The sequence below is a fragment of the Heteronotia binoei genome, chromosome 5, assembly GCF_032191835.1.
Source record: "Heteronotia binoei isolate CCM8104 ecotype False Entrance Well chromosome 5, APGP_CSIRO_Hbin_v1, whole genome shotgun sequence".
In the NCBI taxonomy this organism is placed as follows: domain Eukaryota; kingdom Metazoa; phylum Chordata; class Lepidosauria; order Squamata; family Gekkonidae; genus Heteronotia; species Heteronotia binoei.
This window is the reverse complement of record NC_083227.1, coordinates 66,320,226-66,392,314: the sequence shown is the minus strand read 5'-3', so window position 1 is coordinate 66,392,314 and position 72,089 is coordinate 66,320,226.

Below are 72,089 nucleotides of genomic sequence, written 5' to 3'. Positions count from 1 at the left end.
AGAGGACTTACTACGCTGCCGCAAGGCAGGTTAAATTCTACTGAATTGGAAATAGGCTGTGAGGCTTTTGCGAAATTTTTTGCGGATAAAGTCGCATCACTCCGCCCCAACCCCCCTGCCAGTTTGGAGACAGTTAGCAAACCTGAGGCCCCGAGCCTGTCCTTGGATTATACACTGGATGGCTTTGACCCCCTCAGTCTGGAGGAAGTTGACAGGATTCTTGTATCTGCTCGCCCAACAACTTGTAAATTAGACCCATGCCCTTCCTGGCTTATTAAATCTTGCCAGGGGGATCTTAGATATCCCGTGCGGGATATCATAAATAGATCCCTAACGGAAGGGCACTTTCCAACGCCACTTAAAGAGGCTGTGGTCCGACCCCTCTTAAAAAAGCCATCTTTAGATCCGGCCCAATTGACACACTATCGGCCGGTTTCAAATTTGCCCTTTCTGGGTAAACTTATTGAGAGGGCAGTGGCGAAGCAGTTACAGACCTTCCTGGATGACACTTCCGTCCTCGACCCATTTCAGTCCGGCTTTCGCCCGGGACACGGGACGGAGACAGTGTTGGTTGCCTTAGTGGATGACCTTCAACGGCATCTGGATCGGGGTGGCTCGGCGGTGCTGATGTTGTTAGACCTGTCGGCGGCGTTCGACACGGTCGACCATCGGCTACTGACGTGCCGCCTCGCCGACGCAGGGATTCAGGGGTTGGCCTTACAGTGGCTTTCCTCTTTCCTGGAAGGTCGGGGACAAAGGGTCGCAATTGGGGGGGGAGCTATCTCGGAGGCGCTCACTTGATTGTGGCGTGCCCCAAGGGGCGGTTCTCTCCCCGATGTTATTTAACATCTACATGCGGCCTCTTGCCCAGATTGCCCGAAGGTATGGGTTGGGGTGTCACCAGTATGCTGATGACACCCAGCTCTATCTACTGATGGATGGCCAGCCTGTCTGCGCCCCAGAAAATCTTGACCAGGCACTACGGGCCGTGGCTGAGTGGCTCAGACTGAGTGGGCTGAAGTTAAATCCTACGAAGACAGAGGTCCTTTGCTTGGGCCGCCGCGGCCCGGGGAGGGGGATCCCCCTGCCGGCTTTTGATGGTGCGCCGCTCACGGCGGCGGACAGGGTCAAGAGCTTGGGGGTGCTATTGGAGCCTTCCTTAAAGATGGAGGCTCAGATAGCAGCCGCTGCCAAGTCCGCATTTTTTCATCTTAGGCGGTCAAGGCAGCTGGCCCCCTTTCTGGAGCGCGACGACCTAGCAACAGTGATCCATGCTACGGTCACCTCAAGGTTGGACTACTGCAATGCCCTCTACATGGGGCTGCCCTTGTCTCAGACCCGGAAACTGCAGCTGGTGCAGAATGCCGCAGCCCGGCTGTTATTGGGTCTCCCAAAGTGGGAACACATGCAGCCGGGTCTCCGGACTCTGCACTGGCTTCCAGTGATATACCGAGTCCGGTACAAGGTGCTGGTTATTACCTTTAAAGCCCTATATGGCCTGGGACCTGCCTACCTGAAGGACCGTCTCTCCCCACATGTTCCCCAGAGAGCACTGAGGTCAGGAACACAAAATCTCCTCACTATCCCCGGGCCAAAAGAAGCCCGTCTGAAAGCCACCAGGGAAAGGGCTTTCTCCGTTATGGCCCCCTTATGGTGGAATCAGCTGCCGGAAGAGATGAGGGCCCTGCGGGACTTGGCGCAGTTCCGCAGGGCCTGTAAGACGACCCTCTTCCGGCTAGCCTATACCTAGCCTATATTTAGCTAGGATGACAACTTGAGGTAACTGGCCAGCCATCTGTTTACAGGAAACTGAATTACTCTGTTTTTAATGTTTTTAACTGTTTAAATATTTAACTGTTTTATACTTGAAATTGTTTAAATTTTATGTTTGATTAATTGTTGGAAGCCGCCCTGAGCCATTCGTGGGAAGGGCGGGATATAAATCCCAAATAAATAAATAAACAAACAAACAAATAAATAAATAAATAAATCTTATAACAACATCTCTTGGTAGATTATTTTTCTTTGCATAAAGTGAGTTCACTCTGTACATATAATCATACATATTTTTATTCTCTTCAGGATCTTCATCTAAAAATTCTGCAATTATTTTTATTATATATCCTTTCAAATCCCCATCCTCCACTTCAGGCACTCCTCTCAGACGTATCTGAGTTTCCATCAATTTGCAGTCATGGATTGCCACTTTTTCTTGAATTTTCAACAAGGTGGAATCATATACTTTCATTTTTCCTTCTACTTCCTGCACTTTCTTAGATGTTTCCCCAGTTTCCTTTCTGAGATCTTCCATATCCTTTTTAATCCCTGCAATAATTTCTTCTTTCGATTCATCTATCATCTTCCTCACCCCTCTCATAATTCTGGCTTCCATCGCGTCCAATTGTTCCTGCATCTTCTCCAATGAAAGAGCCCTTGTTCGGGGCTGCTTGGCTTCAGACATTTAAAAACACCAACAATTTTAACTTCACAGATTTCGGATTTAAGTGTCAGGTTCAAAAGACTGGGCTTGCTTTATATGATCAGCTTAGTTTCACCTTCCTCAGAGCTTCCTAGACCAAGATATAAATTTTTAAAACTTTTAAACCCTTCAAAAAACAATGAAATTTTAGATCTCACCGATTTTCATTTTGACTATCAGATTCAAAAGAGTAGGACTTGCCCTTTACGGCAAGCCCAATTTCGCCGTCCTCTGAGCTCCTAAAGTCCAGATATTTATTTTTAAAGTTTTTAAATTTTCCAAAATGGCAGCCACAACTTTTTATTACTTCTTGCAATTTCTTTTCCCTTTTAAAAATTTCCGAGGACCACACAAATAATATGACCAATAGTTCTTACCCTCTTTTCAGTTGATTCCAACAATTTATACTGTCCCGAATTCTTTTTATAACAATGTTTTTAATTTAGCCTTCCAGCAATGGCCACCGATGTTTCTCAATGGTATATATTCCTAGAGTAGGTTTTCTTTCCACTACTTCCTGTTTTTGTTACCACAAAGTCACAAGGAGATCTCACAATACTTGACGTATTTCCTGTCTTGCTCAGATGTGCTGCAGGTCTGTTCTAGTATGACGATGTTGCTTTTACTTCCAAAACCGCAAGTAGACAAAACAATAAATTCCTTCCCACTTTTTAGCAGTTTTTAACACTGTCCTTTATATTTATAAATTTCACCTCTTCCTTCTCTCTTCTTCCAAGCTCTCTATATTTTCTTTTCCCACCTTTTCCCTTTAAGCTATAAATAGCTCCGGAATGAAAAAATAATCTTCTGTACCTTTTCTTCCAGTTATCCAAGTTTCCACTGGTCTTTCAAAGCTTTAGATGTTTAGCAATGTCCAAGAAGGTTAAGATCCTGACGAGCTTATGTCAAATAAATGACTCTGGGCACTTCTGCAGATGATGACTATGCAACTTCCCCTGAGACCCCTCAAAGCCTCAAAGAAGTCCCCCCCGCGGCTCTCTTTTAGCCAAGGTAAATCTCATTAAAGTTTTCTGTGCATATCTTGGACTATTCTCTGACTGAGAAAAGTAGGCAGTTGGCATTAATATGCCTTCCCACTACCCCGAACAGAAGTTTCAGCTTGCTCCCGTTATGAGAGACAGCTCAGCTCGGCATTTTCCTCCCCCGGAAGTCAATATTGCTTCATATTTCTGGCAGAAGTTCTGCTTAACAGGATGTTCTTTTAAAAAAAATAAACATACATAGATAGATGAGAAAGAGAGAGATAATTTTATGCGCAGACACACAGAGTTATATTTAGCCATTCAGTGAAGATCGTTGTACTGTGGTAGCAGCTGCTACTACTCCAACCAATGTGTTTTCAATCTATTTAGCCAATCAGAAGCCCTGCTGAGCAAAAGCCTACCTGGCCCCTCCCACTTTCTAAAACACTGCAGGCTGCAGAAAAGGTGTTGGTAGGTGTCATGGTAGCCATGGACACTGTTGGGAAGCCCTGCTCTAGGCCTTCCCTCCCCTGCTGCAGGCCAGATTGGCTGAAGGGAGCAGGGCTTTTGTAGTTCATATTTTTATTGATTTACTTATTTAATTTATACCCTGCCCTTTCCAATGGCTTACAACATAAAACCATCAACAGTAAAAAACAAACAATAAAACAGTAGCTGACACATCATAATAAAGATCCATGCCTCATGTCAAACAAAGATAATCCCCAGAAAAATCCCATGTCCAAATAATATCTAAAAACAGGGCACAGGAGAGGGGGCATTAGTAGGGGAGTCCAGACTTTGAATATCTGAATGTCCATCGCCTCAGCCAAAAGCCTCGTGGAACAACTCCATTTTACAGGCCCTGAAGAACTATAATAAGTTCCTCAGGGCCCTGATCTCAAGTGGGAACATGTTCCACCAGGTTGGGGCAAAAGTCAAAAAAGCCCTTGCTCTGGTTGAAGCTAAGCAGATATCCCTTAGGCCAGGAATCATCAGGAGGTGCTGACAGGAAGAGCAAAAAGCTCTCTGGGGCTCATATAAGAGGAACTTGACTAACTGCCCATGATCTGTAACCTTTGCTTCCTGGACACTAAATTGTAAACCTTTTAATAGAAATAAAATTACATCTTCTGAGAAAATTTCTTTGCATTATGTAAGGACTGTGCTATGCTTTGGATTAATTATTTGCTATATCAGACAGTTTGGACATTGGGTTTCTCAATAGAATTTTGCACTTTGCATACTGTTGTTCTCTCTCTCTCTTTTGGTTTAAAAATTACACAATCTGAAAAACTGGTGTTGCCATAGATACAGTGTCTTTACCAGAAAGACTACTAGTCTGATATAGTAACTCTTGAGGCAATGAATCACCTAGACAGATTTTTTTAAAGGGGAATTTAGTACTGGTGAAGAATTTTGGATTGACAATCTAGAGAGTGAAATCCAGAAAGAAATAACGGAATCAATACATATCTGGTCTACTGATGCATCTTAGCACATCTTTTTTTTTTTAAGATTTTCCCGCTCAGCCCGAGCAAGGACTGCACGAGGGGGACCCCCCCGGCGCCTGCCTGCTGTTCCCGGCCCCCGTCGCCGCCCCGAGAGCCTCCCACACCTTCCCAAGCCCCCGCGGCGGCCCCATCTCTCACCTGGACTGACGGGGCGCCAACAGCCGCCCGAACGACGCCTCTCAGCCGACGAGCCCGTCTCCGGGTCCGAGGAGCCTGGCCAGAGCGAGACGTTGGGGAGCAGGAGGGAGAAGCTGAGCCCAGTGCTGGGCAGAGAGGAGGAGAGCCGCCTGACCCATGGCGGCAAGAGACACCACACCCCAGCACGCTGCAGAGGTCCAGGACGCCCGAGGCACGCCCAGGCAGCCCAGCCCCGGATCGCCTCTCCCGGGCGTCTGGGGCTTTGAAGGGGGGGAGGAACTAGAGAGGGGCAGAACCCAGGAAGGGGGAGGATTGGGACGGGAGGATAAAGGGAAGGGAGGCAGGAGGTCGGGGAGGAAGCTGGCCGGTGCTTATTGAGGCTGCCTCGTGCGAGAGAGGGACAGGAGCCGCAGCACAGCCAGGAGGGGAACGGGGGCCTGTGGTGAAGTAACCCGGCTCCCACCCCCCTGTTTCTGAGACCTCTGGGGAACGCCCCAGAGTGCCCGGGAGGGGCGACGGCGGCACCGGGAGACCGGGAGGGGTGGCCAGGGTGCGACAAAGATTTTTTTTAAGATTTAAAAAAAAATCTACCAAGAGAACCAGAGCTATGACCCAAACCACTACAGTTAAATAAATGTGCAATCTTGGACTAAGTTTCATATTTGTATATTTACCTTTAAAACACTAAACTGACTTGTTTCTTTACTTGATGTCAATATTTATAGTTCTATGAAATATGCTTTGATATGTTCTTTATCCTGAAAACTAGTTTTCTTTTGTGCAGGGACAGTTATCTGCTTTTGCAAATATGCTGCTTATGCTGCAGGAAACTGAAATACATTGTTGCTCCCCTTATGTGTGCTCATCATCACGCAAGATTAGATGTTCCTAATTTTTCTACATAAAAGTAATAACTGCATATTTGGAATACTGCCAAGCAAGTCCAGTTTTGGCCTCAAAAGTAATCCCTGTTGTTGATCACGTCCAGTTGATTGTATGTCAGTGTATGGAAATCTGAGGATTTACACCCATTTACTCCTGCTGGGAATCTGGACAAATTATATTCCCAGAAATTCACTGTATGCATCCTTTGATCCTCTGTTCATTATTTTACACAACTATGGTTGAAATCAGCAGGAGTTTTGCCTGAATTAAGGACTGTGAGATTTGACCATGAACTAAAGGTTAAGAACCAAATCTTCTTCTGCACATTCCTATAAATGTGAAATAGCATCTTAAACTAGTAATTTGTTTTTAGCTCCTGCACAAAAGGCAGCTGAACTTTTTTCCTCCTTAGAGGAAGAAATGCCTGAGGGTTAAACCCTTTACAGAGTGTTTGGGCCCAGAGCATCTTCTTTTATATGACTGAGTTAACATACTCTGAAATTAGGGGGCTTTAAAATGGAAATAACGAGGTAATTCACAAATGGTACTCTTATAATTATAATTGTAAATTAACATCTTGGGTTAGAAAGTTAAAGAAAAAAATTAATGTTAAAAACAGTACAGGAAAGGCCTGAAGTTCTATAGTTCAAGGGCTGTAAATTATTTTCTGGAAATGATTAAGATTCCAAAGGGACATCTACCTCAGTGTTCCAGTATTTGAAGTATTGTGTTAAAACATAAGTTTTTTTATTATCTGCTATGAATACTTGAGCTTATTTTTTCACATTCAGTCCATTATTAAATTTTAAAAAACCTTCCCTTTTCATGTTAAATTCTAAATGTCATTGGATTTCTTGTTAATAAACCAAATAAAGATTTTTTTTCCAGGCTCATAAGGAATATATATATATATATATATATATATATATATATATATATGGAATATATATATAAACAAATATCATTCAGACAAGCAACACAAAAACTCAGGCCTGTATTGACTTGATAACGTATTGACATTTATAAATGTCATGGGATTAGCATGTGAAAAAGTGACAGTCATTTTATAATAAGGCCTATGAATCGTTGACTAATAAATAATAATAAAAGCATAATACCAAAGGAGACTTTGCTTCCTATAAAGCCTTAAAAATATGAGGATGGTTGTCTATATGATTCTGTTTTGCAAAAGAAACACCCTGAATACGATGATTGCCTGTTTCAGTAGGTTTGATCAATGACCCTCAAGGCAATAATGGCTATGCAGGTTGGATCACCATTGGTAAGCCACAAGCAGGGAGCCAGTTTTTCATTGGGCAGTTTGTAAGCAGTTCAAACCTGTTTACTTTATGTGTATTTAACTATACAATACAGTTTTTTACATGTATTTAACTGTACAATTTGCCATCACTATGCATCTCTCCACAAGCAATTGTTCAAATAAAGAACAAGCAAATCAGTTGGTTATTTATAAACACAGATCTTTTTTCAGGCTTTTGTAGTTGTTTTCCAGACTATAAAGATCAGTTCCCCTAGAGAAAATGACTCCTTTGGACAGTGGACTCTATGTCATTGTCCCTCTCGGCTTGACTTCGCGAACGAAGATTTAAGAAGGGTGTAGTAGTCCACGTCTGCTGCAGGCTCGCTGGTGGCTGACAAGACCAATGTGGGACAGGCAGATCCGGCCACAGTGGCTGCAGGGAAAAGTCTGATTTGGGGTTGGTGCTGTAGCAGTGCGATTCTTCCTCAATCTCCTTTTGTCCTCAAGACCAGCTATGCGTGCGTTCTCAAAGGAAGAGACAGCCCGGTGGATGGTGTGCCTCCATGCTTTGCGATCTGAGGCTAGGTCAGACCACTGGTGATGGTTGATGCGACAGGTGCCAAGGGATTTCTTCAAGGAGTCCTTGTACCTCTTCTTTGGTGCCCCTCTATTTCGATGGCCGGTGGAAAATTCGCCATACAGAGCAATCGTGGGAAGGCGGTGGTTTTCCATCCTAGAAATATGCCCTGCCCAGCGCAGCTGCGTCTTCAACAGCAGTGCCTCGATGCTTGTAACCTCCGCCCTCTTGAGGACTTCAGTGTTGGTCACAAAGTCACTCCAGTGGATGTTGAGGATGGTGCGAAGGCAGCGCTGATGAAAGCGCTCAAGGAGTCGCAGGTGATGACGGTATAAAACCCACGATTCGGAGCCGTAGATGAGGGTTGTCATCACAACCGCTTTGTAAACATTGATCTTTGTGCCTTTTTTCAGATGCTTGTTGCTCCACACTCTTTTGTGCAGTCGGCCAAATGCACGGTTTGCCTTTGCCAGCCTGTTGTCAATCTCCTTGTCGATCTTGGCATCTGAGGAGATGATGCACCCCAAGTAGCTGAACTGCTGGACTGTCAGAACTGATTCACCCACAGTGATACAGGGAGGGTGATAATCTTCCTGGGGTGCAGGCTGGTGGAGAACTTCTGTCTTCTTCAGACTAACTTCTAGGCCGAATAGTTTGGCAGCCTCTGCAAAGCAGGACGTCATATGCTGCAGAGCTGATACCGAGTGGGAGACGAGTGCAGCATCATCAGCAAACAGTAGCTCTCGGATAAGTTTTTCCATTGTCTTGGAGTGAGCCTTTAGTCGCCTCAGGTTGAACAGGCTGCCATCAGTGCGATAGCGGATGTAGACACCATCGTCATCATCTAGATCTACTGCGGCTCTTTGAAGCATCATGCTAAAGAAGATCGTAAAGAGAGTTGGCGCGAGAACGCAGCCTTGCTTTACACCTGTGCCTATTGGGAAGGACTCCGAGAGGTCGTTGCAGTGTCTGACTTGGCCTCGCTGGTCTTCATGTAGCTGGATGATCATGCTGAGGAACCTTGGGGGACATCCTAAACGTTCCAAGATTTGCCACAGGCCTTTCCTGCTAACGGTATCGAAAGCTTTGGTAAGGTCGACAAAAGTCACATATAGACCCTTGTTCTGTTCCCTGCATTTCTCTTGGAGCTGCCTGAGAACAAATACCATGTCGGTGGTGCTCCTGTTAGCTCTGAAGCCGCACTGGCTCTCTGGGAGGAGTTCTTCTGCAATGGTGGGCACCAGTCTGTTCAGGAGTATTCTGGCAAGGATTTTGCCTGCGATGGAGAGCAGGGTTATCCCCCGGTAGTTGGAGCAGTCTGACTTTTCCCCTTTGTTCTTGTGTAGAGTGATGATGATGGCATCGCGAAAGTCCTGTGGTAGTTTGCCTTGTTCCCAGCAGGTGACAAGTACTTTGTGAAGTGTGCTATGTAGTACTGTGCCCCCATGCTTCCAGATCTCTGGTGGGATTCCATCAACTCCCGCTGCCTTGCCACTTTTCAGTTGCTTGATGGCTTTAACAGTCTCTTCTAGGGTGGGGATCTCATCCAACTCTGTTTTCACTGGTTGAAGTGGGGTGAGGTGGATTGCTGAATCTTGAACTACGCGGTTGGCACTGAAGAGAACCTGAAAATACTCCGACCACCGGTTCAGTATGGATGCCTTGTCTGTGAGGAGTACTTGGCCGTCTGCACTACGCAAGGGACTCTGAGCCTGATATGATGGGTCATATACTGCCTTCAGGGCTTCGTAGAACCCTCTTAAATCACCAGTGTCTACACACAGCTGGGTTCTCTCTGCAAGCTTGGTCCACCACTCGTTCTGAATGTCTCGAAGCTTGTGCTGGAGGTTGCTACATGCAGCGCGAAAGATTGCTTTTTTCCCGGGACAGGAGGGCTGAGCAAGATGTGCTTGGTAGGCAGATCTTTTTTTCGCTAGTAATTCTTGGATCTCTTGATTGTTCTCGTCAAACCAGTCCTTGTTCTTCCTTGTGGAGAACCCGAGGACTTCTTCAGAGATCAACAGGATGGTAGTTTTTAGGTGTTCCCAGAGTGCTTCTGGAGAAGGGTCTGTGGGGCAACTGGGGTCCTCAATTCTTGACTGGAGTTTTGCCTGGAAGGCAGCTTTAACTTCGGCTGACTGAAAGCTGCCAACCTGAAGCTTCCTTCGAGGGATACTTCCTCTCCTGGGTGTGGGTCTAAAGTGAAGACAGAGATTGCAGCGTACAAGACGATGATCCGTATGACATTCCGCACTGGGCATTACTCGGGTGTGTAAGACATCTCGAAGGTCTCTCTGGCGCACCAGAATGTAGTCGATAAGATGCCAGTGCTTGGACCGTGGGTGCATCCAGGTTGTCTTCAGGCTGTTCTTCTGCTGAAAGATAGTGTTGGTGATGGTGAGCTGGTGCTCCATGCAGAATTCTAGCAGGAAGCGCCCGTTATCATTGCAGTTGCCAATGCCGTGTTTGCCAAGTACTCCTTTCGAGGCTTCCGAGTCTTAACCTACTCTGGCATTGAAGTCGCTAAGGATGATCACCTTGTCCTCTGAAGGGGTCTTCCGTACGAGGTTGCGTAGATCAGCATAGAACTTGTTCTTTTCTGCAGGATCTGCTTGAAGGGTTGGGGCATACACACTGAAGAGTGTTGCATGCTGCTTGTTTTGAAGTGGGAGGCGCATGGACATGATGCAATCTGAGTGACCTGTTGGCAGGTTTTCGAGTTTGGAGGCAATGGAGTTCCTGACCATGAAGCCAACACCAGAAAGGCGGCTCTCAGCCTTTGACTTACCCGACCAGTAGAGGGTATAGCCAGCACCATGTTCTTGAAGACTACCTTCCTCAGGGAAACGGACCTCACTGAGAGCTGCTATGTCAATATTCAACCTGAGAAGTTCGTGGGCAACTAGAGCAGAGCGTCATTCAGGGCGACCACTGTCTACTGTGTCAAGCATGGTTCTGATGTTCCAACACGCAAGCTTTAGTCTTTGCACACTTTGTGAGGCAGGTGCATGCCTTTTCTTTGTTGTTATTTTTCGACCACAAGTAAGGATGCCTGTTGACCGCGGCTAGCCAACTGGGGTGGGGTAGACGAGCTTTGTTTAGGCCACCTTTTCTAGGCCCCTCTCTGTGCAGAGCAAGCAGTGCTGTCCCTAGATAAGGCTGCTTGTTCGTTCAGGGTGCTGCCGAAAAATGCTTTCGTCTCCGGGTCAGCATCAGGCGACCAATACCCTGAACCGCCTACATGCAGGATCGGGACTGCGGCTTCCAGTGGCATCTTCCACCTGCCGTTTCGCCCCTTGCCCATCGCTGTAGGACTTGGTGTGTTGTGGGTTGTGGATGTGGATATGCCCTTCAGGCCTGCGCAGAGGAATTTTTAGGTGAAGCACAGTGTGCGTGGTACTGGCTCCACCCTTTCACCTTGGGGTCATCTGCCATGGCCCAGTAAGCTGGGACGCCGGCAGCGAGTCCTCCAGGTGGTAGGTGTTACATTAACGAGCTCTATCTGCCCGGGTTTGATGTTAGAGTTTTCCTTCTCTTGGCTGGCGAGGTTGGTGAGCCCAGCCTGCCCATCCGGTTATACCGCCGGACATTCGGTCGCACCATGACGTGGCAAACTCTGTGAGAAACGGGGGGGGGGGGGACCAGCGGGAAGGTGTTGCCATGGATGCAGTAATGCAGGAGAGGCCATTGCAGTGACCATCTGCCAGGCATAGCCGGACAGTGACCATGCGGCGTTCACTACACCGGGAAAGGAGAGGCTATGTATTGCGCATACACTTTCCCTGGGGGGGCAGGATACCCAAGAGGGAGCCCCCCCCTCCCCCCATGTCATTGTACCTTGCTGATTTTCCACCCCCCCCCCCGTCCCAAACCCCATCCTTTCCAGGTATTTCCCAGTCCAGAGCTGGCAATCCTATTTTGTGTATGCATATCTTACAGGAGCTGCAGTTCTCCCCACCCCTGTGCATATAATTTAATTACCAAACCTGATCATTATCATCCAAAGGGAGAATCAGTTTCATGTACCACATAGATATAAAAGTGGTCACAGTGGAAAGAAATGAACCTGCACCACCGCAGCTATTTCATAGCTACAGAGCTATTTGGCAGCACTCAGATGGTGGTAAAGTGGACAACTGAGGCCCAGCTCATGAGGGATTGCAACTGTAAAAAATTGTATGTTCACCTACTAAATATGTTTGCCAAGAAGTTTGCAGCCCTTGTCAAAATGGTTGCTTAAAAATTATTATTCCTGACTTTAGCTAGATAAGATACAGATCAGTATTAGCAATCTCACTCTAAATTTGAGACACCTCAACATTTGGGACTTCAAAAATGTTGGGAGCATTTGATTGTGTATCTCTCAACATACCATCTGGTTGTGTGTGTGTGTGTGTGTGTGTAAAATGCTATGGCATCTCAACCAACTTACAGTGACCCAAGCAAGGGGCTTCCAAGGCAAATGAGAAGCATAAGTGGTTTGCCATTGCCTTCTGCGCAGGACCTTTGTTAGTGGTCTCTCTTTATTTTATTTATTTATTTATTTTATTACTTTGCATTTATATCCCGCCCTCTCCGCAAGCGGACTCTCTTCCAAGTACTGACCCTGTTTAGCTTCCATGATCTAACAAGGTCAGGCTATACTATGCTGTCTTCCTTCCCTATGAATGTAAGGCCCTAAGAAACCATTCATGGTTTAGAGTGGTTCTCTATACGAAGTTTTCTTGTTTCCCTTGCTGGTTTTGTCTGTTTTCTTGCTTTCTCTCATGCCTTTTGTACTATTTATACCACGTGTGTACTTGTCTCCACCTTTGCTCTTGATGCCCTACCACCACTTTCCCTTCCTGCTACTCTTCATGGTTACCCCCTTCCTTTGTGTTTCCTATCCCACTCTACTGACCTTTTCTTTTCTCTTATATAGCTTCCTAAAATATTGTATTATAACCTATGAAGCAATGGTAGTTATTCTATTAATTGCTGGTTGTTGGCATTTCATTACTTTTAGTATATATGATCACTTTTTATCATAGAACTGATAATAACTGCTTGGAGGCTTGTCCCTTTAAATGCTTACCACTAGAGTTTATAATCACAGATGGAGTTTTACCTGCTATCATCAACAGATGTTTATTTTTGACCACCTCCTTACATTTGTCCCAGTATTCATCTCACAGCCATATCTTTGGCTTGCATTCAACTATCAATGAGCAGAGGGCACACAGAGTTTTCTCACATTTTTCTCCACTCCTGAAGTCCTTTCTGACCTCACCATTCCTGGCTTTGGTAGCTGGAGTAAAACAGGGCAAGGGAATAAGATTGCACCTTACCCTCATCAGACCAATGCTTGTGGAACAGGGAGAAGCAGAATCCCAAAATGCCAGGAATTATATTTTGGAATGGGATGCAGAGTCATACAGATAAACACTTGAAAACTGTGTTCTGTGCAGTGATGACTGAATACAAGCTGTTATTATTGAACAAGCAAAAAATAAAATTGCTGAAATTAACTTTGTCTCTTAAACAAGGAAAAATATATGTATTTTCCAGTTGGAGAATATAACAAAAAATTGCTAAGAAAGAACGTTCTGTTTCTAAGAAACAATTGAGAGAAAGAAAATGACAACCTTAAAGGAGTTGGTGAAAATATCCCTCATGAATAAGAGATAAACTTTGTTCAGGCAATGATAGGTTATAGTTGAAGGCCTTTCAGTATTAAAGGTAAAGGTATCCATTTGCTGCTCTAAAAGGAAACTCAGAAATGTAATTGTTTTCCAGAATCATAAACCAGGTTATTAACAATTATTATACATCAATAAGAAAATAATTTCAGTATGCTATCTCAGGATGTACTATTCTAGAATTCACTGACTTCATTTTATGATACACACAGAAACACAAATATATCCTCTCTACCTTGCACACTCTATTTCCCCATCTCCTTCCCTGTTTTTTTAAAAAGGAATGAGACAACTAAGGGACAATCTTTGAAGTAAGATTTGGCATATAAATTCAAGTAAAACCAAAATAAATTTGGAAACTTGGTACATATGCTTTCCTGGAGCTGTTTTATCTGAGCAATGATGAAAAGGAAAGGGCAGATGTCTACATTAAGATTTGCTGCTTTTGTCATTGTTAAACCCTGATATTCCCATTTTGCTATATCCTGTAAAAATCTATACCAAGAGATAGCATCTATGACATGCAGCAGCGAACTAAATGGACAAGATAGAAGGCAAGCAGAGGCTCAACTCGTTATCAGCTGTAGACTGGTGTCATGGCAATTGAACAAATCTCTTATGTTAAGATGGGGGTTGAACAGGGGCAAGTGGTAAAGAATATTTATAAAATGCTGGCTACATCTGCTCAGCACGTGATTGCTATTTGTATGTCTTCTTAAAGCATTGATGCAGCATATTTTTTTTTACAAGCTTAGTTCTGGAGCAGCCTGGGTCCAATATCAGTTTTGTGTTGTTGTTATAAGACACTTATCAGTATTTACAGAGACAACTGGTAAACTACAGCTATGCAAGTCAAGCCTTAATTTAACATTTCCTTTTAATTTTCATACCAGACAGCAATTGATAGTTATGTCCTCTCTTTCCATCTTCATACACAGATTTTGGCCAATCCAAGACTCTTTCAGTCTGCAGTTTCAAGAGGGATAATATATTTCTAAGTCAAATTCTGACATATACTCAGTCCCCCCATGTCTGGAAGAAGCAAAGTTGCTTTTAATTTTATGTTTGCCCTGTTTTCCTCCCCAGTAGGGATCCAAAGTAGCTTAAAGTACAATTTAAATAAACATTAACAAATGATATAGTATACATCCTGGTTCACTCCAGGTCAGAAATCATTGACCCCTTAGGCTCACACCTCTAGTCACACCAAGGTTTCAATATCTGCATCAGAAAGGGGAATAGAATCCATAGGTCAGGTCTTGGATCCTATAATATAGTGGCAGGAACACCCTATTCAGTCTTCACTTTAGTCTGCATACACAACAGATCCCCATCCTGTTTAACAGCTAACAGTTCCTACATGCATGGTGCCATACACAATTTTTCTCACCTGAAAAAGCTCCAGAAAGGCTCTGTCTGGTTTATTGTGGGAACTAACATGTATCTCAGTGAACACATGAATTTCCCCAGTGAGCCAGATAGCCCCTGGGACCACTTCACCTCAGGAAAATAGGGGAAGGGAGCTGATGCTCTTTCTCCAAGCATGTTGTCATTCCAGTGCTTTTGAGCACCATGCACATAAGAATTGAGGAAAAACTGTGTACCGCATCTGACAATATAGGTTGGTGACCCCAAACCCGACTTTTGTCCTCTGTTAGAATATATAGATATTAACAGCTGACAGAAAATTCCTAAAGATTACCCTCCCCTGCTAGATTATATTGGAGTGAAAATTGGAGTGAAAATTGGTGGAAGGAACATTAACAATTTGAGATATGCAGATAATGAAATAGAAATTGTTCAATATTTTTAATTCCTTGACGCTATCAGTCAAAAGGAAGGCTACAACCAAGAAATCAGAAGTTGATTGAGACTAAGAAAGGCAGCCATGAATGAGTAGAAAAGATTCTTAAGTGTAAGGATGCATCACTTTTAACCAAGATCAAGATAATTCATAAGAAATAAGAGAAGCCATGTTGGATCAGGCCAATGGCCCATCCAGTCCAACACTCTGTGTCACACAGTGGCAAAAATTTATACACACACACACACACACACACACTGTGGCTAATAGCCACTGATGGACCTCTGCTCCATATTTTTATCTAAACCCCTCTTGAAGGTGGCCATGCTTGTGGCCGCCACCACCTCCTGTGGCAGTGAATTCCACATGTTAATCACCCTTTGGCTGAAGAAGTACTTCCTTTTATCCGTTTTAACCTGTCTGCTCAGCAATTTCATCGAATGCCCACGAGTTCTTGTATTGTGAGAAAGGGAGAAAAGTACCTCTTTCTCTACTTTCTCCATCCCATGCATTATCTTGTAAACCTCTATCATGTCACCCCGCAGTCGACATTTCTCCAACCTAAAGAATCCCAAGCGTTTCAACCTTTCTTCATAGGGAAAGTGTTCCAGCCCTTTAATCATTCTAGTTGCCCTTTTCTGGACTTTCTCCAATGCTATAATATCCTTTTTGAGGTGCGGCGACCAGAACTGCACACAGTACTCCAAATGAGACCGCACCATCGATTTATACAGGGGCATTATGATACTGGCTGAGTTGTTTTCAATTCCCTTCCTAATAATTCCTAACATGGCGTTGGCCTTTTTTATTGCAACTGCACACTGTCTTGACATTTTCATTGAGTTATCTACCACGACCCCAAGATCTTTCTCTTGGTCAGTCTCTGCCAGTTCACACCCCATCAACTTGTATTTGTAGCTGGGATTCTTGGCCCCAATGTGCATTACTTTTCACTTGGGCACATTGAAACTCATCTGCCACATTGACGCCCACTCACCCAGCCTCAACAGATCCCTTTGGAGTGCCTCACAATCACCACCCTGAACAATTTAGTGTCACCTGCAAACTTGGCCACTTCACTGCTTACTCCCAGCTCCAAATCATTAATGAACAAGTTAAAGAGCATGGGACCCAGTACTGAGCCCTGCAACACCCCACTGCTTACTGTCCTCCTCTGCAAAGACTGCCCATTTATACTCACTCTCTGCTTCCTATTAATTAGCCAGTTTTTGATCCACAAGAGGACCTGTCCTTTTACTTCATGACTCTCGAGCTTACTAAGGAGCCTTTGATGAGGAACTTTATCAAAAGCTTTCTAGAAGTTAAGGTAAACAACATCTATTGGGTCCCCTTTGTCCACATGCTTGTTCACTCCCTCAAAGAACTGTAACAGGTTAGTGAGGCAAGATCTTCCCTTACAGAACCCATGCTGAGTCTTCCCCTTTATGTTTTTTGCAATATGCTCCTCATAGTCCCTTTTTGCCTGCCTGATCACAGTCTTGCATTTGATTTGCCACAGCCTGTGTTCCCTTTTATTAATCTCACTTGGACTAGCTTTCCACTGCTTAAAGAAGTCCTTCTTACCTTTTACAGCTTCCATTACTTTGTTTGTTAACCATGCAGGCCTTTTCTTATACCTGTTTGTGCCTTTCCTAACTTTTGGTATATATTTTATCTGACCTTCTAGGATTGTAGTTTTAAATAGCCTCCAAGCTTCCCCAAGGGTTTTGACTGTATTTACCTTTCCTTTCAGTTTCCTATTCATATGCCTCCTCATCTCAGAGAATTTACCCGTTTTTAAAGTTAAATGTGGTTGTGCTGGTCTTTTGGGGCAACTCTCTATTTATACAAATGGTGAAATCAATAACATTATGGTCACTGCTCCCAAGTGGTGCAATCACTTTTACATCTCTCACCAAGTCTTGGGCATTACTTAGGACCAAATGCAGGATCGCCTCACCCCTGGTAGGGTCTGTGACCATCTGCTCCATAGCACAGTTTTTGAGAGCATCTAGAAACTCAATCTCTTTCTCTTGACCTGAACACATATTGACCCAATCAATCTGTGGGTAGTTAAAATCACCTATATGATACAGTTTTTACGTTTAGCCACTATCTTTAATCCTTCCATCATATTATAATCATCCTCTATCTTTTGATTTGGTGGGCGATAACAAACTCCCATAGTTAAAATTTTTTGGGGCCCTCTATTTCGACCCAGAGCATTTCTAGAAGGGAATCTAATTCTCTGACCTCAGTCTTACTGGACGGTATACCCTCTCTGATATACAGAGCCACCCCACCTCCAACCCTTCCCTCCCTATCCCTCCGATATAACTTATATGCAGGAATCACCGTGTCCCACTGATTCTCCTCATTCCATCAAGTTTCTGAAATTCCCACAATGTCTATGTTTTCCCCCAACACTAAACCTTCCAACTCACCAATTTTACTTCGAACACTTCTAGCATTTGTATACAAACATTTATAATTTCCCAGGCAAGTTAGGCCCGCAACCTTCCTCCTGCTGCCTTGAGACTTCGGCAGACAGTCTATACTGTTTGTCACCATTTCAGTGGACTACTCTGATCCATTATCCGGTAGAAAAGTAACAGCTAATCCTACATCTCTTTAAGATGAGTCCTCCTGAACCAGAGACGTTTCATCTCCTGTCGGCTTTCCCCTAGATTTAGTTTAAAAACTGCTCTGCCACCTCTTTGATTTTAAGCACCAGCAGCTTGGTTCCATCTGGGGACAAGAGGAGACCGTCTCTTTTGTACAGCTCCCGCTTGTTCCAGAAAGCATCCCAGAGCAGTTTTATTAATGTTGATGATGTATGCATAGAGAAGGCAAGAGACCCTGCACTATAGCCCTCTGCAGACTTCCATGTCTATGTTGGTCATTGAATCAGTGTATGAAACAGCTGATATTTTATTATTATAAAGGAGAGGAAAAGAAACATATGGGAGACTTTGTAAAAAAATAGGGAGAACATATTTAGCTCACTGAAAGGAAGGTGTTTTAAGTGTAGAAACTGTAAAGGAGTTCTTCCTTTCTTAGTGATACAGCGCCTTGCTGTGTGAAGACTATTTCCACAGAAAGCTGATTCTAGGCCAGATGGAACAACAATTCTGTCAAGAATAAGAAGCAGCTGGATGGGTGAGAGAAGTATAACCCTAGAAAGATTTTAAATACTTCAGTAGATTCTGAAGAAATACAATGCAGTACCATAAGGATCAATTCCTGCCTATTCAAATACTCTGGGGTGGACACAAGAAATCATAGACATGGCCTTCTCTGTCTTCCCATTCCTCCAGCAGTCTCTTGTATGCCTTGATAATCCTTTGCTGAAAGTTGGGAAATCTTTGTAAGCAAATTACACTCTTGTACTGTACAGGATGGTTTGAGAAGGAGAAAACAAGCAGTTGTCCCCATTCTGCCAGTGGCTTGTGGCTGTGGAAGAATGAAGAGGGCTCATATATGCTTTCTCAACTGCAGCCTTGCATGCATTTTCTTTAGGGCTGCCAACCTCCAGGTGGTACCTGGAGATCCCATTGTTATAATTGTTTTTCAGGTAATTAAGATCAGTTCATCTGGAGAAAATGACTGCTTAGGAGGGTGGACTCTATGGCATTATACTCTGATGAGGCCCCTCCCCTCATTAAAACCTGCCTTCCCCAAAATCTCCAGGTATTTCTCAACCCAAAGCTGGCAACCCTATTTTTGAGGCCCTCCTGACCCTCAGCAGAGGATTTTAAGTATTTGCAGGGAGCTGCCAAGAGGAGGGGAATGTTAAGAACATAAGAACCTTCTAGATCAGACAAGTGGTCAGCATTGTTTCTCACACAGTGGCCAGCCAGTTCCTCTGGAGGGCTAACAAATGGGAATAGAGGCCAAGACCTCCCTCTGTTGTTGCCTTTTGGCTCTGGGATTCAACAGTTTAGTGTCTCTGAATGTGGAGGTTCTCATTATGAATCTAATTCCCTTTTACAGCTTTTTATTACTGTGGCCATCACTCCATCCTCTTTCAGTGAATTTGACGTTTTTATCACTCTCTGATGTTCTCTATCGCAAGCTCCTTCCACTCACATATCAGAAGAATCACACTCTCTATACAACCCCCTCCAAACCCAGTTAGTGATACCTTTTAGCTGTCAAGTCATCCTTACTGGTATGCAATTAGTTTATTTTTATAACTGTGGTTCTAGGTTCAGACCACAGGTCAACAGCAGGAATAGCTTTTAACAAACTCTGCTGACTAATCCAAGGGAAATGGGTGAGGAAAGGCCCTACCCCTTGGAAGATCAATTGTTGCTTGTAGCTTTTTTGTACATCAAATTTAATTTCTGGGAAAGGGAAGCTATTTCTCCTAGATTTATTATGGACCCCATGAAACAATAAAACAGCAGCAATGGTACACCTAATGAATGGTACTGTGTCCAACCAACACAGTCACTGAGCAACTCCTTTTGCTGACTCAACAGATGCATTTTATTATCGTAAGTATTTAAATTGTAAATTGCTTCAATTTGTTTTTTCTTGTAAACCACTTTGAGACCCATTATGTCTGAACAGCGAGTCTATAAATATGTTAAAGAAAGAAAATTTAAACACCCACCCACTTTACATGTTAAAAAGACATATATGTAGGTCATAACTTTTATGACATATTTAAATCAAATCAGAGGAGACTAAAAAAAATCTTAAACGCATGAAACAACAATTAAAGTAGAGCTCTCAAATTGAATTTAGTTTTCTGAAAAGCTGGACAAGCACAACTGCTTTGAGTCCCCACTGGGCAGAAAAGTTGGATATAAATGAAATAAATAAATAAAATTATCCAGCTGTTCTACTTTAAGGCCTGGTTGTGCATAGCAAAATTACATAGTAGAATTACTATGTGCAGTACTATTACTACATGCAGCAACATGTGAAATCTTCCTCCAGCCTAAAAAGCATTCATCCAGCTTTAATGGTCTGTCCACTGGTAGAAGAGTCATAACTTGGAGGACATCTCCTTATGCTGGAGGAAAATGTCAAACTTCACTGAGTGGAGTGGTAGGATGCCAGTGATACTTCAAACCTTGCAAATAACTTTTTCAAAAATTTAACTTATCCTGCTCCAGTGTCCATCTTCTCTTGAACTGAGAATCACATATTCTTCAATTCTTGATTTCTTTGTAATTTAACAAAAGCAGTATTTTGAGTGTATCTGATTATTAAGGTTGATGCTAATCATTATCCTGCAGGCAGTCAGGCAGATTACTGGCTGTAAGCCAAAATGCCCTCAAAACGAGGCTGGGGAATTGTCAGGTGGGCACCTGGCTCACTCAGGATCTTTGTTTCCTGTGTATACAGGATTCCACATCCAGAAAAGTAATGCTTAAAATATTAGGGACTCTAATATTAAGTAAACCAATTAAAATTTATTAAGAAAAATATAGGCTTCCATACAAGATAAAATACTCATCAAAACACACATTCAGTTCTAGGAAACATAGATAGAGAGATAGGGGAACCCATGGGTAGACAAACAGGGCGATATTTACCTATCGTAGTCTTCAAGGAAGGCTCCAATGGCGACAAGCAAGGAAGTGGGAGAAGGGACCCAAAACTTGGCCTTAGAATCGGGGATGGATCTATGCAGTGGAAATTGGGATACTGATAGAAGCACACCTGTGGGTAGCTAGTCTACAGATTATAAGGACTCTCTTGAGCCCTTAGGGGATGGGAGGTACGAGGGAGGAGGAAGGTGGTCAGCTGGTGCATGACCTCATGAAAAGGGGAGGTTTCGCAGTGACCATAAGGACTGGACTACTGCGACAACCAATAGAAAGTTCATTGGTGGCACCTAATTGGGTGCTTGCTCTTGACCAATGGACTTGCCTGGATCCTGGATACCTGGGTGAACTTTCAGGTTGAAATGGACCAGGGGGAGGCTCCAAAATGAAAGTTGGAAAAAAGAATAGAGAGATTACTTGGGTGGGGAGATACTTAGGACTATTAGACTTATCTAAAAGGGTGACAATAGAGTCAAATCATGGCCTAGGTAACACCCAGTTTGTACAAAGGAACTTGGCTCTGGCTGAAGATGGTCTTCCTCTTCTTCTGGGCACCAGTCTTTGTCTAGAGTTCCGTTAAACAAAGAAAGTGGTGGTTGGACGATTAACCACTCCTGGGGTAGGTAGGTTGCTTGCAGGCATAGGTGACATCTGGTGTGTACGTGAGCCGTCCGCTTCGCTGGAATGGAGTCAAGCCTGGTAGGAAGATGGCTGCATGTGGTGTTAGCCCTCCACGGTGGATTCCATGGACAGCGCTTCAAAACCATTCGCCTGGATAGCTCCTGGCGGCGCAGTCTCTTCCATTCCATGGCTGAGATGGATGTCATATGAAACGACGGGAAACCATCCGTTCTCCTGGTGGGCACTCTTGTACCGGTTTAGAGTGCCTTTGTAGCGTTGTGGCTGCTTGTACTGCATAAGTCCCTTTTGCCCCTGGATAGGTTTACCCACACTCTCTGGCCAGACGTGTGTGAGTCACTTCTCCAGGTGCTCTGGCAACCAAGCTGGTAATCACGATGTTCTGTAAGGGGGTTTTTCCTCACATGGTATTGATGGGAACTGTAGTTTTAATGGCTTTGCAATTTAATTTTGGTGACTACAAAAACTATAGTTTCCATCAATACCAGTAGGAAATCACAGTAAGAAACTATGGAAACCATAATTTACATGTAAGAGAGAGCCCCACTTAACCTCCCCCTGATCAGATAAAGGTTGTGGGTTGGAGAGGGGGAAGTAACATATGTGTTTGCATGCATGGATATGCACATTTTGTGAGTGTACTGTTGAACATTCATAAATGCCCATAAAGAATTTTTGAGTGTTCAACAGGATTGTTCATCTAAATGTAAACAATCAAATTGTAAGCAATCAAATTGACTATTGGGGAGTTTCCCCATAACTAGTTCCAGCAGAAGAGTTATCTCTCTAGCACATTTTTATTCTGCCTTATGCTAGGAAGCTGAGAGCAGAGAACGTAGTTATCCCTTCCCCATTTTATCTTCACACCAGCCCTTTGAGGAAGGTTAGACTGAGACAGTGACTGGCCCAAGGTTATTAACACTAACCACTGCATCGAACTGTCTCCTCAAAAAACGAACAACCCCACACACAAATACAAGTAAAGATCTGACATTACAGCTAGTACTTCAGATGAACTTTGAGCTTGAAACTGGCAATGATAATCACAATCCAGGCATGGACAAAGATTAGGACAGGAAAGCTATTTCAGGATTGATCACAGCTCTTAAAATTGTATAGTCCAGTTGAGGGAAAGGTGACTCTGCATCTAGTTTATCCTTGAGTGATGAGTTTTTCAGTTCATGCAAATTGAAAGCCTGGAGATTTTGTGAATAGGTATTCACTGGCACCCTATGCTGAATGAAATCAGAAGACTATATTCTATTGTTATTGTGAAAGGAAGTCATTATGGGATACTCAGACTGATGATCCTCATCTTCCATGAGGAATTCAAGGTCACCATCCACTGATATGAATCTCTCTGATGAATTCTAACATCCATAAGATTATAATCCTCTGCATCAGATATCCTGAGATCCATACTGATTTCCTCCTTTTAATTTTTTTATTTACATAATATGAAAAATGCAAATTATGCAATATAAACAATACAATTAATACTAGAAATATGTCATACTAACAATACTACACATTTCTATCTTCAAAACAATATTATCTATTGTTTTGCTTCTAAAGTTGAATAAATGAACTCCAACTCTTAGCAAGCTACTTTCTTCCATAATTTAATAATAAATCTTTGCACTTTAGATAAAATACACATTTGCCAAACTCTGTTTATCTTCTCTGAATAGTGGGAATTCTAGAGCTATGCTAATTTTTGCTATTATAATTTCTGCTGTCATCAATACATTTAATATCAGATAATGAATTATATTTAAAACAAATAAAACATCACACCCATAGAACAGTAGATTTTAAAAATTAAATCTAATTTGTCATCCATTCACTTTCTTTTAATTTTTTTAAAAAAGCATAAATATTGGGGAAATTCAACCATCTACTTAGAAAATGTGCTGATACAGACTGACATCTCATTATCATTATGCTGAGGAGACTCCATGACTTCGGACACCTGCCAGGGACATCTGGTTGGGCTGTGTGGAAACTCAGTGGCATTGTGATAATGCACAGGTCTAGGTGTTTTGGCTAAGACATGGGTCATTTCACATGGAGAGGGAGTTTATGGCAGCAACCCTAAGGTTGAGCACACACCAACTCTAAAATAAGCAATACTGTATACAGTTGTTTTCTTCAGCTTGATAGACATCTACAAAAGAGACATGAGAAACAAAGAAACTCAGATTTCTCAGCCTAATAGTCCTCTCCACCCAGGAGATTTCCTGTTGCTAAGTCCCTCATCGTTAATGTGTGGGTTGTTGCCTGAAAACATTTTATCAATATATCCATCCTGACAGAAGACACTATTTTTGAAAATGTAGGAGCATATAGAGTATCAGAGACCAAATTTAACCTCTGCAGTTGCCACTAAGATATGTTTGAGACAGACTGAGACAGTTTTTCTTTAAAAAACAAACAACACAACATTCTACAGTAATTTTAAAATTGCCTTCCATTTTTTTGTTATATAGTGTTTAGAGAGCAAAAAGGTAAGAACATTTTCATGAGAATATTTCGAATTCCTTTAAAAAAAATCTTGACATTTTTGTGGGTAAGTGAACACTAAAGGAGCTTTTAAAAGAGTCTTAAGATGCAATTGAAATACAACAACAGGCTTCAAAAGTAGTATTTTAATTTCACAACTGATTTTGAAGTCGGGTATGCATTGTGTTAGTGCACAGCAAGGGGGCTTTAAAAGGAGTTCTTTTCGTCAACATGCATATTAGCTCATCAAAACAGGGCTAAAAAAAGTGCAGGGAATGTAATTTGTTTAGAAGGCACTGCGGCAGCATCAGACCGTGAGAACAACATCTGCAAACAGGTGTGAAACAATTTGCTAAAAGGTGAGATATAGTGTTTTCTTGCAGACCTTTTCACAACCTCAAAAACTGCAGGTTTTGCATTGTGAATTAAAAAAAATTACCAAGATTTGACAAAAACAAAACAAAACCATCCAGCTACAGTGCCATCTTAAACAGAGATATACCCCTATAAGACTATTGTCTTCAATGGGCACAGAAGGGTGGAACTCTGCTTAGACTGGCACTGTCAATGTCTTTGTTGAAGAACTTATGCAAAGGATATCCAGGATCAGCATGAAAACTAGCTGAAAAGGTAGCATAAATACATGTTACCATTCCTGGTCCTCTAACATTTGTTTTTCCTTTTATTCATTTCACCCCCCCCCCCCCCCCAAAAAAAAGTATGTGGGTTGGATCCAACAATCTTGCCCAATTCCCCTCCTTATCAAATTATTTTTATCCAAGCTGGTCCCATGATCTCCAGCGTAGCATTTTTGTGGCTCATTCCTTTTTCATCAGCTGAGAAGCTGACTGGATCCAATCCTTTGTGCTGCATCTAAAAAAAGAAATACTATAAAAAGTCACAGAAGGAGCAGAAGCAAATGAAGAGCAACTTATGAAGATGATAATATAATTCTTGGCTGTATGATTATTTACCTTTTGGGAGTCCTTGTCTGAATGTTCAGCAGCTGCGGCATCAGCACTGCTGTGTGATCTGTGTAAGCTGTGTAGAATGTTTTGTTATTGTCTTACCTCCTGTGTGGTATTCATAGCTATAGAGGATGTGGAACAGTATTTGCCTTATTGAAGTTGTTTCCTAGCACATATATAAAGGTATAAGGAAGATCTCATTTAAAGGCTTTGAAATCCCCTTGCACTACATAGCGGTTAAGCAATGCATGATTGATAGAAGTCACCAGGGTAGTTTCATGTGGGCTTCAAAAATTTATAATCCTAACAATTATAGGTTTTTAAAAAGTAAGTCTTGATCTAACATTTCTTACTTCTCTATGTGAATATACTACTGCTGCGCTTTCTGTATATCCTATCCTCCAATATTTTACACTACATATAACTGCCAAACACCTCATATGGTACTTATGGTTAAAATTAAGAACAATAGCAACGACATCCAGAAGGCTCAAAGACATCTCTCAAATACTGCTTTTTACAAGGAACAGGATTCAGACCTCACACAGGAATATAGAAAAGAACTAAACAAGATTATAAAGGAATTACTGCATCACGTTAAGGAACAAATCCTTTCAGACACACCACAGGAACCTTGGCCACGTACCTTTTATCTTCTACCCAAAATACAAACTTGGCAACCCAGAAAGCCCCATTGTTTCAGGCATCAGCACTATCACAGTGTGGGGTAGCTGGATATTTGTGCTAAGACCCTATGCCATCAATGCTCCTAGCTATCTGCATGACACCACAGACTTTCTGAGGAAAAGACAATCTTTGAATGTCCTTTCAGAGAATTCTATTTTAGCCTCCATGAATGTGGATACATCCCACACCAAGATGGATTACAAGCCATAAGAAATATGATTTCTGATAACAACATAGCTGGCATTGCCCACTAACTATGTCTTTGTGTTCTCACACATAACCTCTTCAGATTTGGCAACGAACTGTTCCTGCAGATCAATGGTACAGCCATGGGCACCCACATGGCCCCACAATATGCCAGAGCGTTAAATAAATCCAGATGCCAACTTTGCTGCCACATATATCCAGACAACACAATCACTGGACCTAACAACATCAACTACTCCATCTCAGGCTCATTCACTTGCTCATTATATATGAAATTAAATGCCAGCAATCCCCTTCTGTTCTCTACATAGAGCAAACAGGACAAACCATACACCAAGGGATAAACAGACACAAATCTGACATCAAGAAGCACAAGACTGAGAAACCTGTAGGAGAACACTTCAGCTTCCCAGAACATTCAGTGGGTGACCTCAAAGTAGCTGTTTTACTGCAAAGGAACTTCAGGAATAGAATGGGAAGGGGAATTGCTGAATTACAAGTTATTACAACACTCCAACGTGTTTGTTTGCTGAAGCTTTCACCTTGGGAACAGTGTATTTGTATATGCAAAACCTCTGTGGAGGTCCTCTTCCATTATGTTATGGTTTGCCCACTGTATTCAGAACCTAGATGCAAGTTTCTGACTGAAATAACAACACTCAGAACAAACACCTCCCAGTACTTAACAGGGATATTGGTTTCTTATCTCATTACATATGCTAAACTCATTCTCACTGAGAAAGACTATACATCCTCTGTATTTTTATGCATTCCTTTCTCGCTCCCTTCCTCTCTCTCTTGAATAATATAATGGAATACTGTGCGAAATGCAATGCAATATCTAGGAAAGGATTTTCCCCCCTGACATAACACCTCTAAAGAACAATATATTGGTGTCAGGTCTTTGGTGCCCCTCCCGGTCCCCCGGCGTCGCCGTTGCCCCACCCGGGCACTCTGGGGCGTTCCCCGGAGGTCTCAGAAACAGGGGGGTGGGCACTGGGTTACTTCACCGCAGGCCCCCGTTCCCTCCTGGCTGTGCTATGGCTCCTGTCCCTCTCTCTCGCGAGGCAGCCTCTTTGCGCATCAGCCAGCTCTCCTCAGCGACCTCCTCCCTCCCTCCTTTTATGCTTCCCGACCCATCCTCCCCCCTCCCAGGACCTGCCCCTCTCTGGCTCCTCCCCCCTTCAAAGCCCCAGACGCCCAGGAGAGGTGCGTCGGGGCCGGGCTGACTGGGCGTGCCTCAGGCGTCCCAGCCCTCAGCGGCGTGCTGCAAGGGAGCGTCTCGTGCTGCGACGAGCTGAATGGCTCTCCCTCTTGCTCTCCGGCGTCTTGCCCCGGCCAGACCTCACGGACTCGAAGCCGGGCTCGCCGTCTGGGAGGCGTCGCTCGGGTGGCTGCTTTCGCCCCGTCAGTCGAGGTGAGGGGTGGGGCCTCCACAGGGGCTTGGAGAGGTGGGGGGGGCTCTTGGGGCGATGCCGGGGGCTTGGAGCGGCTGGCAGGCGCCGGGGGGTCTCCTCCGCGCAGTCCCTGCCCGGGCTGGGCGGGACACACCCCCCCCCGTGTCCCTTGCTTCTCCGCTTCCTCCTCGAAGACCCGGGAGAGGTAGTCGGCCACGCGGTGGTCGGCCCCGGCTTGATGGTGCACTGTGAAAGAAAAGGGGAGAAGAGACATATACCAGCGAAGGACTCGGTCATTGGAGTCCTTCATCCTCGACATCCACAGCAGGGGGGCGTGGTCCACCACCAACCGGAAAGGGTTGTTGGTGAGGTAGAATTTCAATGCCCCGACGGCCCACTTGACCGCCAGGGCCTCCTTTTCTACGGTGGAGTACGCCCGCTCGGCGGGCAGGAGCTTGCGGCTGATGAATAGGACCGGGCGTTCGTCCCCAGGGCCCCCCTGGAGCAGGGCTGCCCCGATACCGGTCCCCGAAGCATCTGTGTGCAACACAAAGGGCTGGGAGAAGTCCGGGTTTCTCAGCACGGGGTCTCGGGAGAGGCTCGTACGCAGTGCCTCAAACGCTGCGTCTTGGGCTGGCCCCCACTGGAGGACGTTCGGGCACGCCTTCCGCAGGCAGTCCGTCAACGGGGTGGCCATTGCCGCAAAGTTGGGGATAAATTTGCTGTAATAGCCCGCGAATCCCAAGAAGCGCCGTAGCTGCTTCTTGGTGCGCGGGCGGGGCTGCTGCTCCAGGGTGACGACCTTCTCGGGCAGGGGTCGGAGTTGGCCTTTCCCTACCAGGAACCCTAGATATTTTAGCTCCTGGAAGCCGAGGCGGCTTTTCCGCGGGTTAGCGTGGAGCCCGGCGGCCTGCAGGGCGTGGAGTACCTGGCGGAGGTGGAGCAGGTGGGCCTCCCAGGTGGGACTGCACACCACGATGTCGTCGATATAGGCCCGAGCGAAACCCTCGCATTGGGCTAGGGCCTTGTCCACCAGCCGCTGGAATGTGGCCGCAGCCCCATTCAAGCCAAAGGGCATGCGCTTGAATTGGAACAAGCCTTGTGGGGTGGCGAAAGCGGTCTTTTCTCTGTCGGCCGGGTGCATGGGCACCTGCCAATAGCCCTTGGTGAGGTCCAGGGCGGAGAGGTACCGGGCCTCCCCCAGCTGGTCGATTAGGATATCGGCCCGCGGCATCGGGTAGGCATCAAATTTGGCCAGTTTGTTCACTTCCCGATAGTCCACACAGAAGCGCACGCTGCCGTCGGGCTTTGGCACCAGGACCACCGGGCTGCGCCACTCACTCTGTGATGGTTCGATGACGTCGAGGCGCAGCATCTCCCTTACCTCCCGGGCGATCACGTCCCAGCGCTTCTGTGGGACGGGCCTCCACCGGGCGCGTGCCACCTGGCCTGCAGGGGTTACTACCCGGTGCTTGACCAGGGTGGTCAGGCCCGGCTGGTCGGAGAATACCGTCGGGCACTCGGCCAGGACCTTCTGCAGCTCCTGTCGCTGGCTGGGGGTGAGAGCGGCGTCCAACACCGGGCCTCCCCCGGCGCCCCCCGCGGTCGTCCAGGGCAGGGTTCCGTCCGGGAGCTCGCCCGGATCTTCGGCCACGAGCCCCTGCTCCGGCTGCGCCTCCCGCCGCACCCAGGCCTTTAGGCTGTTCACATGGAGGGTCTTCCTTTGGCGAGCACGAGGCCCGCACTGGACCTCGTACGTCAGGGGACCCAGGACTCGGGTGATTTGGAAGGGTCCCCGCCACGGGTCCCCCTGGCTCTGGCCCATCGCTCCCCTGTGGACCAGGACATCGTCTCCCGCCTGGAACCCGCGGGCCCTAGCGCCCTTGTCATAACGCCTCTTCTGGACCTCCTGGGCCTGTGCGAGGTTCTCCCGGGCCTCCCGCCGCACGTCTTCTAGGCGTCCCTGCAGCTGCCTGACGTACTCCTCCGGGGCCTCTCCCGGCACTGCTCTGCCTTGCACCCACTGCTCTCCGAGCAGGCCCAGGATGCCCCGGGGTTGCCGCCCGTACAGCAGCTCGAACGGGGAATACCCCAGGGATACCTGGGGCGTCTCTCGGATGGCAAAGACCAGCGGGTCCACATAGAGGTCCCAGGCAGTGGGGTGGTCATATGCTGTCTTCCTCAGCATGGCCTTCAGGGTCTGGTTCATCCGCTCCACCAGCCCGTCAGTCTGGGGGTGGTGGACGGAGGTGAAGAGCTGCTTGATGTGCAGCGCCTGGCACACCTGCCGCATGAGGCTCGCCGTGAAGGGTGTGCCTCGGTCTGTGAGTATCTCCTGGGGCAACCCCACATGTGCGAAATAGTGCATCAAGGCCCTGGCCACGCCCGCGCTCTTCATGGTGGGCAGGGGGATAGCCTCCGGGTACCGGGTGGCGTAGTCCATGAGGACCAGGATGTAGCGGGCCCCACGTGGGGTGCGGGGTAGGGGCCCGACAAAGTCCATAGCCACTCGTTCGAACGGGACCCCCACTATGGGCAAGGGGGCTAGGGGGGCTTGCGGCTCGGCCCTAGACGCGAGGCGTTGGCAGATACCGCAGGAGCGACAGTAGGCCTGGACCTCCCGGGCTACGGAAGGCCAGAAGAAGTTGGCTAGCACCCGGGTCAGAGTACTCCTCACCCCCTGGTGGCCCGCCCATTGGTGGTCGTGGGCGCCCTTCAGGACCTCGGGCCGGTACCTGTGAGGGACCAACAGCTGCTTCCCGGGGCCCAGCCGCCCTTTTACCTCTCTGAACCACACGCCCTCTTCCCGGATGATTCGAGGGAGGCGCCGGCTCCGGCGCTCGTCTACAACCACCCCGTCTCGGACTGCTTCGTGCCGCCGCAGCACCTCCAATTCTTCGTCTTCGGCCTGAGCCTCCACGAACTGCGGGTCCGCCGGCCACGCCTCTCGGCCCCCCGCCACGGGACGTTCTGCGTTGGACGGGCCCTCCCCGGGGTCGCTGTCCTCTGTCTCCCCAGCGGGGGCGGCGTCATCATAACCGGCCCCGGCAGGCTGGCCTGGTCGGCCGGGGTTGGCTGCTTCCACTACGTCGCCAAAACGCGGAGCGTCCCGCCCGAGCAGTATTGGGTAGGGCAGGCTGCTTACTTTGGCGACCGGCACGCTCCAGTAGCGGCCTAAGTATTTCAGTGGGATGGACACCACCGGGCTTCTTTCGATGTGCCCATGGACGCACCGGATGGCGGCGGTGCGGATGACAGGCAGCGGGGCGGGCACCAAGTGGGCTCGTATCATAGACAGCGAGCTGCCGTTGTCGACCATGGCCTGCAGTTGCCGCCCTCCCAAGGACACCGGGATCGTCCAGGGGGGGGGCGAGCCCCCGCCTCAGCCGTCTGCCAGGACTCTTCCCAGCTCACGTCGCACTCCATCAGGGGGCACTCGCGTTTGAGATGGCCCCACTGGCCACAGGTGAAGCAGGGCCCTATGTCTCCTGCTGGACGGCGGGCCTCCGGCGGCGGGTGCCCCTCCTTCTCCCCCTCGCGGCCTCCGGGGCGTAGACCAAGTCCGGGTAGCGCCGGGCGTGCTCCGGGCCTCCACCACCCCGGCGTGGCACGGGCCGGCGGCGTCCGCGCCCGGCCCCCCCGGTCTCCGGCCCCGGGCGCCCTCCCGGGTGTCGCTCCTGGGGCGGCCCGTCCGCCGGGTGGGGGCAAGCCCTTCCCTGGCTTGCCGCCCTCTGCGCGGAAGGGCAGGCCGCGGTGGTCGGCGGCCTGAAAGTTCTCCCACAGCTCCTGGACCTCGCTGAGACGGGTTGGCTTCCAGCAGGCCACCCAATGGCGGGTACGCGGCGGCAGCACCTGCAGCAGCTGCTCCACTACCACCAGCTCCACGATGCGCCGCCCGTCGCTGGTGGTGGGGTTGAGCCACCGGGTGGCGGCATCCTTGAGGGTCGCTATTGCTGAGCGTGGTCGCGTCTCCCCCGTAGGCAGCCAGGAACGCAGCTTCTGGCGGTGGGCCTCAGGCGTGATCTCCAGGCGGTCCAGGATGGCTGCCTTGAGCGCTGTATAGTCCGCCGCCTGAGCCCGCTCCAGGGCCTTCATGGCAGCTTGGGCCTCCCCGGTCAGGTAGGGTCCCAAAATAAAGGCCCACTGCTCTCTGGGCCAATGAGCGGCCTCAGCCACTCGCTCAAACGCTTCCAGGTATGCCTCGACATCGTCCTCCGCCCCCAGCTTCGTTAGAGGGGGCCAGGGGCTCCTCCCGGCGCCGAATGGTGTTGGCCCTGCGGGCTCCGGGCGGGCGAGGAGCGCCTGGTGAAGATCCCGCACGAGGGTGGCTTGGGCCGCCGTCTGCTGCTGGGTGACCTCCCGTAGGAGCTGCGCCTGGTGGTCTGCGAGCCACTGCCCAAACTGGGCCAAATCCACGGGGGCGGGGTTAGTGTCCATGGCGGCGGTCCGCCCCACGTGTATCACGGAGTCCTCACTTGACTCGTCCGTCGACGACTCGCTGGACTCCGGCTCAATGGTTGGGGTCGCCACTCGGCTTGAGTGCCACCCGGGCGGGGCCGGAATATGGGGGCGTGGTCGTCCTAGGCTCGGGAGAGTGCCCGCCTCCTCCACCACGTTGTCAGGTCTTTGGTGCCCCTCCCGGTCCCCCGGCGTCGCCGTTGCCCCACCCGGGCACTCTGGGGCGTTCCCCGGAGGTCTCAGAAACAGGGGGGTGGGCACTGGGTTACTTCACCGCAGGCCCCCGTTCCCTCCTGGCTGTGCTATGGCTCCTGTCCCTCTCTCTCGCGAGGCAGCCTCTTTGCGCATCAGCCAGCTCTCCTCAGCGACCTCCTCCCTCCCTCCTTTTATGCTTCCCGACCCATCCTCCCCCCTCCCAGGACCTGCCCCTCTCTGGCTCCTCCCCCCTTCAAAGCCCCAGACGCCCAGGAGAGGTGCGTCGGGGCCGGGCTGACTGGGCGTGCCTCAGGCGTCCCAGCCCTCAGCGGCGTGCTGCAAGGGAGCGTCTCGTGCTGCGACGAGCTGAATGGCTCTCCCTCTTGCTCTCCGGCGTCTTGCCCCGGCCAGACCTCACGGACTCGAAGCCGGGCTCGCCGTCTGGGAGGCGTCGCTCGGGTGGCTGCTTTCGCCCCGTCAGTCGAGGTGAGGGGTGGGGCCTCCACAGGGGCTTGGAGAGGTGGGGGGGGCTCTTGGGGCGATGCCGGGGGCTTGGAGCGGCTGGCAGGCGCCGGGGGGTCTCCTCCGCGCAGTCCCTGCCCGGGCTGGGCGGGACAATTGGTATAGTATTTAGAACAGTGTGTGGTTATTGTAATGTAATGCAATGAAACTTGAAATATACTGCCCCCCACCCCAACTAAAAGAAAAAAAATCTACTTGTTACTTCACATTTGAGGGGAGATGATTGGGCAATGTAAAGGAAACTCAGTCAACTTGCCACAATTAGAAAAGATTCTCTTACACACTTATCTCCTATTTTGACATAGTTATTGCTTTAACCTTTGTGCCACCTTAAGTGGTTCTATACAGCTGTTGACCTTATACACTTGGCTTGTTATTCCTGTTTTGTCTCAAAATGTCTTCATCATGTTATATGTTAATTTGATTTTCAGCCCTGACTATAAGTTTGAATGGTTTTCTTCCATTTCCTTTTATCTGAAAAAGTGTGCTTGCACATGAAAGCTCATACCTTGAATAAAACTTTGTTGGTCTTAAAGGTACCACTGAACTCTAATTTTATTCAACAACATCCTCACTCAAGTACAACTTTCCATGCATGGAAGGGCTGCTGACCAGGAGCTGGTAAGGGATTCTTGCATGCTGAATAGGGCACACCAGAGTTGGAGTGGGTGGACTGGGTCACTCCTTTCACATTTACACAATGCTTCAGTATGCTCAGAGACCTTGTAAATATTATCTGAACCTGAAAGGACAGCAGCTTGTCTAATGCTGTCTGCTTAGTTCATGCTAGGGCAAGATTTGGATCAGGATCTGGGGCCTAAAGTCCTTCATGCACATATTTCATGTTCTCTTTTCCACCAGGAGCACCAGACCCCCGTTTGGAACTGAGGTACCCTGTCCTTTAGCGAAATGTCTTATGAGTCAGCAGGGCCTGCCACCATAATGCCCTGGAGCTCTTCCTGCTTGTATTTGCAGAACGAGCACACCACATTCTGTGGCTTCTAGCCAGGAAGTTCTAGGTTCATAGCTCATTATTATGCTACACTAGTACCTAAGAGAACTTTGGAACAAAACAGGGTTTTTAAAAATTTACTTCACCTTTGGCAAGCCATAACTGCTTCAAGCAAATGGCAAACTCCTCCAATATAGTACTGTAATGCTTCAGAGATTCATTCTTGTGCTAATGTATAACCTTCTGAGGCAATCTGAAAATGTTGGTATTTATCATGTGATAAATACTGATACAATTCTGGATCCATATGAAGCTTACAATATTGTGCATACATAGAGTTAGGAATTCTTTTTTGAAAAAAAACATTGCATTAATTTTATGCTGTATTGTAAATATTTATGTCCCTACTTACTGTTAAAACCTTCGAAGTAGCTGACATCTGTTCATCATAATCAAACAATCATATCACAATAAAACCTCATAAATCTTTGAGGTCCTAACTTGTTTTGGGATCATATTCTCCCATATAGACCTGCCCAGACACTGAGGTCACTTGTATAGACCCTTCTTTGTTGTGCTTCACATTCACAGATATAATGTTTGGTCACACAAGAAAAGACCTTTTTGATAGCAGTATCACAGTTGTGGAGGGCTATCTTGCACTGCTTTGCCAGACTTTTGTCAGCTAGTTAGAAGAACATTGTTAGAAGAACAATTGTATTTTAATGTTGGTTACTATTATTGCTCAATAATTGATTTTATTGCTGCAGGGCTGAGAGGGCTGCATTATAATATTTCTTTTTCATTTTTTAATTTCTGCTGGTTTTCTTTATTTTTGTTGTGTTGGATCTAGGATTGCTGAGTAGTGCCTGGCAACGAGTGGGAGGGCTGTGGGCAGGGATATGGGGAGGTGCGACGCCAGCTATGGCATCACATCACTTTCAATAAAAAAGAGAAATGGCATAGGTGGCTCTCTAGGAATCATGGGCAACCCTGTGTTAAAACAACAGAGTTTCCAGAAATTCCTAGAGCTACCCTATGTCCCTTCTGTTTGTCTTTTTACTGGCAGTGATGTGACAGCACAGCTGCTGAATGGAGGCTTGGTGGTCCTAGTTGGATCCTAGGACTCTCTTCTGCTGAGGATCTTTGGTCTGGAGGAAGAAGGCTTTTCCTCCAGAGGATACTTAGCTGAAAGGAATTGTAGGATACAAAGCATCTATTTTGATGTTGCTGTATTGTTTTTAATCACTGCTGTGAGCCCTCCTGGAGATCCTCTACGTAATAAAACATAGAATAAAATGTTTTTGTTAATAAATAAACAAACAGTAGCTACACTAACAGCATTGTAAATGGGGCCACCCTAGCAGTCATTAAGAGCACTGAAGAATAATAAAGTCCACCTGGCACCTAAAGGATAATAAACTAGGCACTACATGACTGTCCCTGGGGAAGAAATGGCCTTATTTCCAGTAAGCATTTGACTAATCTTGAAATCAGGAATAAGTGGAGCAGATACTTAGAGGCAACTCTTATCCTGGCATAATTTTGACAGTCTGACAAGAACCTTGCGAGGTAAATTAGACCAAAACTGAATGACTGGCCCAAGATCACCCAGTGAATTCCACAGTGAGCAAAGATCTGAACCTCCCCACTCAATACAGAACTTTGAAAAAAAGATAATGAAAAAAGATAATATAGAAATTAATCCATAGGTTTTAGGAATAACATCATGTAGATGGAATAAGCTGAAGTTGCATCTGTTCTTCAGGAATTACTTGTGTGAATACATTGGTATTACCACTTCAATAGCATGTTAAGCCATTAATAATCTAAGAATTATGCAAATATATCCATGAATTTACGGTGGGTTTAAAAGTCTATCACACATAGGGTCAACAAGTCTGGACTGTGAAATTCCTGGAAATGTGGCTGTAGCGTACAGCCTGGCTGTATACAATGGATGGTTTGGTATGTTTGGGATGGTAGCTGGAGGCATGCAGGTAGGTTTGTTCTGAACAGTAGACTGATCCTTTTTAGAAAATGAATACTTGATTTAATCTAAGGATGTCACCCTCTACAAGTACTCCCTTAAGCAGAGTTTCACCTTTCTAATTCCACTTAAGTCAGTGGACTGAGAGGGGTATAATTCTGCTTAGGATGGCAGTGTAAGATGTCTAGAAGAGAATACATGGGTGAATGGTGAAATCAACTTGCAAAAATAGTAAGCATGAACCCTATATTTCTGATTGCATACACAAAAGAAGATTTTTAAAAAATCATCCTAGGCCTTTTAAAGCACAAAATCCAGCTTTCCCCAGCAGGAATTCATGGTGATAAATTATCACCTAGATACATTATCTGGGAGACATAGCAGCAATATCTATATTTATACTGTCAGCTGCTTGCCATGGTAAAATAATATTCTTCCACCTTTTCAAAAGAAGCTCAAATGTTCCCATTGCTTGTAGGAAGTTTTTGATATTCAGCAGAAAGAAAAGACTAGGACAGGAAGGTACATTTACATGCACCTCCACGCAGTTCTATTTGACATCAGCAGGTAGGCATTATCGTGTTCCTTTCTTGTATTTCTCAAACTAAATTTGGACAGCTGCTCTCTGTGTCATAAACCTATGTGAAATGTCTCATCTGTTCTACAGAAGACTATTTAGGGCAGGAATATATGCCATAAGAAATACAAAGCTGTCACCAAAAGCGGCAGCCTTAAACCAGGTTCCCCCCTTCCACTTCAGTGGAGTTTACTGTTTCTCTGCCCCTGCCTACAGCAGCCAATGCTGTGGTGGAAAAATAGCCCAGTGCAATCATGTTATTCAACAGTTGAATCTGGTAGCCAGCTAAGTACCTCTTATCCTGCTCTGCTCTTACATCATTTCTCTCCATTGGGGACCAAAAGCAGCTAACAGCATTCTCCTGTCCTCTATTTTATTCTCATAGCAACCCTGGGAGTGCATGACTGGCCCCCAGTCACCCAACAAGCTTCCATGGCAAAGTGGAGATCCTAATGCTTGTCTTCTAGACCCTCGTCCAGCACTCTTAACTACAGTGGGTCTCACTTCCCTTTTTCTCTGACTGCTCGGAAAATAAATTTTAAAGGAAAGGAGCTGCAGGTGGACTTTTGTGTGCCTGTGTTGGTAGCAATATATGCTTGATTCCTCCAATACATGCTTGATCTCATTCTGATGCCATTTTGAAAGCAGCATTTGCTGCCTCCCTAATTTGCTAGTGTTCTTATTTATTCATTAATGTATTTTGCATGTGCTACTATTAATATGCAAACTCCTATCTTCCTTTGGCTTACTGTACAAAACATTTGATTCTTTTCCCCCTCCACACTTTTCTATCAAACTGCTCAGGCTTCCACGGAACTATTCAACAGAAAAACTAAAGGAAAAAACAAGCCTAGATTGATGAAGCACCTGCTTTTCCTGCTGGTTTTCCTCCTCAAGCAAATCAGTGTGCAGCACTGAGAAGGAAAAGGGGTACACTGCTTTGGTTAAGAAAACTGCAGTCTCCTCTGGAAGCCAGGGAAAACTACATATTCCATGCTCCCTGGCAGGAAATTATATTCCTGAACATGTTGAGTATTTCTAATGAACAGATCAGATAATATGGGATTTGCTTCTAGCAGGTCTTCACCACTGCCCATTATCCTTTTGTTCTCAAAGGTAAGGGCTTTTTAAAAGTTAAGAAGTAATTGGCCTGAAGGCTAGCAGTTGGGTTAATTTTATTTTGAGGTTGTTGGAACTTCGGATTTCTATTCATCATGGGCAACCAAGTGGTATCTCTGGACTAGGACACAAATTAAGATGTACTATATTATTACAGATGGAAAAGAAGGGAAAATGCTGGCAGGTCCATGTTTTTGATAAGTTGGATTCCTCAGAGGCAGGCCTATTATGCAGTGGTGCTTTGCCTCGTATTCACCATGCATGTCCGTTGGGTTTTCTTTTCCATTTTGTATTTTGTTTTCTCCCTTTAGTGCTCACTTCACTTTCCATTTCCTGTTTCCCCAGGTTTTCTAAGAGTGCTTTTGTGCCGGTTTTTCTTTGCTTCATTTCCAAGCGATACGAGACCATCATGAGTCTCATGACACTTGTAAATAAATTACTCCTGGCTAGACTGCCCTCTCCAGCCTCCTGGTTTGAACTGGGCAGCACAAGAAGGCAGCATAAAGTTGTGCCTGCAGGGAGCCGTTGGCAGGCACAGCAAGCCTGGTTGGACTTCCCTCCCCTGCTGCCTGGTTTTATCTGGGCAGCAGTAGGAGGCAGCGCTGAATTGTGCCTGTGGGGAGCCATTGGGTCTCTGCAGGCACAGTGAGGCTGGCTGGGCTGTCCTCTCCCACCATCTGGCTTCTACCAGGTGGCAGGCAGTGCCAAGCTACATCTGCAAAGAGCTATCGGTTCCCCACATGCACAGAGAGCCCGCTGAACTTCTCTCTTGCATTGCCCAATTTCAACTGGGCAATAGGAGGGGACAGTGCCAAGCTATGCCTGCTGGGAACCATTGGCTCGCTGCATGCACAGCAAGCCTGACTGGGCTGCCTTCTCATGCTGCCAGTTTCAACCAGGTGTGCAAGAAGGCAGCACATAGCCTGGTATATTTATTCTGGGCTGCAAAATAAATGCGCTGGAGAAAAAGAATGGTGATTACTGCAGGCACAGAATCCAAAGTCAAGCTGAAAGTCTTGACTGACTGGATTCTTCACAGTAAGATGTGCATGCATAATAGCCCCCAGTTTGGTGTAGTAGTTAATAGTGGTGGAGTCTAATCTGGAGAACTAGGTTTGATTCCCCACTCCTCCACATGAAGCCTGCTGCGTGACCTTGGGACAGTCACAGTTCTCTCAGAACTCTCTTAGGCCCACCTACCTCACAAGGTGCCTGTTGTGGGGAAAGGAAGGGAAGGCAATTGTAAGCTGCTTTGGGACTCTTTAAAGTAGAGAAAAGCAGCATATAAAAGCCAACTCTTCTATTTTTATTTATTTATTTTTTATTTGATTTGATTTATATCCTGCCCTACCCCACCGAAGCGGGCTCAGGGCGGCTCACAGCATAAAAATTCTAACAATAAAATTCAGAATTAAAATATAATAGTAATTACATAGTTAAAACATTAATATCGATACATCAGTTCATATCAGTGTGCTATCTATAAACTTCCTTCAGTATTTCGGTGCCGGTCAGTTGTAAGCCAACCGGAAGAGGACTGTCTTACAGGCCCTGCGGAACTGTCCAATATCCCACAGGGCCCTGACCTCTTCCAGTAACTGGTTCCACCAGCAAGGGGCTGTAATTGAGAAGGCCCTGCCCCTGGTTGACTTTAACCGGGCCTCCTTTGGCCCGGGGATTACAAGCAGATTTCAAGAGCCAGATTGCAGTACTCTCTGGGGGACATACGGGAAGAGACGGTCCCTAAGGTAGGCAGGTCCTAGGCCATATAGGGCTTTAAAGGTAATAACCAGCACCTTTTACTGGACTCGGTATATTATTGGCAGCCAGTGCAGTCCCTGGAGGCCTGGCTGAATGTGCTCCCGTCTAGGGAGCCCTAATAACAGCCGAGCGGTGGCGTTCTGCACTAGCTGCAACTTCCGGGTTCGGCACAGGGGCAGCCCCATGTAGAGGGCATTGCAGTAATCCAACCTTGAGGTGACCATTGCATGGATCACTGTTGCCAGATCGCCCTGCTCCAGGAAGGGAGCCAACTGCCTCACCCGCCTAAGATGAAAAAATGCGGACTTGGCAGTGGCTGCTACCTGGGCCTCCATAGTTAAGGCAGACTCAAGTAGTACCCCCAAGCTCTTGACCCTGTGTGCCACCGTCAGTGGCACACCGTCAAGAGCTGGAAGGGGAATTTCCCCTCCCAGACCACGGCGACCCAAGCAAAGGACCTCTGTCTTCACTGGATTTAGTTTCAACCTACTCAGCCTGAGCCATCTAGCCACGGCTTGTAATGCCCGGTCCAGGTTTTCTGGGACACAGTCTGGCTGGCCATGAGTAGATAGAGCTGGGTGTCATCAGCATATTGGTGGCAACCCAGCCCATACCTCTGGGCAATCTGGGCAAGGGGGCGCATGTAGATGTTGAACAACATTGGGGAAAGAACTGCCCCCTGAGGCACCCCACAATCAAGCATGTGCCTCTGGGACAACTTATCCCCAATCGCCACCCTTTGTCCCCAACCATCAAGGAACGAGGAGAGCCATTGTAGGGCCAACCCCTGAATCCCCGCGTCGGTGAGATGGCAAGTCAGCAGCTGGTGGTCAACCATATCGAATGCTGCTGATAGGTCTAACAACACCAGCACCGCCGAGCCGCCTCGATCCAGATGCCGCTGGAGATCATCCATCTGGAGATTGAAGACAACCCGGGATCGGGCCTTCTTTATTGCAGCTCCACTGCTGTGGAATCAACTCCCAGAAGAGGTGCGGGCCCTACGATGTTTAGATCAATGCCGCAGGGCCTGTAAGACCTACCTCTTCAAAATAGCCTTCAACTAATGCCAAGCCAAGAAAGTGCTGCTGGATATGTTTTTAGCTACTGAACCTTACTGAAGATTTAATGTTTATAGCACCATAATGTTAATTTTAATATAACTTGTAAATTGTTTTAATGATGATTTTATAAGTATAACTGTTGTTGTATATTGTATTCTTATGTTGTGAGCCGCCCTGAGCCTGCCCTGGCGGGGAGGGCGGGATACAAATAAAAATTATTATTATTATTATTATTATTATTATTATTATTATTATTATTATTATTATTATTATTATTATTATTATTATTATTATTATTATTATTATTATTATCAGAGTGACCAGCACTGTCTCCGTCCCGTGACCCGGACGAAAACCGGACTGATGGGGGTCGAGGACAGCAGCATCCTCCAGAAAACTCTGCAACTGCAACGCCACTGCCCTCTCAATGAGTTTACCCAAAAAGGGTAAATTCGATACCGGCTGATAGTGTGTCAATTTGGCCAGATCTAATGTTGGTTTTTTCAATAGAGGGCGGACCACAGCCTCTTTCAGAGTTCTGGAAAATGCCCTTCCATCAGGGATCTGTTTATGATATCCCGTACAGGATATCTAAGCTCCCTCTGGCAAGCTTTAAAAAGCCAGGAGGGGCAGGGGTCCAGATTACAGGTTGTAGGGCGAGCAGACACGAGAATCCTGTCAACTTCCTGCAGACTGAGAGCATTGAAACCATCCAGGACACACTCCGAAGACAGGCACGGAGCCTCAGGTTCACATACTGTCTCCAATATGGTGGGGAAGTCGTGGCGGAGCGATGCGACCTTATCTGAAAAAAAGTTCGCAAAAGCCTCACAGCCAATCTCCAATTCATTAAAATTTGGTCTGCCTTGTGGCAGAGTTATAAGGGTCCGAATTGTATTGAACAGTTGTGCCGGGCGCGAAGTTGCAGATGCAATCTTAGCCGCAAAGTATGTTTTCTTTGTGGCCTTGACTGCCACCTCACAGGACTTCATAACTTCTCTATAAGATGTTCTAGTCGCTTCGTCTCGAGTATGCCACCATTGCCTCTCTAGTCTTCTAACTCCTGGTTATACCAGGGGGCCGGCTTTGGGCAGGGGTGCAGAGGACGCCTAGGTGCGATCTCATCGATGGCCCTGGAGAGCCTATCATTCCAAGACTCTACCAGGTCATCTAAGGAATTGCCAGGGAGCCAGGGATCCCGTAGAGCCGCCAGGAACCATTCCGGATCCATCTGACTCCGCGGGCGAGCTAAAATAAGCTCACCGCCTAAACGGGCTTGGGGTGGGACATCCACACGAGACTTGAGAGCATAGTAGTCCAACCATGGCACTGCTTCGTCCACTGAAACTCCCACCGCGAAGATCAAGTCTAACATGTGCCCCGCCTGGTGAGTGGCCGTTGTAACAATTTGGGAGAGTCCTAGTGTCACCATGGATGACACCAGGTCCATCACCTGACTGGAGGTCGCGTCATCGGCATGCACATTGAAGTCACCCAGGATCAAGAGCCTTGGATGCTCCAATGCCCAGCCTGCTGCGGCCTCCAGTAGGGATAGTAAGGCGCCAGCCGGTGCGTTAGGCGGTCGGTACACCAGCCAGATCGCCAACCCCTTACCAACGTCCCACGCCAGACCGGCACATTCAATACCCTCAATCTCTGGGGCTGGGAGAGCCCAGAAGGAGTAAGCCTCTCGTATGAATAGAGCCACCCCTCCCCCCGCCTGCTAGTCTGTGACTGGTGAAAGACCAAGTATCCTGGGGGCGCCATCTGGGAGAGAGCTACAGTCTCCCCATCATGCACCCAGGTCTTGGTCACGCATGCCAGGTCCATATGCTGTTCAGACAGAAACTCCCGAAGGGTAGAGGTTTTATTATTTATGGACCTGGCATTGCATAACACCAGTGACGGAGGCGAGTATTTTAACCTGGCTCCACTACCTGTCACCATTGGGATGGGACGCAGGCTGGAAGGGGCCAAGCCTTGTCATGTCTCGGCCTCCTTACTTTATAATTCTGCCTGTTCCCACCGTCATACCTTCCCCTCCCCAGGAGTACTGCAATCCCCAGACCAGTCACCAGAACTTCAAACCGGTGAAACAGCTGAACCTACTCCCTCCTCAGCCCTCCCCTCTCTAGCCAATTTATCAATTAAAAACTAGCCTGCCAATAATAGCCAATAGTTATTTAAATTAAAAACCCTACCCCACTCTACCCATTATTCATTAGCTAAAATTTGGTCTGCCTTTTGGCAGAGTTATAAGGGTCCGAATTGTATTGAACAGTTGTGCCGGGCGCGAAGTTGCAGATGCAATCTTAGCCGCAAAGTATGTTTTCTTTGTGGCCTTGACTGCCACCTCACAGGACTTCATAACTTCTCTATAAGATGTTCTAGTTGCTTCGTCTCGAGTATGCCGCCATTGCCTCTCTAGTCTTCTGAGTCCACTCTTTAATTGCCGTAACTCCTGGTTATACCAGGGGGCCGGCTTTGGGCGGGGGTGCAGAGGACGCCTAGGTGCGATCTCATCGATGGCCCTGGAGAGCCTATCATTCCAAGACTCTACCAGGTCATCTAAGGAATTGCCAGGGAGCCAGGGATCCCGTAGAGCCGCCAGGAACCATTCCGGATCCATCTGACTCCGCGGGCGAGCTAAAATAAGCTCACCGCCTAAACGGGCTTGGGGTGGGACATCCACACGAGCCTTGAGAGCATAGTAGTCCAACCATGGCACTGCTTCGTCCACTGAAACTCCCACCGCGAAGATCAAGTCTAACATGTGCCCCGCCTGGTGAGTGGCCGTTGTAACAATTTGGGAGAGTCCTAGTGTCACCATGGATGACACCAGGTCCATCACCTGACTGGAGGTCGCGTCATCGGCATGCACATTGAAGTCACCCAGGATGAAGAGCCTTGGATGCTCCAATGCCCAGCCTGCTGCGGCCTCCAGTAGGGATAGTAAGGCGCCAGCCGGTGCGTTAGGCGGTCGGTACACCAGCCAGATCGCCAACCCCTTACCAACGTCCCACGCCAGACCGGCACATTCAATACCCTCGATCTCCGGGGCTGGGAGAGCCCAGAAGGAGTAAGCCTCTCGTATGAATAGAGCCACCCCTCCCTCCCGCCTGCTAGTCCGTGACTGGTGAAAGACCGAGTATCCTGGGGGCGCCATCTGGGAGAGAGCTACAGTCTCCCCATCATGCACCCAGGTCTTGGTCACGCATGCCAGGTCCATATCCTGTTCAGACAGAAACTCCCGAAGGGTAGAGGTTTTATTATTTATGGACCTGGCATTGCATAACACCAGTGACGGAGGCGAGTATTTTAACCTGGCTCCACTACCTGTCACCGTTGGGATGGGACGCAGGCTGGAAGGGGCCAAGCCTTGTCATGTCTCGGCCTCCTTACTTTATAATTCTGCCTGTTCCCACCGTCATACCTTCCCCTCCCCAGGAGTACTGGAATCCCCAGACCAGTCATCTCCTGCCAGTGTCACCAGAACTTCAAACCGGTGAAACAGCTGAACCTACTCCCTCCTCAGCCCTCCCCTCTCTAGCCAATTTATCAATTAAAAACTAGCCTGCCAATAATAGCCAATAGTTATTTAAATTAAAAACCCTATCCCACTCTACCCATTATTCATTAGCTAAAATATAATTTAATTAATTAACTCCACACAGGCTCTTTAATTATAAAACCCTCCCGAATCAAATTATCTACCTTAATTAATTTGCCACAAATATCATTCTTCAATTTAGCTAATTAATAAATAAACCAATAATCTTATTAAATAACCAACAATTGCTAATTCTACAATCCAAATCTAATAACAATGGCAGTTAAAATTGACTAGAGTTGAAGGGCATTAAAAGGGGGATGTAAACAACTAAGTAGAAAGTGCTGCTATTTTTAAAGTGTTGGTGCCTGTAAGGTGCGAGTGTTCTTATTCCTATTTTTGGGATGTGCCGATGATCATAGAGAGCAATTGTTCGTATACTGGGGGCAGTAGCTGTAAAGTGCAAGTGTGTTTTGTTCCGGGGGCGTGATCATATCCAGAAGTATAAAATACTATCTTGCTATCTGGCAACCCGGAGCAGCCCGCCGCACACCCTGTACCCCCAGTTGCATAGCCGGTGCCCTTAGGAACACCAGAGAGTCCCAGGCGTTCACCGCCTGGTGATGCCTCAGCCCTGCCAGTCGATCTTCCGGCCGGTCTTCATCCACGGCAGTCGGTCGCCCCCCCCAACTCCACCAGTCACAACAACATAGGGTGGGGGGGGAAGGGGAGAGAGGAGCAGTCGTCCCGTCGGCAGCTTCGACTGCCTTGGTACCTCGCCCCATCGTCTCTCCTCACAGCTCGACTGTCACCGCTCCCAGCAGCTCGGCCGGCACTGCCATCTCCGCCTCCTGCTGGCGTCCTCCGGCTTCCCAGCCCTAGTACTTTCACTTCACACAGCTCTCCTCCGCTCCTCCACTCTCAGCTCTACTGTTTTTAAACTGATAAAAAATGGAGGCTGGCCCAGTTTGACTCCTAAGATTCAGAATACAAGACAAGGATCCTACTAGGAATGGAAGACACGAATCTTCTCTTCCTAACAAAAAAGCTGGTAGAGTTCAACTGCATGTACATATCTTGTTCTTGTTGAAATTCTCAAAGTTATTACTAGCTTCTGAACTTACACAGACATATCCCATAATTTTGATTTTTTAATGTGTTCTCTAAGCTAGGCTATGATTATTCCTTGTAGCCAGAGAGGTTATACAGGTGCAAAGTGAAACAGTTGGTGTTGACAAAGCTGTAAATATTAGAAAAAATATTTGAAACAAGAGACAGTCAGGGTGCGGTCAGATGTCACACTTAATGCGGTTGCACCATGACTCTATTTGAACTGCCTAATTTTAAATCGGCACATTTCCGATCAGACGACCACGAGTCAGCCTGCACTCATCCTGTATTTGAATGATCAGACATTGCAGACCTGTATCAACTCTTACTTTTGGCATGCGCAAAGCTGTTAAAGAAGAGACGATTCAATGCGCTTATGTCCCATCCTTATGCAATCAAATGTTGATTTTTGTAGCGGGGTTTCTTCTGAGCATGCGCACAACCATATTCATGCATATTCATTGCAGATTGATCCTTAATGACATCATTCAATGGCAGGGTTTGCCTTGAGCTGTCAAAACTAGTTTTGTTTGTGGAGTGGTATTCCTCCATGATGGTTTTTGATGCCATTACAAAACCATTCAGACTTTCCCACACTTACTAAAAATCCTCCAGTTCTTGACCATGGAGTCAGAAATGGTGGCTGCAGTTTGTGGGCTTTGTAGCAACATTTTGGCTCTGATCTCCACAACTCTCCTCGTCATCACCTATCACAACTTAGGCGGTGAAGGAAAAGGTGGAGGTTACCAATTCTGGGTTGCTTTCTCGAAGACGGCGACTTAGATTTCGTGTTCTGCAAAACAACATTCAAAATGTGCACATCGAACTTCTGTCAGCTGAGGGAGCTGGTAGGAGATGGTGGACATTCCCATGATCCACCAAGTGGTGGAGGGTCTTTGCCACCCACGTTTGGGAGGATGAGCAATGGATTGAAAACTTCAAGATGTCCAGATTTTTTTTCTTGTGCTTCCAGTAACAATAGGAGAATGGGTGTAAAGATAGAATCCCAAGGATGTGAGGTCTGGGTTGTTATGGCTTCTGCATTAATATTGGAGAGGTGGCATGCAATCATGGCGCGGTAAACGGAACTGCGAACAGGCTGCATCGCACATGAATTGTTCAGACAGGAATGAACATGACCATATGCCGCGCCAATCAGAAAGGCCCAGACTTCCTCCGGGGTCAAATTGCGGCAAGATCAATCTGGGGCAAGTAGGGATGACCATGAGTTGCTGCCGATTAACAGATGTGGAAGTCTGAACGTGCTCCGGAAATCTGAATGGGAGATGTGACTATGCTGCAACTAAAGGTGCATCTGAACAGACCCTCAAGCTTCTGCTCCTTTTCAATTTAGAAGCTGATTTTTATGTCTTGCATTATTTCAGCTGTCAATATTCCCAATCAGCCATTGCTCACTTTCTAATTAAGGAAATGAATCTCCTTCAAGAAGCACTTTTACATGGGTTTTAAATCAGCTGAAGTAAAAATAAATTTGGGCTGAGCAGAGACTGATAAATGACACAGCTTGCTAGCACAATATTGCACATTTTCACTTCCACCCACTGGTTCTGAGCCTGTGGAGATTTTCTGATCATGGTAATATTTATACTTTTATGATTGCACTGTTAGGAACATTCTTGAAGACACTGTAGAAGTACACTGCTACATATTGCTGGTTCATTTGGGACTCAGCTATTTATACAGTGCCATTAAACTGATAAGTCAACTAGCTAGAGAGGAAGTTGCTTCTCTGCCTCACTACTGTCATTGTCCCCTTGAATATAAAGGGTGTTAATGGGATATGTGTGGCATGAGGGATTTAAAGACTGGAGCTGAACAGGGTTTTTAAAAATCAGGAATGCTAACACAGCAGCTAGTATTCTTCTGGCACAGAGATGGAAACTGCAGGAGATCCCCACGAGAATGGACTCGATGGGGAAAATTTTGGAAATGGCTGAGCTGGACTACTTATCCCAATTGTTGGCTGGGAAATCTAAAGAAGAAGCAAGAAAATATTGGTTGAAACTTCATATTTGGCTAGATACTCAAGACTCTTAAGATTCTTTGGTGTGAACTTATATTTCCTTTCTCCTGTACTTTTTTATTATAAAACTGCCTTTGCTGGAAATGTCAACTTGAATAAGCACTTCAACAAGAAGACTTACATTATGAATGCATTAAAATGTTGATGATCTAAAGTTAAGAGATAATAATAGGTGACAATATATGTATTCTATGAAAGTATATTAGATGCAGACCTGTATTCTGAGAAAGTATATTACATGCAGACTAAGATATTTGTAACTATAACTTTCTGTTCCCTCTTACCCTTTATCCCCAACCTTTAGAAAACCAATAAAACTTTTAAAAATGGATAAGAAGAAGAAGAAGAAGATATTGGATTTATATCCCGCCCTCCACTCCGAAGAGTCTCAGAGCGGCTCACAATCTCCTTTACCTTCCTCCCCCACAACAGACACCCTGTGAGGTGGGTGGGGCTGGAGAGGGCTCTCACAGCAGCTGCCCTTTCAAGGACAACCTCTGCCAGAGCTATGGCTGACCCAAGGCCATTCCAGCAGGTGCAAGTGGAGGAGTGGGGAATCAAACCCGGTTCTCCCAGATAAGAGTCCACACACTTAACCACTACACCAAACTGGCACCAAACTGGCTCTAAAAATCAGGAATGCAGTTCCAACTGGCTTGGTGGCAGAGGGTGTGGCCTAATATGCAAATGAGTTCCTGCTGGGCTTTTTCTACATAAAAGCCCTGGAGCTGAATATACTTTTTCCAGGTCAAACAGAGAGATTTTTATATGTATATAGAAGTATCCTCTGTGAAACTCCAATCTGCAATGCCCTCTTCCTTGCTCTCCTCATCTGAGTACCCAAAAAGTGGGGAAGATTGTACATGTCTGAGAAAAATTGATCCATTTGCCCCCTCTCTTCCTTCTGTATGGGGAAGCATGTTGGAACTGAAGGTGCTGTCCTCTGACCTCTCCTTTCTGTGTTTACTTTTCTGTCACTATCCTTTGAAGTATAGATTGTGTTCTCAGGGAACTTCCTTCCTTCTGCTCACTCTCTCTCCCAGCACTCTCCTCCCAGGACACACCAGGAGGGACAACATGCTATCTGCTCTTGGCACCATGAGGCTGGTGGCCTCTTTTGCCATCTGCTTCCATTCTTAGCTAGTAAATTAGCACTCTATCCTGTCTCTACCCTTTCCTATCTAAAGTGTACTTCTGAAATAAAGAGAGGAGTATTTCTCCTTCAAACTTTCAATGTGGCTCTGTGTAACTCTGTAAGCTGAGTAACCTGGTTAAGCGATGCTCCTGCGTTTGTAGCTTTATTTAGGCACTCTGCTAACTAGTGGGAACTGGCTTAACTATACCAGTTAATCCCAACAGAGCATGTCATCACTCAAGTTCTACCCTTTTTTCTCTACCTACAGCTTGAGTCTCAAAGAATATGGATGGGTGCTGCTTCACACTCCCTTGACTTTAGTCCAATCAGGGTTTATGGTGTATGCATGGATAAGCAGCCTGGTGCCCTGGATGAGATCTTTAAATACAGTCTGAGATTTTTCAAAGGAAAAAGTTTTTTATTTAGTGATTTCAATTTATTAGAGCACAAGAAGGTTATTTATTAGAGCACAAGAACACTAGATCAAAACACCACACAGTGTTATAGAACAAAGAAAGGAAACAAACAAAATATTGAGTTTAAGTTGTACAAGGCCTGGTGTTAACTTTGGCAGTCTTTCATGTAAAATGGACACAACCCTGCTGGAACTTTGAAATAGAGGCTAGTAAAGACAGACTTAGTGGCATGCCAAAGGTGGGGTCAGGGTGCACTCTGCCCTGGGTGCAGCTTGAAGCCAGCTGAATATTTTTCCTTCTATTTTTAAATAAATGTAATTCTGGCTGCAGCCACTGGAGACACAGGGAAGTTTGGGCATAACAAAAAAACCACTCTAGAACCAGCTAAATTTCCCTTTCTCCAACAATGAAACAAACTTGCTTAACAGATCGTACAATCAAGCCAGCACACCGAGAGCTGCTACAGAAATTTCCAGCCTGCAGGTCATTTTCTTCAATAGTTTAGCCTTTCTCTCTTCCTTTCCTTGCACCCAGCTCAGTCAGATCGTGGAAAATAGTAATTAGGGCATTGCAGGAAGATAAAACAATTTTTCCCCCTCTTAATTTTTCTCCATTTTCCATGTTCCTCATTTCATTTTCCATGTTCCTCATTATATGTGTGACTATTGAAACCATGTAGACTGAGCCAATTAAACAGGGCAGATTCACAAAATCCACTTCACCCATGCAATTGCAGTGTACAGATTTGTACCACTGGGTGGGATGGAAGCAGCTTCCAAGCAATTCAGAACATGGTTGAAATAGGCCTCATGTGCTTCTTATTTGTATGTCCTTATTTTATTTACAACATCTGGAATTTTTATTGGTATGCTCAGGTCTCAGATTCAGTGGGAGTTCACAGGAGCGCAGCTCCTGAACCTTTCTGAGAGTTCCACCTCCTCCTTCTGAGAGTTCCACCTCCTTGTCCATTGAATAGAATGTGCCACTGCATAACAATCCCTGGATGAGCTCCACCACCTATTTTTCTACAAAACGACCTCTGGATATGCTATGTTATTTAACAAGCTGAGCATATGAACAAAAGGTTTGAGGGGGAATTTCTCAGTAACTAAAACAAACACAAACAATCTGAATGAAGATTAAACTTTAGCTTCATCTTAGTACAGCCTTTTGATAGTTTGGACCTTTCTTATGAACCAGAAGATATTTTGCACAAATGTGTTCATCCTGACTAAGTTCTCATCAAAAATGTATATGAACATTTCTAGTTTCACTGGATTGCTGGAGGTTTTATGGTTGTGCTTTGGTGGTGTGCAAAGAGTACAAATTGTGTTTCTGGAAAACATCACATCAAAGACACTACATGATCCATTTTACCATGTAGGGAACTTGAGATCTGATAGTCACTCCAATGTTTAAGGAAACATAAAAGTTTAATACAAATTCTAGCCCAAATCACTCAAATTTTAAAATAATCGGCATATGAATTAATTTTATATGAAACTTAAAGTCCTGTCTTGCAATAAATTAACACATCCGTGTGCAGTATCTGAATTGATATTCTGGAGACAAGTATAATTAAACTTATTTGGCTGTATCTTCAGTTCTTTAGAAAAGGAGACGATGTGTACATTAGTAATATATAAAAACTGGGATGAATAAGAACTATTTTGCTCGAACCTAAATTTTAAAAAATTGTGTGATGCTTACACACAAGAAGTCACTTCAATACTTCTCATCAATCAAAATCCAAGTGTATGAGAGAGGAAGGTGATGTCTCTCTCTCTCTCGGCTTGGCTTCGCGAACGAAGATTTAAGAAGGGTGCAATAGTCCACGTTTGCTGCAGGCTCGCTGGTGGCTGACAAGACCAATGTGGGGCAGGCAGGTCCGGCCACAGCGGCTGCAGGGAAAAGTCTGATTTAGGGTTGGTCCTGTAGCAGTGCGATTCTTCCTCAATCTCCTTTTGTCCTCAAGACCAGCTATGCGTGTGTTCTCAAAGGAAGAGACAGCCTGGTGGATGGTGTGCCTCCATGCTTTGCGATCTGAGGCTAGGTCAGACCACTGGTGATGGTTGATGTGACAGGTGCTAAGGGATTTCTTCAAGGAGTCCTTGTACCTCTTCTTTGGTGCCCCTCTATTTCGATGGCCGGTGGAGAGTTCGCCATACAGGGCAATCTTGGGAAGGCGGTGGTTTTCCATCCTAGAAATATGCCCTGCCCAGCGCAGCTGCGTCTTCAACAGCAGTGCCTCGATGCTGGTAACCTCTGCCCGCTTGAGGACTTCAGTGTTGGTCACAAAGTCACTCCAGTGGATGTTGAGGATGGTGCGAAGGCAGCGCTGATGAAAGCGCTCAAGGAGTCGCAGGTGATGACGGTATAAAACCCACGATTCGGAGCCATAGATGAGGGTTGTCATCACAACCGCTTTGTAAACATTGAGCAGCAGTTATTTCAGCCATCTCTGAATTCCTAGTTTAAATTATTGTTTATATATAGCCCCAAATGATGACAAGTCCTAAATTCTCATTTACCTTATTGTCCAACACAAATGACTGCATTCAGCAGAAATTCGCTATCAGTGGAAGCAGGAGGTCAATTTTTGTCAGTTCTTCTGTTGAAGGCTCCCATACTGTTCTGCAGTTTCCATGTCCACCAGGAATAGCATATTGAGAAGTTCCGTGGGTTATAGGAGGAGAGAAGAGGTAGAACAGTACTGTTTCATAGATAGAAGTGCTTCCCATTATTAGAAAATTACTATTAGATCAAACCCATGGTGGTGCATGATAACAGACAGAAAATGAACCATTTATGAACCATTTATGTACTTTAAACAACTTTTATTCTCATTTTCCAAACAAATGTTCAAGGCAGTTTACAAAAATAGGATAGCTAAGACAGAGCAAAGAAGCAGAAGAAGCAGATGTTTGAATAAATCTGAGCTTACTTGCTTTTGTTCAATGCATGAATGGTGTGATGTATCTCCAACGCAAACAGATGGGTGAGTTCTATTGTCCCCACAGATGGAAGAAAGAGACGGACACAGAGGACTGGGTAACTAAGGGCCACTTTTATTCGCTACTATACATAGAACAGCAAAGGTATTAACATAACCAGTGGCATGGGCAGGGCCAAAGGTCAAACGACCTCTCCCCTGCCACATAATGGCTGAGCCACCCTTGCCCCTAGGCAGAGCCATCCTGAAATGGCTCATACCCGGCCGGCACAGCAAACAGACTAAGCCCTGGAGTTCCAACCCCCAGTTGCAAGGCTGCCGGGGTGGGTTGATCCAGGCAATCCCCAGGCAGTCAGCATCCTCATCAATGAATCTGCATGGTCTGGGATGATTCAGCATGACCCCCATACCCTCCTAAATAGGGAGAGCTACTGGTGCTCACCAAATCGCATAACATTAACCAGAAAATCATGCCAACGCAAGGCCAAGCCTCTGCTTAGGCCTTTGCACCCATCTACAGACCTAACACCAACCTAAGTCCCTGCTGTAAATCCTCCAGGAAGATGCCATTACCTTTATGGAAAAGATGGACACCATCCTCCCTGTACAAATCTATCTCATGAGCTTGGATTCGAGGGTGAGGCAAATAGTGGCCAACCCACCCTAAAGGCTTTTTAAAGTTCCAAGTTGGCTTTACGCCACGCACTTTCAATAGCTCATCGGTCCCGGAGACTTCCAGTTTTGAGTCATGGAGGATTGAGGGAGAGCCAGTTTGGTGTAGTGGTTAAGTGTGCGAACTCTTATCTGGGAGAACGGGGTTTGATTCCCCACTCCTCCACTTGCACCTGCTAGCATGGCCTTGGGTCAGCCATAGCTCTGGCAGAGGTTGTCCTTGAAAGGGCAGCTGCTGTGAGAGCCCTCTCCAGCCCCACCCACCTCACAAGGTGTCTGTTGTGGGGGAGGAAGGTAAAGGAGATTGTGAGCCGCTCTGAGACTCTTCGGAGCGGAGGGCGGGATATAAATCCAATATCTTCTTCTTCTTCTTCTTATCTTCTTCTCACTAGAGGAGCAGACCAGAGCCTCTGTTCTGGGCAGAGAAGGTGATCCTAAGGCCTGCTGCCCTTCTCCCAGGCAGGGAGAAGCCGAAGACATGAATGTTAAATTCTGAGGGGATTTACTTTGGCTGATGAGGAATTCCAGTGGGGTTCCTTTTTGGCTTTGAAGGGTTCCTAGAGAAGGATTGCATTCCAACGTCTCCAGAGGACTTCTGAGGTCATTAAATTGACTTAAATTCACCAGGATTTAAAGCTTCTTTGGAACTTAATAATGTCTACTTTTGAAGAGAACGGTGTTTAAAAGGATCGTAATTTTAAAGGTAAAAGATCTTTATCTATCACTCCGGGACTAAAATAAGATTTATTTGAAATAAAGATAAAGATTTGGATCCAACTATGCTATGTTAAAGTAAGGAAGATAAAGGAGGGGATAAATTTGGGACTAATGAACTTGGAGAAATAAGGTTAAAAGAAGGAAAACAACTGTTGTTTTGCATACCTGTGGTCGGGCTCGACAACCCCCTCCGAAAACAGATCTGCTGACTTGTGGGATGTCACAGGAAATGATGTTACAGAACTAACGCGAGACTTCTAAACCATCTAGAATGAGACTTCATTGCAAGAAAGGAAGGAAGTGGTCATTAAGAGAAGGGAAAACTGCAAGCCTCCTAGTCCTCTTTGGTACTATAAATCATACAGAAGTACTGGTGGCCATTAAAAGGAGATTAAAAGTTTAAAATTTTTTAAAAAGTAGGTTCGGCCCCTTCCCAGCCAAGCCGGCTTGCCGGCGCTTAGGCTGGGGGCCGGCTTTGCCCCTCCGGAAGGAGGGAGGGGCGACATCACCCGACATACGGGTGCTTGTCCTGTGCGTGGAGCCGGGGCTTTATAAGCCCCGGCTCCCCGCCCCTCAGCACGCAGTTCTTTTGGCTCTCTGGAGGAGAGCCGCGTGCTGGAGGGGGCCTGTGTTGAGGCCTGCCAGTGGAAGGACTGCGTGTGTGCCGGCTTCCCTGCGCCAGCGGCGGCGAGATTGCGAGCGGCGGCTTGTTTTTCCCCGCGCCAACGAGGCTGATCGGATCCATTCAAGCGGTTTGCTGCGTTGGGACTGTCGGGCGGCCGGGAGGCTCTGGTGAAGCGCGCGCGCGGCGGCTTATATTTGGGCCCCTGGTCCTGTGGGGAGGCTGGCCTTGGGCGGCTATTGAGTTTACCCTCGAGTCGAGGGAAGAGTGCAGGGATTCCGCGTGGCTGGCTGGTCGCTTGTGAGGGCGATTTGAGGCTGCAACCTCATTGCCACCTGCGGGGGCTTTTTTAATAGGGGCCTGCAGTGGGGAAACTGGTGCTTTGGGGAGTGGGAAGTGCACATTGTTGGGAGTGAGTGGGAGGGACCCCAGTTGGGGCAATAAGTCTCTTCCTTCCACCCCCCCCCCCAGGCAGGCAATCCCAGCTAACTATAGGGCCCTACCTTATCTTGGTACCTGGTTGTGGACTGGTGCAGAGGCTGGTTTCTAGGCATTCAGCCTCTCTTTTCCCCTGCACAGAGCCAGTTTGGTGTAGTGGTTCAGTGCACGGACTCTTGTCTGGGAGAACCGGGTTTGATTCCCCACTCCTCCGCTTGCACCTGCTGAGTGGCCTTGGGGCAGCCATAGCTCTGGCAGAGGTTGTCCTTAAAGGGCAGCTGCTGTGGGAGCCCTCTCCAGCCCCACCCACTTCACGGGGTGTCCGTTGTGGGGGAGGAAGGTAGAGGAGATTGTGACCCGCTCTGAGTCTCTTTGGAGTGGAGGGTGGGATATAAATCCATTATCACTTTGGGCTAGGTCAGGCCCTTAGCCTGGGGACCGAGGTTTTAGCGGGAACGCTCACTATTACATCCCCCCTTTTTTGCCAAAATATACCTTTGGTTGGCTGGGTAGTTTGGAGGGAATTCTTGAGTGATTGGGGCATTAGACGTTGCTGTTTTGTGGACTGTGCCGCTTGAAGCTCACAGGATGGCTCCAAAAAAAGGGCAGGGCAAGTCCAAGGGGAAGCAGCCTACCCGCCCACCCCGTGGGCGTGGACAGCAAGGTACACCTGCCGATGAATCAGGGCAAGGTGAGAGGGTGCGACTTGCCATTATAAGTCAGCTAGATGCTCTGGAGCAGGACAGAGTTGCCAGGGGCGCTCCCATTTGGGAGGGTCGTCGCCGCGCCTCTGGCCGGTCGGCGAGGCTAACATTTGAGGCGGAGGTGCTCGCACATTTATCTGCCTTGCAGGGTGGGCCACCTGTGCCCGAATCGCCGATGGAACCGGAACGGGAGGAGGATCCGGATGAGGGCCCATCTGGTGCGTCAATGGGAGTCGGTGCAGCTGGTAGTGGCGTGCAGCAGACCCTTGGAGGTGCTGGTGTCTTGTCGGGTGTTGGTGGTAAGCCCCCTCTTCTGCCAGTCCAAGGGTGGCTGTGGGGTCCCATTCAGCTTCCCTTCCACCCGGCGGCAGCGGGTGGGGCAGCCTGGGGGACTGGGCAGCTGGGAGTGATGGAGCAGTTGGGTCCTGCCCAGCCATGGGCTTGGGGTTTTCATGGGGCTAGCCCGCTCCTCGGTCCGGTTTTTCCCCCAAGTGGCCAAGTGGCGGGCGCTGGGGCACCGCCAGCGGCCCCCGCCGCTCCGCCCACACCAGGCATTTTGCCTTGGGGTGGCCAGCAGTGCGCTCAGTCTCAAGGGGAGTGGCCTGCGGCTCAGGGTAGTGGGTGGTTCTACCCCCCCCAACCCTTATTCTAGCATCCCTTTCCACGTCCTCCCCTATGGTGATACCTCCTTGCCTTTGGGGGATCATTTGACAGCTGCCACGCGTGAGAAAATTCTCCGCGGGGAGTACGTGGACGTGTTCAGTCTCCTTTTCAGAGAGCTCAAAAAAAAAAGCAAGGACGAGCTCGATGACAAGGAGAAGGAAAAATTGAAGCGTAGGAAGGTGGACAGGTCCTGGTCGAACTGGTTGCCCGGATTTCTGATCTACGCCGGAGTCATCGCGAGAGCGCAGCCGGCTCGGGCGGCGGCCCTTTTTCAGTATATAGATATTGTCTATAGGGCTTATACGGACTTCGTTGGTGCAGCGTGGCTGCAGTACGACGAGGCTTTCCGTATGAGAGCTGCCGTCAATCCAGGTATGCCGTGGGATCAAATAAACCAGCAGCTGTGGTTGCAGCTGATGTCCCCGGCAAAACCCAATGCGGGAGATAGGTCAGACAGTGGCCATCTAGTGCAGCGTTTGCAGCAACAACTGTCCACTACAGGGGCCCACGTTTCTGCGGGCCAGCCGGTTCCTACCCAGTTGATATGTTGGGAATTCGCATCGAAGGGGGTGTGTCCTAGGAAATCCTGTAGGTTCCGACATGAGTGCCCACTCTGCAGCGGGGCCCATGCGCTTTCGGCTTGCAGTAGATCAAAGCCCGGAGAGGGTGGTAAGCGCCCCGGAGGCGGCGGGGGCAGTCAGCAATCCCCTGGAAGAGGGGCCCAGCCCCATCCGCCCGCCGGCACGCAATAGGTTGTTGTCATCTTACCCGTCCAAGGCAGACGCTAGATACTTACAGGACGGGTTCACCTTGGGGTTTGTGGATTGTTTAGGGGCTGGCCCAGTTTTTGCCCCCCCTTTTTTTTTGAGTTGGTGTAGTTTCACGCTGCCTCGTTGTTGCCCCCCCTTTTTGGCCTTGCGAGCAAGCGAGCTGGTAGTGCTGTCGACGATTGATACTTAGGGGAGGGTGTTCGGGTTGTATTGTTTTTTATGCTTACAGTTATTTGTTTTTCAGGTGCTGTGGCTTGTGGTGAGAGACGCCGGGTTCTCATCTACGGGCACAGCATGGTTTTCTGGGCTGCCCATTTCGCCAGACGGTCTCCAGTGGGCACCCAGCTGGGCCTCAGTGCGTGGGCTACTGTGGAATGGCTGGGTCGTCGGGGGCTGCGTTGGCCCGGGATTATGCCCTTGTTGTTCAGGGAACGGAAGGCACCACCTCCACACATTCTGGTCGTCCATTTGGGTGGGAACGACTTGGGCCTGCTGCGTGGGAAGGCCCTCTCCCAGCAGGCGCTGGCCGACCTCCGCGTGATTCAGCGGAGGTGGCCTGGTGTTATTCTGGTATGGTCGGCAATTTTGCCGCGTAGAGTGTGGAGGCATGCCATTTCCCCGGGTGGGGTTGAACGCGCCAGGCGTAAGGCCATTAGGGCCATTCAGAAGGCCATGGAAGGGGGATTGGGAATTTTTCTCCCGCATCCGGCCATACGGGTCGAGCAAGCCGACCTGTATCGGCTGGATGGCGTTCACCTTTCGGATGAGTTAAGGTAGGGGGTGCGGTTGGCTCTGGGCCACCCGTTGGGGCGCTAATGCCTAAGCAGAGGCTTGGCATTGGCGGTGGCTGGAGGAGGTTTGGCCACAGGGTTTTCCAGGGGAGCACCTATGGCCTAGCACCGTTGGTGTGGTGGTCTGCAGGAACCGTAGATGGGCTACACGGCTCAGTGCGGGGAATGCAGATCACAGGGAGCCTCACCTGGGTGGATCTTTCCATGGGGATTGATGCCAGCCCAGATGGTGATGGCTGGAGGCCTGGCCGCTCAGCTACAACCCGAATATGGCGGGCTTGTGCTGGGGGCAGGTTGGCTCGCCCTTTTGGACAAGGCGGGGTCCGGGGTTGACCCCAGGGCTTGTCTGGTTGGTACTTTCACCCCACTGCCAGTTACAGTTGTTAATTGTTAATAAAGCGGCCCGGTTTAAAACCCAACACTTGTGTCTGCCTCTTCTTTCCGACTGGGGGGGCAAGGTTCGGCCCCTTCCCAGCCAAGCCGGCTTGCCGGCGCTTAGGCTGGGGGCCGGCTTTGCCCCTCCGGAAGGAGGGAGGGGCGACATCACCCGACATACGGGTGCTTGTCCTGTGCGTGGAGCCGGGGCTTTATAAGCCCCGGCTCCCCGCCCCTCAGCACGCAGTTCTTTTGGCTCTCTGCCCGCCCACCCTTCCCTTTTGGCAGTACAGGCGTATGCCGGTCGCCTTATTAGGGGCCAGGTAGGAATTTTTTCACTTCCGCACAATTGGCGCATGTGGGTGTGTTTTTTGCCTACCTTGTACTGCCTAGTAGGTTAGGACTGTTAGTGGTATTTGTTTTGGTCGCAGGCTGGAGGAGGTTTGGCCACAGGGTTTTCCAGGGGAGCACCTATGGCCTAGCACCGTTGGTGCGGTGGTCTGCAGGAACCGTAGATGGGCTACACAGCTCAGTGCGGGGAATGCAGATCACAGGGAGCCTCACCTGGGTGGATCTTTCCATGTGGATTGATGCCAGCCCAGATGGTGATGGCTGGAGGCCTGGCCGCTCAGCTACAACCCGAATATGGCGGGCTTGTGCTGCGGGCAGGGTGGCTCGCCCTTTTGGACAAGGCGGGGTCCGGGGTTGACCCCAGGGCTTGTCTGGTTGGTACTTTCACCCCACTGCCAGTTACAGTTGTTAATTGTTAATAAAGCGGCCCGGTTTAAAACCCAACACTTGTGTCTGCCTCTTCTTTCCGACTGGGGGGGCAAAACGGGACTTAAAAAATAGTGGAACTGGCAGATATCATCATTAAAAGGTAAGATCTATTGGACTATATGTTTTGATTCAATTTTGGAGCACCTAAGGAGAAAAAGAATTTTTTTTAAAAAAAAAGGGAACAGAAAAGCCACTGACACCATTTTGAAGAAAATACAACTTTAAAAAATTAATATCTTGACTTAGGAGCCTCTGAGAATCGCGATTTTAGGCTCATCTAAAAGGGCATGCCTTAATCTATAAGACTGTGATATTAAAAATTAATTTGATGAGGTCAACTTTTGTGCCTATTTCAGCAATGGGCAGACAGTGATGTCTGTGAATAAAGCAGGAGCAAAGCAGTTTAGTACAAGGGCTAGGACACTTGAAGAAGCAAAAATGTCTAAATGGCAGGACGCAATAGAGGCCATGGAGGCAAGACTGGTAAAAGTAATAAAGGACTCAATAACAGAGAGTAAGAAAGAATTAAAAAAAGACATTGAATCCAGTGCAGAGGTGATTAAAAAAGAATTTAAAAAAGAAATTGAAGATCTCAGAAAAGACTCCCAAGCAGTGTTAAAGAAAGTGCAGGAGGTTGAAGAGAAGCTGAAAGACCAAGACTCAAGAATTGACACAGTGGATTCCACTATTAAAAAAATGCAGGAGAAAGCAGTACTACATTACCTAATGGAATGGAAAATCAGATTCGCAAACTAATGAAAAATCAGATTCGTCTCAAAGGGGTGCCTGAATCTATTGAGACTGATTTAAGGACATACATAATAAAAATCATTGCTGAGTTTTTGGAGGATGACCCTGATGAAACTAGTTATTTTTATGACTATATTTACAGGGTTAATTCAGAGAATGCCAGAAAAAACAAACTACCAAGAGATGTGTTTGTAAGTTTTGTGACAAGAGACATGGTGGGAAAGATTCTAAGTAAACAATTTGAAAATGCATTGGAGGTGGATGGTAGCAGTGTAAGAATCATGAAAGAATTGCCAAGGAAAGTTATAAATGACAGGAGATTATACAATAAATTTCATTTCATTTCATTTGATTTATATCCCGCCCTACCCCACCAAAGCGGGCTCAGGGCGGCTCACAACATAAAAATTCTAACAATAAAATTCAAGAATTAAAATACAATAATAATTTACATAATTAAAACAACTAATATATCAATACATCAAACAGTCTCAGTGTGCTATCTTATAGTCTTCCGTCAGAATATTTCAATGTTTCAATGCCAGTCAGTTATAAGCCAACTGGAAGAGGACTGTCTTACAGGCCCTGCAGAACTGTCCCATGTCCCGCAGGGCCCTGACCTCTTCCGGTAACTGGTTCCACCAGCAAGGAGCTGTGATCGAGAAGGCCCTGTCCCTAGTTGACTTCAACCGGGCCTCCTTTGGCCCGGGGATTACAAGCAGATTTCTAGAGCCGGATCGCAGCACTCTCTGGGGACCATATGGGAGCAAATTGACTGAAAAGCTGAGAGAAAATGAAATGAGATACAGATGGATACTTCCAGAGGGTTTAAGTTTTGAACATAAAGGAAAGAGATTTACAATTACAAGCACCCAGGAAATGGTTAAGTTCTTGGATGAACATAAGGAGTTCGGGGGTACAGACTAAAAACAGAAAATCATGATGGATTAAAAATTAATATCTTGGAATGTAAATGGACTTAATTCACCACAAAAAAGAAAGGCAACGTTTCATTGGATTGGGAAACAAAAATGTAATATAATTTGCCTACAAAAAGTACACATTAAAAATGGATTATAAATTTTTATGGAATAAACAACTGGGTGTGGAATTCTGTTCACTGGCTAAGGAGAAAAAAAGGGGAGTTGTTTTCTATGTTAAACAAGAATTGGACCCAAAATTGATTTTCAAGGATGATGATGGCAGATATATTGTGGTGGAAGTGATGTTGAACGACAAAAGAACTTTGTTATTGGGATTGTATGCCTCAAATGGAGCAAAAGACTATTTCTTTAAGGACATTATGCAACAATTAGACCAAGTGACATATGAGCAAATCATGTTAATGGGGGATTTTAATGAAACAGTCAAAAATATTCTGGACAGATCTGTGAAAAAAATAATGAAGGAAAATTACCAAAGTCTGGAAGATATATGGAGGGAATTCAACCCTAAAGAACATGATTATACTTTCTTTTCAGCGAGGCATAATTCTTTCTCAAGAACTGATATGCTATGGAGTATAAAAAATCTTGGACTTATAATGAAAAAAAAATAGAGATTCTTCCTAAAGTAGGGGCAGACCACAACCCATTAATGTGGTCTACAAAACCCATGAAAAAGACTCTAAGATGGCGGATAAATTAAGATTTGCTGCAGAAAAAGGAAGTAGTGGTGTCTCTGGAAAAGGAGACCAAGTCTTTCTTTCAAATAAAGGAAAAAGAGGACATTCAGTTTCAAACTTTGTGGGACGCATATAAAGTGGTAATGAGAGGTATTTTAATTACACTGAACAATAAAGACAAAAGAGCGAAAGACAAGCTAATGTTGAATATTCAGAAAGAAATTGGAAAAAAGGAGAAGGAGCTTAAAAAGAGACCTGGGAAAAAGAAAATTATAAGGGAGATTACAATATTGCAAAGTCAACTGAGACATTTGTTAAACAAAGAAGTGGAATGGAATTTAAAAAGACTTCAACAGAAATCTTTTGAAGGAGCGAATAAACCAGGAAAATATTTGGCCTGGCAAATGAAGAAAAAAAGGGAGAATAAAATTATTAACAAAATTGTATCGGGAGGTAAGGACATTGTTGACCAGGAAGGAATCAAAAGAGAATTTTATAAATACTACGCTAAGTTGTTTAAAGGTCAAAAGGTGGACAAGGGAAAAATTGACGTATATCTACAGAAAATTAAAGTAAATCCCCTAACAGAAAATATGAAGAAGGTACTAAATGAACCAATTGAAAGAGGAGAAGTAGAGGTGGCAATTAATTCAATAAAATTAGGGAAAGCACCTGGTCCAGATGGTTTTACGGCAAAATTTTATAAAGTGCTTGTGGAAGTGCTATCACCAAAACTTCAGAAATTGATGAATATTATAACAGATGGGAAAAAACCTAATACATGGAAAGAAGCAGTTATCTCATTGATACCGAAAGAAGACAGAGACTCCATGAACGTAATAAACTATAGACCAATTTCACTACTTAACAATGACTATAAAATGGGCTTCTGGTGTGAGAATTCAACAGAGCTGTCGTCTCCTGAATAAGGGGAAAACTTAATTCTTTGTTCAGGGTAGTAAGAAGCCTTAATGGGCTTCCTGCCTGCATTCCTCAGACAGAGATTTGCCCAGGATAATGCACAAAATACTTTGAGCCGTGTGACCTCAGCTGATGATTGATCTCGGAGGGTTTTCTGAAGCGTTGAGGTCCGGCATAGAAAAGTGGCATTGTTCAGCATCTACAAAGGATTAAGAGCCATTTAATTGGCATAAGCCCGTTTGGATCTCACTCTCTTTTGGGACTGATAAACTTCTGAGAAGCGACAAGACCGAAGTTTAAGAGGCATAGCCGTTAAGGTACTTTGATTGTAATCTCTCGCTCCGTGACTTTTCTAAGCTAATCTAAATAACATTGAAAGGTGGGAAAATTTGAATAATAAAGAAAAAGAGGGGTGGAAAAGGAAACTTGAAACTTGGACTCTGTTAAATTAAAGACTTTGATAGAGTCTGGGAATGAAAAGAATTGTTTTGAGTACCTGAGGTCGCTGACGTATGCTTCGGTGTTATGGCTCTGCACTTGAAATTAACATAACAAGCATCTAAAGACCGCGATATATGGAGAATGAGAACTGGGCTCAGTGAACCAGGAAGTAAAAGCTGAAGGTGAGAGGAGAAAGAAGAAGGTCTTTGCTAGGGATTTTTAACCATAGAGAAATTGCGATCGCCATTTTAAAAAGGGAAAATTGCCAAAAACTGTTAAAAATCAATATCTCAGCCCAGGAAGGTAGGAGAAAGACGAAATTAGTCTTATTTTAAACAGCAAGCTCTAAGCTACTGGACTTGGTGCTGGATTTAGAATTGGAGTTTTTGGATTTTTTGAAGGTTTTTTTTATGTCAGAAGAAAGACTAACTTGTGCAAGATCTCATTCTTTGGACAAAATGCAAAGTCAGTTTGATACCATGGAGGCCAGGATCATGAAGGGTGTGGAGAAGATGTTAACAGCTTGCAAAAAAGAGCTTAAAAAAGACATTGGAGACCTTAAAAAAGAAGTTGAAGATTTTAAAAATGAGCTGGGTATGGTCACAAACAGAGTCAAAGATGTTGAAGAGAAAGTTGATGTGCATGCTTCCACCTTATTAAAACTTCAAGAGAAGGTAACAGTTCATGACTGCAGATTAGTGGAAACTCAAGTGTGTCTGAGAGGAATACCTGAAGGGGAGGGAACTGATTTAATGGATTATATGGTGAAAATAATTGGTGACTATTTAGAGGAAGATCCTGAAAAGTCCAGAAACATGTTGGACAGTATCTATAGAGTTAATTCATCATATGCAAAAGATAAAGGCCTACCAAGAGATATAGTTATACAACTAAGAACAAAAGATATGGCAGGGAAAATTCTAAATAAAAGTTTTCAAAAGGCTCTGATAGTGGAAGGGAGCAGAATCAAAATAATGAAAGAGCTGCCAAGACAAGTGATAAATGACAGGAAGAAATACAAGAATTAACAGAGAAGCTACGTGCAGAGGGAATGAGATATAGATGGATACTACCCGAAGGTTTGGGCTTTGAGCAACTTGAAAGAAGGATTACAATAAGGAATGAGCAAGAGATGTGTAGTTTTTTTTGAAGAGAATAAAGACTTTGCATCATAATGGATTACAAGTTATTATCTTGGTATATAAATGGACTAAATTCACCACAAAAACAAAAAGCAACATTTCATTGGATTAAAAAACAAAAATGTAATATAATTTGTTTACAGGAAGTTCATATACAACAAAAGGATTACCAATTTTTGTGGAACAAACAATTGGGGTTGGAATTTTTTTCATTGGCGGATCAAAAGAAAAGGGGTGTGATCTTTTACATTAAAGAACAATTAGAACCAAAATTGATATTTAAAGATAAAGATGGAAGATATATAGCAGTGGAAGTGATGATGGATGCAAAGAAAACATTAGGACTATATGCACCAAATGGTGCAAAAGATGCTTTTTAAAAAGACATTAATCGACAGTTGGATGATGTGTCCTATGACCAGATCTTGATGATGGGTGACTTTAATGGAACAATACAAAACAATATAGATAGGTCTGGCCAAAAGAGCAATAATAAAGAAGGGAGACTGCCAAAATCATTTTTTGAGTTGGTTAAACAAGAAAGCTTGGAGGATATTTGGAGAAAATTTAATCCTGAAGTAAGAGACTATATTTTTTTTCAGTAAGACATAATATGGGGCTCTAAAAGTTTAGGCCTCATAACTAGAAAAGTGGAGATTCTACCAAAGGTATGTGCAGATCATAATCCAATATTTTGGGCTACAAAATTGCAAAAGAAAACAAGAAGATGGAGAATAAATGAGGATTTGCTACAAGATAAAGATATTGTGACTTTTCTAGAAAAAGAAAGTATAGCGTTTTTCCAAATAAATGACACTGAGGATATAGAATTTCAGACGGTTTGGGATACTTACAAAGCAGTAATGAGAGGACCATTGATTACATTGAATAATAAAGATAAGAGGGCTAAAGAAAAGCGGATTTTGGATATACAAAATGAAATAAAGAAAAAAGAAGGGGAACTAAGAAAAAAGACCAGAGAAAAAGAAATTAATAAGGGAAATTACTATATTACAAGCCCAAGTAAGACATTTGTTGAATAAAGAATTAGAATGGAATTTAAAAAGTTTGCAACAAAAATCGTTTGAAGATGCGAATAAACCTGGGAAGTATGTTTAGGGTTTGTAGAGTCTTTTGTGATCAAGTACCGTGTTCTACTGGAGAAAGTTTTCCTTCCAGACGTTTCGTTCTCAGCTGCGGAGAACATTTTCAGTGGCGTTGCAGCCGGAGCAGGCGCTCAGACCTTCTTGGCTGCTGTGCATTGAGTGGGGCCAGGGCTGCTGGAGAGCTGCTATTTCTAGGCTGGAGGGGGTGTGATGAAAGGGCAATTGGTTTGTGGATGTGCCCATAGTTTGGTGGGGCTTCCTGGAAGGGTAGTGATAAGGAAACTGGCTGTTGAATGTGACCATTGTTCTGTGTTAATTGCTGGGAGGGTTGGAAGGGGTTTGAAGATAAGGAAGATGGTTGTTGAGTGTGCTGATTGTTCTGTGGAATTTGATGGTTGTTCTGAGACTTTCTGCAATTAATAGTCTGTAGGGTGTTTTGCAGAGCTGGGTACCAAGATTGGTGGATGAAAATGTCTTCTTCCTTTCTGTTAAAATTGTGCTGGTGTTTGTAAATCTCAATAGCTTCTCTGTTCAGGCGGGTATGATAATGTGAGACCGTAGAAAGGACTTCAGTTATTTCAAAGTGGATGACGTGGTCTCCTTCTTGAAGTGCATGTTCAGCGACAGCTGATTTTTCTGGCTGAAACAAGCGACAGTGTCTCTTGTGTTCGGTGAGACGGGTGTTGATACTGCGTTGGGTAGTGCCAATGTAGACTGCACCACAGGAGCAGGGTATTTTGTAGACTCCAGGGGTTGAAAGTGGATCTATCATATCTTTGGACGAGCGCAGCATGTGGCGGATCTGTTGTGTGGGCTTGAAGACTGTGTCAACATTATGGCGTTTGAGAATTTTGCCAATGCGGTCGGTGACAGATTTTATGTAGGGCAGGAAGGCTGTACCCACATTTGTGTGTGGCTCAGGATTTGGTGTGGATGGTCTCCTGGGATGGAGGGCTCTTCTAATTTCTTGTTGGGAGTATCCATTGGCCTGCAGTGACTGTTTGAGGTGGTGTAGTTCCTGTTGGAGTTGGCTTGGTTCACAGATGCGTGATGCACGGTGAATGAGGGTTTTCACAACTGTACATTTTTGGCGAGGATGATGATTGGAATTCTTATTTTGATAGCGATCGGTGTGTGTGGGTTTCCTGAATACAGTGTGGCCGAGTTTTCCGTCATCTTTCCTGGTAATGAGAACATCAAGAAAGGCAAGTTGACCATTGTTTTCTTTCTCCACGGTGAACTGGATACGAGGATGGACTGAATTCAGATGAAGGAGAAAGTTATTCAAAGCAGCCTCTCCATGACTCCAGATGGCAAAAACATCATCCACATATCGGAGCCAGCAACGTGGTTTTAGGAGGGCAGATCTTAGTGCTGTATCTTCGAAGGTTTGCATGTAAAAGTTAGCGATGACAGGGCTAAGGGGGCTTCCCATGGCAACTCCATCGATCTGTTCATAAAAGTTATTGTTCCATTGGAAGTAGGTAGTGGTGAGCACGTGGTGGAATAGGGCAGTGATGTCATCAGGAAAGATGTGTTGTAGTTGAACAAGGGTTTTTTTGACGGGAACCATGGTGAACAACGAGACGACATCGAAACTTACTAAAAGATCACTGGGTTGGAGTTTTAGGGGTTTGATTTTTTCCAAAAAATGTGATGAGTCCCTAATGTAAGAGGTGGTGTTGCCCACAAGGGGTTGAAGAAGGCCAGTCAAGTGTTTGGCTATGGCGTAGGTAGGTGAGCCGATGGCGTTGACTATCGGTCGAAGAGGAACATTGGGTTTGTGGATCTTAGGTAGGCCATACAGTCTGGGGGGCAGAGCTTCAGACTTTCTGGGAAGTATCTAGTTTGGCAACTGAAGAAAAAAAGAGAAAAGAAAATTATTAATAAAATCATGGCTAGCGGAAAAGAGATAGTAGACCAAGAAGGAATTAAAAGAGAATTTTTTAAATATTATGCAAACTTATTCAAAGGTGTGAAAATTAAAAAAGAAAAAATGGAAGAGTATTTACGAAATATTAAAATAGCACCCCTGACTGAGTATATGAAAAAGATTTTGAATGATCCAATAGAAAAAATTGAAATTGAAGCAGCAACAAATGTAATGAAGGTAGGTAAGGCTCCCGGGCCGGATGGATATACAACTAAATTTTATAAAATTCTCAAAGATGAGATAGTACTAGAATTGCAAAAATTGATAAAAACGATAAGAATAAAAGGGGAAATTCCAAATACTTGGAAAGAAGCTGTAATCTCGTTGATTCCCAAGGAAGATAGAGATGTCACAAATGTAAAGAACTATAGACCAGGGGGGCGGGGGTGGGGGGGCTCCCTCTGGGTATCCTACCCCCCCCCCCCCAGGGAAAGTGTATGCGCAATACATAGCCTCTCCTCTCCCGGGGTAGTGAACGCCGCGTGGTCACTGTCTGGCTATGCCTGGCAGATGGTCACTGCAATGGCCTCTCCTGCATTACTGCATCCGTAGCAACACCTTCTCGCTGGTCCCCCCCGTTTTTCACAGAGTTTGCTACGTCATGGTGTGACCGAATTGTCCGGCGGTATAACCGGATGGGCAGGCTGGGCCCACCAACCTCGCCAGCCTAAGAGAAGGAAAACTCTAACATCAAACCCGGGCAGATGGAGCTCGTTAATGTAACACCTACCACCTGGAGGACTCGCTGCCGGCGTCCCGGCTTACTGGGCCATGGCAGATGACCCCCAGGTGAAAGGGTGGAGCCAGTACCGCGCATACTGCGCTTCACCTAAAAAATTCCTCTGCGCAGGCCTGAAGGGCATATCCACATACACAACCCACAACGCATCAAGTCCTGCAGCGATGTGCAAGGGGCGAAACGGCAGGTGGAAGGTGCCACTGGAAGCCGCAGTCCCAATCCTGCATGTAGGCAGTTCAGGGTATTGGTCGCCTGATGCTAACCCGGAGACGAAAGCATTTTTCGGCAGCACCCTGAACGACCAAGCAGCCTTATGTAGGGACAGCACTGCTTGCTCCACACGGAGGGGGGCCTAGAAAAGGTGGCCTAAACAAAGCTCGTCTCCTCCACCCCAGTTGGCTAGCCGCGGTCAACGGGCATCCTTACTTGCGGTCAAAAAATAGCAACAAAGAAAAGGCATGCACCTGCCTCACAAAGTGTGCAAAGACTAAAGCTTGCATGTTGGAACATCAGAACCATGCTTGACACAGTAGACAGTGGTCGCCCTGAACGACGCTCTGCTCTAGTTGCCCACGAACTTCTCAGGTTGAATATCGACATAGCAGCTCTCAGTGAGGTCCGTTTCCCTGAGGAAGGTAGTCTTCAAGAACACGGTGCTGGCTATACCCTCTACTGGTCGGGTAAGTCAAAGGCTGAGAGCCGCCTTTCTGGCGTTGGCTTCATGGTCAGGAACTCCATTGCCTCCAAACTCGAAAACCTGCCAACAGGTCACTCAGATCGCATCATGTCCATGCGCCTCCCACTTCAAAACAAGCAGCATGCAACACTCTTCAGTGTGTATGCCCCAACCCTTCAAGCAGATCCTGCAGAAAAGAACAAGTTCTATGCTGATCTACGCAACCTCGTACGGAAGACCCCTACAGAGGACAAGGTGATCATCCTTGGCGACTTCAATGCCAGAGTAGGTAAAGACTCGGAAGCCTGGAAAGGAGTACTTGGCAAACACGGCATTGGCAACTGCAAAGACAACGGGCGCCTCCTGCTAGAATTCTGCATGGAGCACCAGCTCACCATCACCAACACTATCTTCTAGCAGAAGAACAGTCTGAAGACAACCTGGATGCACCCACGGTCCAAGCACTGGCACCTTATCGACTACATTCTGGTGCGCCAGAGAGTCCTTCGAGATGTCTTACACACCCGAGTAATGCCCAGTGCGGAATGTCATACGGATCATCGTCTTGTACGCTGCAATCTCCGTCTTCACTTTAAACCCACACCCAGGAGAGGAGGTATCCCTCAGAGGAAGTTTCAGGTTGGCAGTCTCCAGTCAGCCGAAGTTAAAGCTGCCTTCCAGGCAAAACTCCAGTCAAGAATTGAGGACCTCAGTTGCCCCACAGACCCTTCTCCAGAAGCACTCTGGGGACACCTAAAAACTACCGTCCTGCAGATCTCTGAAGAAGTCCTTGGGTTCTCCACAAGGAAGAACAAGGACTGGTTTGATGAGAACAATCAAGAGATCCAAGATTTACTGGCGAAAAAGAGATCTGCCTACCAAGCACATCTTGCTCAGCCCTCCTGTCCTGGGAAAAAAGCAACCTTTCGCGCTGCATGTAGCAACCTCCAGCGCAAGCTTCGAGACATTCAGAACGATTGGTGGACCAAGCTTGCAGAGAGAACCCAGCTGTGTGCAGACACTGGTGATTTAAGAGGGTTCTACGAAGCCCTGAAGGCAGTATATGGTCCATCATATCAGGCTCAGAGTCCCTTGCATAGTGCAGACGGCCAAGTGCTCCTCACAGACAAGGCATCCATACTGAACCGGTGGTCAGAGTATTTTCAGGTTCTCTTCAGTGCCAACCGCGTAGTTCAAGATTCAGCAATCCACCTCACCCCACTTCAACCAGTGAAAACAGAGTTGGATGAGATCCCCACCCTAGAAGAGACTGTTAAAGCCATCAAGCAACTGAAAAGTGGCAAGGCAGCAGGAGTTGATGGAATTCCACCAGAGATCTGGAAGCATGGGGGCACAGTACTACATAGCGCACTTCACAAAGTACTTGTCACCTGCTGGGAACAAGGCAAATTACCACAGGACTTTCGCGATGCAATCATCATCACCCTATACAAGAACAAAGGGGAAAAGTCAGACTGCTCCAACTACCGGGGGATAACCCTGCTCTCCTTCGCAGGCAAAATCTTTGCCAGAATACTCCTGAACAGACTGGTGCCCACCATTGCAGAAGAACTCCTCCCAGAGAGCCAGTGCGGCTTCAGAGCTAACAGGAGCACCACCGACATGGTATTTGTTCTCAGGCAGCTCCAAGAGAAATGCAGGGAACAGAACAAGGCTCTGTATGTGACTTTTGTCGACCTTACCAAAGCCTTCGATACCGTTAGCAGGAAAGGCCTGTGGCAAATCTTGGAACGTTTAGGATGTCCCCCAAGGTTCCTCAGCATGATCATCCAGCTACATGAAGACCAGCGAGGCCAAGTCAGACACTGCAACGACCTCTCGGAGCCCTTCCCAATAGGCACAGGTGTAAAGCAAGGCTGCGTTCTCGCGCCAACTCTCTTTACGATCTTCTTTAGCATGATGCTTCAAAGAGCCGCAGTAGATCTAGATGATGACGATGGTGTCTACATCCGCTATCGCACCGATGGCAGCCAGTTCAACCTGAGGCGACTAAAGGCCCACTCCAAGACGATGGAAAAACTCATCCGAGAGCTACTGTTTGCTGATGATGCTGCACTCGTCTCCCACTCGGTATCAGCTCTGCAGCATATGACGTCCTGCTTTGCAGAGGCTGCCAAGCTATTCGGCCTAGAAGTTAGTCTGAAGAAGACAGAAGTTCTCCACCAGCCTGCACCCCAGGAAGATTATCACCCTCCCTGCATCACTGTGGGTGAATCAGTTCTGAAAACAGTCCAGCAGTTCAGCTACCTGGGGTGCATCATCTCCTCAGATGCCAAGATCGATAAGGAGATTGACAACAGGCTGGCAAAGGGAAACCGTGCATTTGGCCGACTGCACAAAAGAGTGTGGAGCAACAAGCATCTGAAAAAAGGCACAAAGATCAATGTTTACAAAGCGGTTGTGATGACAACCCTCATCTACGGCTCCGAATCTTGGTTTTTATACCGTCATCACCTGCGACTCCTCGAGCGCTTTCATCAGCGCTGCCTTCGCACCATCCTCAACATCCACTGGAGTGACTTTGTGACCAACACTGAAGTCCTCAAGCGGGCGGAGGTTACCAGTATCGAGGCACTGCTGCTGAAGACGCAGCTGCGCTGGGCAGGGCATATTTCTAGGATGGAAAACCACTGCCTTCCCAAGATTGCCCTGTATGGCGAACTCTCCACCGGCCATCGAAATAGAGGGGCACCAAAGAAGAGGTACAAGGACTCCTTGAAGAAATCCCTTGGCACCTGTCGCATCAACCATCACCAGTGGTCTGACCTAGCCTCAGATCGCAAAGCATGGAGACACACCATCCACCAGGCTGTCTCTTCCTTTGAGAACGCACGCATGGCTGGTCTTGAGGACAAAAGGAGATTGAGGAAGAATCGCACTGCTACAGCACCAACCCCAAATCAGACTTTTCCCTGCAGCCACTGTGGCCGGACCTGCCTGTCCCGCATTGGTCTTGTCAGCCACCAGCGAGCCTGCAGCAGACGTGGACTATTGCACCCTTCTTAAATCTTTGTTCGCGAAGCCAAGCCGAGATAGACCAATTTCATTATTAAACAATGACTATAAGATATATACACAAATCTTGGCAGAACGACTTAAGCAATATTTGATCAATTTTATAAAGGAAGACCAAGCGGGATTTCTCCCTAAAAGGCAAATAAGAGACAATGTAAATATTGTAGAATATTATGAGAAGTATCCAGAAAAAGAGGCGGCGTTATTTTTTGTAGATGCAGAAAAAGCCTTTGATAATCTGAACTGGGACTTTTGCAGTTTGCAGTAATGGAAAAAATAAATCTGGGATAATATTTTATAAGAATGACAAAAGCAATATATATGGATCAACATGCAAAATTGTGTATAAATGCAGACCTTACAAATGAAGTGAAGGTGAGCAAAGGTACAAGACAAAGATGTCTGCTTTCATCATTGTTATTTATAATGAAATTCTGCTAATGCAGAATTCTGCTAATGCAAATACAAGACGATAAAGAGATAGAAGGATTGAAAATTAGAGGATTTTCTTATAAATATAAAGCATTTGCAGACGATATTGTGTTCATAACTGAAAATCCGATACAAGTGGTACCTTTGTTGCTAGCTAAGATAAAAGAATATGGAGAAATGGCAGGACTATATATAAATAAAGAGAAGTCGAAATTTTTATGTAAAAATATGCAACTAAATAAACAGAAAGAATTGCAGAGTTTGACGGAATGCAAAGTTACTTCTAAAGTTAAATATTTAGGTCTAGAAATAACTATGAAGAATATTGATTTATATAAAAACAACTATGAAAAGTTATGGCTTAAAATGGATAAAGATATGATGAAATGGAATAGACTTAATCTGTCCTTGTTCAGTAGGATTGCTGCAATTAAGATGAACATTTTGCCAAGAATAATGTATTTGTTCCAAACTATTCCAATTGTGAAAGATAGTAAACAATTTAATAAATGGCAAAGGAAGATCTCAGAATTTGTATGGGCTGGGAAAAAACCAAGGATTAAGATGAAAATTTTAACGGATGCTAAAGAGAGGGGAGGATTTCAACTTCCAGATTTAAGCTTGTATCATGATGCAGTTTGTTTGACGTGGATAAAGTATTGGATGATGTTAAATAAAAAGCTTTTATTGTTAGAAGCTCATGGAAATAAATTGGGCTGGCATCCTTATATGTACTATGGGAAAGAAAAGATGGATGGCCTTTTTTCTCACCATTATATTAGAAATAACTAACTAAATACATGGATAAAATATAAGAAATATGGTGATGAAAGAAAGCCGTTATGGATAGTGCCAGCAGAAGTAATAAAAATAACAGCTGAATCTGATGAAGAGAGAGGGGTGTCATATATTCAACTGCTAAAGATTCAAGGTGATAAAGTTGAATTAAAATCTGCTGAAGAGCTAAATAACAAATATGTCTGGTTTCAAATGCAACAAATAAAAAGTTTGATGGAAAATAATATTAAATCTGTTGGAATTAGATGTGAGCAAACGGAATTGGAAAAGGTTCTTTTTGGAGATAATGAAAAATTAATATCGAAAATATATAAATTATTGTTGACATGTTGAAATGGCCTACAGAAGAAGAAGTAGTAAAATCTCAAATGATAAAATGGGCAATTAATGTAAATAAGGAAATACAGATGGATACATGGGAATATCTTTGGAAGAACTTGATGAGAATATCAACATGTCAGAGCATTGAAGAGAACTGTTTCAAGATGATGTATAGGTGGTATATGACTCCGAAAAACTGGCAAAGATGAGTAAAAAGATGTCGGATAGATGTTGGAAATGTAAGAAACATGAAGGTTCTTTTTAGCATATGTGGTGGACTTGTGAAAAAGCAAAAAAGTTTTGGCAGATGATACAGCAAGAAATATCTAAAATTTTGGGATATGATTTTAAGAAAGTTGCAGAGACTTTTCTGTTGTGACTACAAATGGAAAAATTTCCAAAAGAAGATAGAAGTTTAATCTGGTACTTGCTCTCAGCTGCTAGGACACTGTATGCGCAGTTATGGAAGCAAGAAAAAATACCAGAGAAATGGGACTGGATCGTGAAAGTTT